Genomic DNA, 62,645 nt, shown 5'->3' with positions numbered 1-62,645 from the left:
TGTGCTCTGATCAGAAATTGAACCCGAAACATTTTGGTGTACAGGTTGATGCTCCAACCAACTGAGCCACCAGGCCAGTACATGAGTTGTCTTTTAATTGAAACTTTGAATTCTGTAATATATGAGCTAACCTTCTTAAGACTTGGGGTGGTACTTTATAGCTGTCAATTCCGTTTCCCCTGGAGATCAAATACTCCTTACTGAAAAGAGTGTGGACCCTTCTAATATTAATGCCCCCTCCTCACTTAGGTAGAATGTTTGGGGGCCCCAACAGGGCCCATGTTTGGGCTAAGTGACCCTACCCGTGGTATCCACAGTTAATTGGAGTTAGGTAGAAAATTGAACTAATGGTAAACAGTTTCTGAAGCTTAGAAACTGTTTGCCCCAGGGCACAGAGGCTGTAAGTGGAAGTGCTGGGCTTTGGAACAGAAGGATCAGGTGACCTTCACAACAGAGGTGCCCCACTGTAAGCAAGACCCAGGAGCAAGCTCAAGTTCTGACAGACCAGGGGAAAAGGAGAGCATCGTGTATTGAGTTGTCTCCGATGGTTTTCAGGAGGCCTTTTTGGATTTGGGTTCCTGGCTCCGAGAGGTTGTGTATCACAGCCTCACAGTACACCCTGTGATCGAGTTTGTTTGAGTAGGTTTCTGACCTTTACAGTCTCTGACTTAGACACCTGCTGAGTGAGAGCCTTCACCTTTCTTCAGGAGCTCAGGGAAAAGAAACAGTCTCCGTCAGCAATGGCTGAGGCGAGGGATTGCCCCACACATTGTTCTTGCGGGTAGAAAGCCAAGCGAGACACGGGCCTTTCTTCAGGAGCTCTGTCTGCCCTGCCCGGGGGACTGCGCAGGTGTCCCCTGTGCTGGGGAGCATTGTGTGGACGCTCTGAGCAGCACCTCCCCTGTGACCCTGGGGACCCACGCTTTCCCTTTTGGTCAGTCCACCCGCTGAATGCTGTCTTCTGTCTTCCCTGAGCCCCCTTAGGATGGAAAAGTATAAAATATCTATCCTAAGTGTTGTCGCAGTCTGTTTGCCACCTTCCCCCCATCTTCCTGTGTAACTGTGCCCCCGTCACAAAAACATGCACACCTTTCAGCTGAATTGCAGCTCATTCGAGGAGCTGCTCATGTTCGAGTCAGACCGTCAGTGTCGCACTTTCTCCTTCCTCCGTCCCTCCCCTCGACCCCTCCCCATCCCGTCCCTTCCCATCGGGCCCCACCTGTCCCTGCGTTTCCCTTTCCACCCTGAGGAGCCCCGTGCACAGCAGCACGTCCCTGCACTGACTGTTCCATACACAAGGGACGTGCAAAACAAGGTGAGTAACCTGGCAACAGCTTTTTCCAAAATCTTTAAATATTTCACTAAAACTTAAAAAAAAAGGTTTTTGCATAGAAGCATAGCTAAGGCAAAAGGTGAGGTAAAACTAGAAGAACCCACCCAGGATGTTTAGAGGTCTTCCTCAAGGCAGGAAGTAGGAAGGGCGACGTGAACATGCTGTGTCTTCATTAGAGGTGTTCCCTTTAGTTTTAGTTAAATTTTATTTAGATTTTCCAGTGGGATAGAGTGAAACTCCTAAGTGCCTTTTTTATTATGTTGTTTTCGTATTTCTTGGCCATGTATAATTTTATTGGTTGCCCCCCCCCCCAAAAAAAACAAAGCTTTCCTCGTATGGGCCCTGAAGTGTGTGTACCGAGTGGAAGGACAGAACGCTGTGGCCTTTGTACTCCAAACCCTAGAATCTAATTCTGTTTCTACTACAAAGTGTGTCCCTTAGCCTACGCTTTCCTTTCCTTCTCTCTCCAGGCAGGACAGTTTGATTTGATTATTTTTAAGGTCCCTTTTACCAAAATTTTGTGATTTCTTGAAAACGTCGCTTGCTGGCCGCCCACGCAGTTGGGAATGAGAGCCGAGTGGCGCGGCTGTGAGAGATCGGATGCAGATTGCTGCACTTTCTGAGATGGGCCGCCGTGCTGTCATTCACACGCTTCTGAGGTTTCTGAACAGGAAAATAGGTGGGGTTAACCTTGCCCACGAGAACATCTTGGGTGAGCTATGATTTCAGTTGAAAGATGTGTTTTTGTGACTGGAGCACTGCTGAAGAACTGAAGACAGTTCTGCATGCTCCGGGCAGAAGCGCAGCCATGATTCTTTCCACCTGTAAGTAGGACGCTTTGTCATTTCTCTTTAGGGCTTGTTCTGGGCGTGTTCCTGATGCTTGAACACCAGAGGAAGTCTTCTCTAAGGCACAGGGCTTGTGAAATTTGGAGGATTATTCCCCCAGATGTGACAGGGTTTTGTTTGTTATTTAAGTAATCACTGAGGTAATGTAATTTTAGTAAATGTTCAACATTGAGATAGCAAAAGTAAGCAAAACAAAAACAGTGTCCTTAAGTTTATATGAGTTGGCAAGAATGCAGTTCAAAAGTGTTTGTTTTTAGAATGATATCCAGTGTCAGCAACTCAGGGCTGGGGCGAGGAGACCAAGTTCTAGTTCTGAATCTGCTGCGGCCTGGGTGGGTCACCTGTGGCAACTTCTTTATCTCAGGCTCTCTTATTGTTTTTCTATTGATTTTAGAGAGAGAGGAAGGGAGGGACACACACACACACACACACACACACACACACACAGGGAAGCATCGATTTGTTGTTCCATTTGTTTGTTGTTCCACTTGTTTATGCATACATTGGTTGATTCTTGTATGTGCCCTGGCCGGGGATCGAATCTGCAGCCTTGGCGTATTGAGATGACACTCTAAACAACTGAGCTACCTGGCCAGGACCTGTATCATGTTCTCATCTATAACATGGTGACTCTCTTTTTGCCCACCTTCCAACAAGTTGTCACAAAGAAATAACAGATAAAAACGACAGGTCCTTCCTGAACTTACTTTTGGAGTTGCTTTGGAAGACTAGTGCCATGTGCAGTTTTAGGAAATGCTTATTAATTTAGCTCTATGGCTCGAAGGGATTTATCATGCAAATAATTAAAACTATGGAAGAAAAATGGTCTTTGATTTTAATTCTGAATGACTAAGGAACCAAGCTTTAACAAAGATCAGTCACATAAGATTAAAACAATCAAAGATTATCTAACAAACTTGTTACATTTCTGATTTTTAAGTGGCAGTAGGAAAAAATGATTGCAATTTTAAAATGTTATCTGTTTAAGCCAAATCACGTGTAAGGACCCAATGCCTGTTGGTAGAATTTGTTAAAATATAAAGCAGGCTATTCCAGTTGTACTGACCTGAATATAAGTTATGGTCTTGATTCTCTTGTATATCAAAATGGGGCTACCTGATATCAGGAATGCAGGCCAAACAGAGCAAAGCAGAAGGAGCTAAGAGGCAGCAAGCAGCCTCTCCCACCTGCCCCAATGGCAGGACAGAGCTGAACAGTGATTTAATAAAAACCTTTTTATTAAAAGCTATGTGAGCATCTGTTCTTCATTTCCCCTGGGGTCAGAACTAGAGAAAAGGCTGTAAATTATAATAGGAAAGACTTAGTTATATATAAAATAAATAATGGTGAGGGTTGGGACAAGGGCTAGAGATTGCCCAAGGGATGAAATAAGGGACTACATATTGGAGGGATATTTTGAGGATCGTTCTGTCTGGCCTGGAGGGACATGGATTTGACAAACTCTCATTGTCCCTTCCGACTTCTGATCATTTGATTCGATGGTAAGAATGAACTGTTTGCTGCTGCTATAAACTACAGCTACACATGGCTCCTTTTTTTCTCTCTCTTCTGTGTAAAACAGTATTTACTGTTGACAAGGGAAAGCCAAGACAAGCCTCCAAGTGTGTTACTGCAAATTAAAAGAAATATTTGTGTGTGTCGGCCAGGCTGAGTCATTTGCCAAATATAGAAGTCTGGCTTCAGGTTGCTGGGGGCAGGAGTACCCGAGGAGACCATGGTGGAAGGCGAGGCGCTGAGCATACCGAATGGGGGGAGCCTGAGAGAGGTATCAGGCACTGCTCCAACGAGCTTCAGCCTGTGGGATGAGATTCGTATTGCTAGCGTTTCTGCCAACTAACTGTTGCCCTGAGAATAGGCCCAGCCCAGGAGAGTTAGGGCAGGGCCCAGGGAGAAGAGCTGGGGGTTCGAGAAGCTCACCTCTTACCTCCACACCACCTTTTCATCTAACTTCTCTGCCTTTCTTTCTTCCCCAGTTTATAAAGAAGGAAAAAGATAATTCATGTAAATGGTTCCTAGGCCTTAGCATGCCTAAAGCGTGCCTGGGATGCTGTTTAAATGCACATTTCTGGACTCCTGTCTGTAATTGGACCTGGGGGTGAGGTCGGGACCCCTTCCTTGCAGTTTCTTTCCAGGCCTCTGTTTTGCAAGCCCTCTCTTATTCCTTGTTGTATTTGATTCCCACACCAACCCTGCTAAGCTACTGTCTTCCATTATTATTATTACGCTTAATATGAAGGCAAAGAGGGTAGCCGTCTAGGGAGTCTCTGCAGTGGCCCCCGGGAGCGCCCACCTCCTGGTGTTCGCCCTGCTCAGTCTCTCTGCTTGAGTATGGGTTGGGCTTAGCAACTCCTCATGAACAGAATGTGGTAAAAATGATGGGGCGTAATCTCTGAGGCGAGGTTGCAAAATGACCGTGGCTTCTGCCTTGGTGCTCTTGGGCTCCCTGTCCCCCGGCTGACCCGCTGCCACCCTGCGAGCGTTCCCAGCAGCCGGTGGAGAGTCCCCATCGTGGGGAACCAGGGCACCAAGGCCTGCTGACTCCGCTGAGTGAGCTTCGCCGTGGAGCCTCCAGCTCAGTCCCTCTAGGCTGTGCCTGGACTTCTGACCCACAGAAATTGTGAGATAAATGTTTTATGCCTCTACGTTTGGAGATAATTTGTTTTCCAACAATGGATAACTAATTCAGTGGCAAAAGGAGAGAGAGCCATGGACCCAAAACATACCCGGCCACTTTTACTACCACTCTGACTCCAGCTGGAGTCAAATTCTCAAAAACAAAGAATTTCTCAATGTTAATACAGACATGAGCATGTGTGCCTTTTCTTCTGTTTGTTAATCATTTCATGATCACCCCCCTGCACTGCTGATCCTGGTCGTCACGATCACCATAGCCACTGTTCGCAACCACGTCTGTGAGGCTCCTGTGCGCTGACCGGAGGCTCCCCGCGGCTCCTCAGCAGGGCCCGCCTGGCCGCGCCACCTGCCCGCCTCCTGCCCGCCGCCGGCCAGTGGGCGCAGCGGCCCAGCGCCAGCTGCAACGGAGGGCGTGTGGTCCAGCACTTTCTCAGATCATAAGCTGGCCAGAAGTCTTGGGTATGATTTCTGTGAACACCTCACAAACTTTCAGCTCACAGACAACAGTCTTCTAGGAAATAGCTACATTGAGGCCTCGGGGTGGGCAGGGAGGACTTGTGTGCAAGGTGGCTGCATCAGCTCGTTACTGGGAAGAGAAAAATTCCTGCATAGAGCGAACAAGGGCTTCAGGGTGCTAGAGTGTTCCATGCCTGGGGGCTGCCCTGGCTGAGGCTGTGACCAGATGAGGAGTCTTCAGGGAGCCTCAGCTTTTCCTTTCAGCGCCCTTTACTCCCAGGAGCACTGTCTCCCCCTGGGGCCCAGTGCCCCCTCTAGCTTCCCAGGCTTCTAAAATCTCCTCTCCCCTTCCTCACACTTAGCACCCCTTCAGGCCCCAGCCAGACCAAACACCATTCTTCCCTTCCACCCAGATTTACCCTTTTCCTGTCTAGTGAGCTGGGTCCCCATTTTCTGTTAGTAAGCAATGAACCCCTTAGTGTAGTTACTCCTCTTACTTTAAGGTTTCACAGACAAGGAAAATGTTAAAAACCAAGTCTGGGATCTAACAGGGTTGTTAACTTATTTTGTCAATAGGTTAAAAAAGATTAACATCTCTGGTGACCATAATTTCTTAGAAGAATTGGACACTATACTGTCAAAAAGAAACACACAGGATTGTTCTTTGAGCATTCCTGTTCAAAGGTGTGCCCTTTTAATGTCCAAAGGAGGCACACACACAGAATGAAATAACACCTCAAATATATAGACTGTGGACTCAGAATAAAGCATAACTTTCTAAATTGAAAAAACATTTTTATGAAAATCTCAGTGTATTTCTCTCTCCCCCTCCCTCCCTCTCTCCCTCTCTCTCGTTACCCCCCTCCCCTCCCTTCCCCTCCCCTCCCCTCCCTTCCCCTCCCTTCCCCTCCCCTCCCCTCCCCTCCCCTCCCCTCCCCTCCCCTCCCCTCCCCTCCCCTCCCCTCCCCTCCCCTCCCCTCCCCTCCCCTCCCCTCCCCTCCCCTTCTCTCCCTTTCCCATCCTTTCCCCTTTTCATTCTTTCCTTTCTCCCTCCTTTGTTGGCGTGTGTTCTTGGCTGGGCATCTGGAAAGCCTCTTCTGATGCCTAATCAGAGGTAGAAATCCATGCTCAGGAAAGCCAGCTTTGTGTTACACCTCCCAGATAATAGGTTAAGTCAATTAAAAATGTGCCCTTTGGTTCAGGGCAGCTCTTGAAACAACCAGTAATTCATGTTTTCAAATAGAAATCACTAGCCATCTGTCAGTTATGACCAAATTCAGTAGGAATGAATTTCACTTGAACCACTGATTCAAAATGAAACTCTGACATCGGAAATGCCAGGGGATGAACACGAGGTTACACTGATATATAAACCTCAAAACATTAGAAACGGAAGGAACGGCACCAGCTCTGCTTCCCAGACAGCAGAGGCCCCACGGCTTTTCATCAAATGTTTATTTGCTGTGCTGAAAGGGGGCCGCGGGGGCTGTTCTGGGAAGGGGTGCTCGCATTTGCCCGATCCAGCGACCCTGGTGGAAATCGTTCCCAGACAGAGCCCTAGCGAAACCACCCACACGTCTGGGGGGGGAAGGAAAGCTAAGGGGACCCCTGCGCGGATGAAAGAAGGGGGAGCAAGCCTTCCCAGAAAAGAGCACAAATACCAAATAAAATAACAGGCTCCCCTGCCTAACCCACAAGAGATGAGCCGGTTCCTAAAGGTCACAGAGATTCTGCTGGAGGTGGTGCCCCTTTCCAGATTTGCTGGGACGTGATATATAATTAAAGATGTTTGCTGGGGAATTAGAAGCAGATGAAAAGAACAGCGCAGATGTCAACCTGGGAGAGGAAGCTCTGGCTCCTTCCTGCGATAATCCTCAACCCTGAATATATCCTTCCAGTGGGCAAATAGTCATGGCCCATCTCTGGGGCATTTTAGTGTTCCGGGCAAAAGCCCTTGATATGCATGAGTTCCTGCCTCCATTGGGAATTTTCTAAAGGTGCAAAAGTGCTTTCTCTCTGCAGGTTACTCTCTGCAAAACAATTCAAAGAATGGTTTCTGTAATCACTGTGCATGTGGAAGTGAGTCTCCACTGATTTATTCACCTGGAAGAGCTGTGGTGCTGTGAACTGAAAATGACCATGAATCTAATAATCATTGCTATCTGCTTTGGCATGGGTCAATCATTCAATCTATAAAGATGCCTAGTATCTTGGAAAGTCATGCCAAACAAGGGAATTCCAGGGAACTGTTCGGCTTTCACAATTTGCTCTTTACTAACTCAGCAGTTATTTATTGGGCAGCAACTGTTTGCTAGCAGCTGTGCTGGGCAGAAGGGAGGGAACTGTCAACAAGGCAGAAGTTGGCCCCCTAGCTGCTGCTGTTGATCTTCAGGCGAGAGAGAACAAAAACTTTATCATAATTAAAGCAGTGGTGCCTCTATTGGAGGGCATTGTCTTTGTTATTGAACTGGGAAAAATAAGTGTTTGAAAGGCTTCGTCCTAAATTCCAGGCTTCAGGAGAGGTCTAAGGTAACCGAGGGAATGTCACTGGGTTTATAATCCACTCTGCTGGGGTGTAGTCATGAATTGTGAGTTCAGTGTACAGGAAAAGGTTTCTATCCTAGTTCCAGATGTCAATTCTGCCTGCTGACTGATACCAGCAATTTTGCTTGGAAAGTTCTATGTATTTCATTTTAAGGTATTAGGATGGTTAATTTTATGATTCAACTTGGCTGGGTTATGATGCCCAGGTATTTGATCAAACATTATTCTGGATGTTTCTCTGAAGGTGTTTTTGGGATGAGTGTAACGTTTACATAGGTGTATTTGAGTAAAACGGGTTACCCTCCATAATGTGGGTGGGCCTCATTCTATCAGTTGAAGCCTTAATAGAACAAAGACTGACTTCCCCTGAGCAAGTAGGAATTCTGCCAGCAGACTGCCCATCCCACTAAGTTTTGAATGCATCAGCTTTCAGAACAATGTGAGCCAATTCCTTGAAATAAATCTCTCTGTTTACTCTAATACAGGTGTGTTGCTTACAAACATGGAAATGCCTTTAAAAGAAACTACAGTACAACATGTTTACTATGATATCATTTATACCTTAACAGGAATACGTTTCAGAGCCTCTCCTAAGAGCTGTTTTAATAGTGAGAGAGAAAGCCCATTAGAGTCGTGAATGGAAGGATCATTGGCCTCTGAGTCAGGCGTAGAGAATGGGCTCAGAACAGAGAAGTTGGGGGACTGAGGATTAGCTTTGGCTTACTTGGCCTTCTTCCTCTGTTTTGTCTCAGAGGGAGAACCACACCTGTTTCTATATATTTAATTTAAATATATCCTGTGAGTATCCCAAAAGTTATAAGGAATTGGGTAAGGGAAATAGGTTAAAGATTAAATGGTCAACTGCTATGTTCTAGGCATTTTGCCTCAGCCCTTTTTCTCCCTATCCTCTACATATCTCCTACCATATTTCATCAGTGTATAGTGATTCTTTTAAATAATTTTTTTTACTTTTTACAGCTGCGTAGTATTCCATGGTGTATATGTCCCACAGCTTTTTTATCCACTCATCTACATGAACAGAATAGATTCAGTGACACGGAAGCATAGATCAGACTGATGAATGTCAGAGGGATGGAGGAGGGCGGGTGGGTGGAGGGGGAGAGAGTAACCAAAGAATTTGTATGCACAGATGCACAACCCAACGACATGGACAATGGTGGGGAGAGGGGATGGGATAGGGTGGAACGGGTCATTAGGGAGAAAAAGGGACATCTGTGATATTTTAAACAAAAATAAAATTTAAATATTAAAAAATAAAATATAATTTTACTTTTTAAATTATAGTTGACGTACAATGCTATATTAGTTTCAGGTGTACAGCCCCATGATTAGATATTTATATAACTTACAAAGTGATCACCCCGATAAATTTAGTATCCATCTGACACCATATATAGTTATTACAATATTATTGACTATATTCCCTATGTTGTACTTAACATCCCCATGACTATTCTATAACTACCATTTTGTACTTCCAAATCTCTTCACCTTTTTCACCCATCCCCAAACCCCCTTCCATCTTGCGACCATCAAAATGTTATCTGTATGAGTCTGTTTCTTTTAAAAATATTTTTTAATCTATTTCAGAGATAGGGAGAGGGAGAGAGAGAGAAACATCAATGACGAGAGTCATTGATCAGCTGCCTCCTGTACGCCCCCTATTGAGGGTTGAGCCCACAACCCAGTTATGTGCCCTGACCAGGAATCACTCTGTGATCTCCCGGTTCACACGTCAGCACTCAACCACTGAGCCATGCCAGGCAGGCCTATGAGTCTGTTTCTCTGTGGCTTTTCGGGTTCCACATGTAAGTGAGATCATCTGACATTTGTCTTTCTCTGTCTGACTTGTTTCACTTAGCATATACCCTCCACGTCCATCCATGTTGCAGATGGCAAGAGTACTTTTTTTTAATGGCTAAATCATTTTTGATTGTATATATGCACTACTACTTCTTTATCCATTCATTTATTGATGGATACTTACGTTGCTTCCATATGTTGGCTATTGTAGACATGCTGCAATGGCCTTAGCCGGGTGGCTCAGTTGGTTGGAGCGTCATCCCGTACACCAAAATGTTGTGGGTTTGGTTCCTGGTCAAGGCACTTACCTAGGGTGCAGGTTTGATCCCTGGTTGGGGAGTGTACAGGGAGCAACCAATTGATGTTTCTCTCTCACGTTGATGTTTTTCTCTCTCCCCCCCTCTCTCTCCCCCTCCCCCTCCCTTCCTCTTTTTCTAAAAATCTATAAAAAACATGTCCTTGGGTGAAGATCAAAAAAAAAAATTCTTTAAAAAAACAACAATGCTGCAAAACATATAGATGCATATGTCCTTTTGATTTCGCATTTTGAGTTTCTTTGGATAAATACCCAGAAGTGGAGTTGCTGGTTCCCTTTTTGACCCCTGTTATAGCCTTTGTTTGAAAGTCTATTTTAAAGTCTGGTATAAGTATTGCTACCCCAGCTTTTTTTTTCCTTTTCCATTTTCATGAAATGCATCCCTTAACTTTCAGCCTGTGTGTGTCTTTTGATCTGAAGTGGGTATCTTGTAGACAACATATTTAAGGGTTTTGTTTTGTTATCTGTCTGGTTACCATATATCTTTTGATTGGAGCATTTGATCCATTTGCATTTAAAGTAATTGTTGATAGATATGTATTTATTACCATTTTATTTTGCATATTTTTTACCTTTTTTTTTTTTCTTCTTCTTCTTAAAGAAGACCCTTTAACATTTCTTATACTACTGGTTTGGTGGTGATGAACTGCTTTAGCTTTTTCTTGTTTTGGAAGCTGTTTATCTGTCCTTCCATTCTAAACAATGGCTTTGCTGGGTAGAGTAGTCTTGGTTTTAGGTTCTTGCTTTTCATACTTCGAATATTTCATGCTAATCCCTTCTGGCCTGCAAACTTTCTGTTGAGAAATCACCTGACAGTCTTATGGGAGCTCCCTTGTAGGTAACTAACTGCTTTTTTCTTGCTCCTTTTAAGATTCTCTCTTTTTTTTTAACCTTTGGCATTTTAATTATGCTGTGTCTTGGTGTGGGCCTCTTTGGGTTCATCTTGTTTGGGACAACCCCACACATCTTGTCCTGGACTTGTATGTCTATTTCCTTCAGCAGGGTAGGGAAGTTTTCTGTCATTTTTTCAAACAGGTTTTCAAACTTGTTTTCAATTTCTTGCTCTCTCTCTTCTCCTTCCACACATCCATGATGCAAATGTTGTTATGCTTGAAATTGTCCCAGAGTCTCCTTACACTATCCTCATTTTTTTTAACTCCTTTTTCTTTTTGTTGTTCTGATTGAGTGTTTTCTCTTTCCTTATATTCCAAATTGCTGATTTGATTCTCTGTTCATCTACTCTACTGTTGATTTCCTGTAAATTATTCTTCATTTAAGTTAGTGATCCTTCATTTCTAACTGGTTCTTTATTATGGTTTCCATGTCTTTTTTTCATGCTGTTGAGGTTCTCACTGAGTACCGTGAGCATCCTTATAACCATTGTTTTGGACTCTGTATCTGGTAGTTTACTTCCCTCCATTTCATTTAGTTCTTTTTCTGGAGATTTCTTTCATTCTTTCATTTGGGACCTATTTCTTTGTCTCCTCACTTTGTCTGCTTCCCTGTGCTTGTTTCTATGTATTTGGTAGAGCTGCTACATCTCCTGGTCTTGGTAGAGTGGCCTAATGTGGCAGGTGTCTTGTGTCTTGTAGGGACCAGTGGCACAGCCTCCCCAGTCACTTGAGCTGGGCACTCCAGCTGTGCCTCCCATGTGGGCTGTGTGCACCCTCTTGTTGTAGTTGAGCCTTGATTGCTATTGGCAGATCACTGGGCGGGCTTGACCTCCAGGCTGATTGCTTTTGAGGACTGGTTGCAATTATAGTGGAGAAACTGCTGCGCATGGTCCAACCCCACACTAGCAGGACTTGCTTCAGTGGGGCTTTAGTGCCCTTTGAGTGTGTCATGTGTGGGGGTGGTTGGGTTGTAATCCGGCATGGTCTGAAGCTGTCCACCAGGTGCACAGGCTCTGGGGACCCCCAGGAGGTGCAGGCCAAGGTCAGCCATTGCTTGTGCCCTGCCTGGGACCACCTTGCATGAGCTACAGAGTGACCTGCAGATGGCTGCTACTTGTGCTGGGCTTGGAAGTACCTGGGAAAGGCCAAGCTGTGAACCAAGGCTGACTACTCCTAGTGCTTGGTGTGGGGCCAGTTAGCAAGTGGTATGAGGCACGCTGAGGCCAGAGGCTGCTTGTTTGAGAGATTTTAGGAAAGTCTGAAACATGAGCCAGGAAAGGACGTTTGTATGGAAAAGCCACTGGAAACAGCTTAGGTGGGCCCGAAAGTTGAGTGGGGTGGGTCTCAGGGAATCACCAGGGTGGGGCAAACAGCCTAATGGAAAAGAGGTTAGTGCCCCTGACTAAATAGTCAGGTATTACATGTTTTAAAAATTCTCATGGCACACTGGTTGAAAATCGCTGCCTTAGACTGTTGAATAAAAAAATGACAATAGCCAGCACAGCAATAGTCGTCCAGTGTTCATGCCCTGTCTTGAACCATAAATATATAGGTCATATAATAGAGTTGCATCTTATTGGTCACATCACATAATAAAGTTGTGCCTGACTGGTTAATTCTTGGTACCAGAAATCCTTATATACAACTATAGGCACTTGACTTTTAAAAAAAAAAATCCTCACCTGAGGATATATTTTTTCCATTGCTTTTCAGAGAGAGTGGGGGGGGGGGGGAAGAAAGAAAGAGAGAGAGACATTGCTGTGAGAGAGACACATCAATTGGTTGCCTCACACAGACATCCGACCAGGGCTGGGGATGGATCCTACAACCGAAGTACGTGTCCTTGGCCAGAATTGAACCTGGGACTCTTTAGGTTAGAGTGGTTGATGTTCTAACCACTGAGCAAAACCAGCCAGGGCAGCCCTTGATTTTTTTAAAAAGTCACTTTGGAGCAAAAAGAATCAGTAATTATTATTATTATTATTTTGTAAACCAATCAAAATTATACCTAATTTTTTTGTCAGATTGGCAAAAAATATATTTTTTGGTGTGCTGCAGAATTTTAGTAATTAGGTTATGTTTGCCATGAGAAGGAAAAGGTTGAAAATCGCTGTCCTAATACAGAAAAAAATTGACCACCAGAGAGATTTCATCCATTTTATTTTGCATCTCATCATTTAATGCTTGGTTTTGGATAAATTTTTTTAAAAAATATATCTGGAACAAAAGTTAGACTTATGACCTAGTATAAGTGCTAGCTGAGGCTCCGGAAGCTCAGTTTTCTTCAACGCTGCTGTTCCACATAGTGGAGTAGTTGACCACAGAAGGACGTGGTAAGCCCCGCTTTCTCTGCGGCCAGCATCGAGCTGTGAGATAGCGTGTGCTAGAATGAGGTACTGAGCAGTGGAGCCCAGATGTAACGTGATCGTGTAGATATTGGGGAAGCCTTATTTAATAGTTATTTATCGAGTTTAGTTATGGACCAGGCACCGATGTTAGATGCTCTAAAGAAGACAAAAATGCAGTCCCTGAAATTGGAGAGCTTACGGTCCAGCTCAGTGGTTCCCAAGTAGGGGTAATTTTGCCCCTAGGGGACATTTGACAATACCTGGAAACATTTTGGTTTTCACAGCTGGGAGGAGTGGGTGGATGTGAGAGGGGTGGGGAGGTGTGATTGCTGGCATGTGAAAGAGGCCAGTGATGCTGCTAAACAACCTACAATACACAGAACACCCCCCTACAACACCACAAAGAATCATTCAACTTAAAATGTCAATAGTGGTTTGAGAAACCCTGTGAGAACCAAAACCTACACAAGGAAATTTTAATGACCATCTAATTAAGGGCCACAGGGCAAGACAGAGCTCATGATCTTTGGGAGCTCAAAGGAAGATAAATTGGGAGTGGATTGCAATGGCTTTTTTTCAGGCTGGGGGCAGGCAAGGTGTCGGCGAGAAAAGAACAAGTGGAAGAAGCTGGTGCATCTAAGAGTCAGAGTCGCGTTGGCCATATGATGGAAGGCCTTTACCACAGGGGAGATATGGTCTTGATGCCATGTGCGGTGAAGAGTCTTTCCAGATGCTGAAGATGTAGAGCAGTTGGCTGAGACAGATTTTTAAGGAAAAGAGGAAACAGAATGAACTGGAGGAGAGAGGGCTCAGAGGCAGGGCATTTGGCCAGTTCATTCAGTCCCTGAGCAAACACCGGTTGCACAGAGGTTAAGAGCAGAGACCAGGGAGTCTGCCTTCCTGGGGCCCAGTTCTGCTCTCCACTTACAAGCCCTCGACTCTCAGCAAGGAAGATCCTCTTTGTGGTTAAAATCCATCATCTGTAAAGCAGCACCTACTCGAGATTATGGGATTAAATGAATTGATGCAGAATTACAGGTGTGGGCTGGCGAGGGCTTGGACTGGGTTGGTAGCTGGAAAGACAAGAAGTAAAACGCCAAACAATTTGAACAGATTAATGGCAGGTTGAATACAAAAGATGAGGCTGAGAAAGGGTTAGAGATGTCTGTGGTGGACTCGCACATACACAGATGTGGCAAATTGAAGGAAAACCGTCAGAGTTGTTTTCTTATTGGCACTAGCAAGGAAGGTGATGATTCTGGTTGGGCACAAGGTAAGACTGGCTGAAATAAAGAAATAAAAAGCCTTTGCATCTAGCACTAAAAGTCATGTACATGTAAAAAGCTATTAATGCTAAAATAGGCACCTAACTACCTAACCCCCCATTTTACCTGATTTTCTGGGGATTTTACTTCTTTTGAATCTACACATTTTAGGTTTTGAAATATTTCAAGCATGTGGAAAATACAGAGAATAATATAACATGTCAGTGATTATTCAAGAAGTCAAGTGACCATTATTCACACTTTTTTGGCCTGGATGATATTACAGATGCTCCTCAACTTATGATGGGGTTACGTCCTGCTAGTGAAAGTTGAAAATATTGTAAGTCAAAACTGCATTTCATACACATGACCTACCTAACATCATAACTTAGCCTAGCCTACCTTATACGTGTTCAGAACACAAGATTCAGAAAACGCTGGCTGCTCAGTGCACTGTAGAATATCTTGTGTGATCGTGTGGCCGACGGGGCTGTGGCTCACGGTGGCTGCCCAGCACCACGGGAGGGTATTGCACAGCATATCACCAGCCTGGGAAGGGATGGAAGCCTGGTTTCTACTGAATGTGCGTCATTAGCATCTTGAAAAACTGCAAGTTGGACCATTGTAAATCGGGGATCGCCTATAAGTGGTTTTAGTTTCTTTTAAAACATGAGGCCATAGGTCACTGTTGCTCACCTTGCTGGGCTATCTTTATAAAGGAGTCTAGGCTGGAAACAGATTTACTCTGCGGTGGCCCGTGGCCAAACCGTTCTCCGTCTTCAGTAGCTAATAAGACTCCCTGCCACATAGACAGCCGGGGTCCTCTCTTCCCTTAGTTGAAGGACTTTCATAATCTCATCCCACACCCCCACTCTTACTGTTCACTGTGTCCTGTTTTACCTGCTTATTCTGTCCCCAAATACAGTTTTCATTTTCTCATTAGGACTGAATCAAGGCAGGTGCGTGCTCTGAAAAGGTTATAACTTGATGTTCCTGCAAACCACTTCATTTATACATTCACTCAATAAATATTGGTTGAGTAAGCATTTGTATCAAACACTGTTCTAGCCTCTTGGGCTATAACTGTGAACAAAATAGACAAAATTCACCATTTACCTTCTTGTAGAGGAGACAGACAGTAAAAAATGATAAATAAATGAATCGTATAATACATTAGAAAGTGAGAAATGCTATTTAAAGAAAGAAAAGAAAGGGTAGAGCAAAGTAAGTACTCCCAAAGTTAGGGAGCACAAGGGGCAATCATAATCATCCGGGGTCCTTGAGAAGGTGAGATTGGAGCCGATCTGAAGGAGCGGAGTGTCAGAGGTTGACCGATGCCTGGGAGAATGTGCAAAAGCAAAGCAAGAAGCCGCGGCGAGAACAGGCTTGTGTGCTCCAGAAGCGCAGTGAGGGCGCTGCGGCTGCAGGACATGAGCAAAGGCACGTTGGGGAGGGGAGGGGAGGGGAGGGGAGGGGAGGGGAGGGGAGGGGAGGGGAGGGGAGGGGAGGGGAGGCCGCAGGAGGCTAGGTCGTGAAGCTCTCAGAGGCTACTGTGAGAAGCTTGGCTGTAACTCAGTGAAATGGGGAGCCGCTGTGAGGTTTGGACATAAGTAACGTGATCCTATCTAGGTTTTAAGTTAATCGCTCTGGCCACGGTGTTGAGAATAAACTATAGGGGGTTCTGGGTAGAAGCAGGAAGAAGTTAGGGGGCTATCGGTATAATCCAGATGAGACGATGGTGGCTTAGACCATGGTCACGACAGAAGGTGGGGAAAAGCGATAAGATTCTGTGTGTGTGTGTGTGTGTGTGTGTGTCTTAAATAGTGGTGAAATAAAACATAAATGAAACAAAATAAATACATAAATAAAACAGAACAAAAATGAAAACATAAAATTTACCATTTTAGCTATTTGTAAGTGTGCAGTCCAGTGGCATTAAGTACATTCACATGTGGTACAGCTATTGCCACCATCCATCTCCAGAACTTTTTCATGATTACAAACTGAAATCAAGACAGGTGGGTGCTATTTTTAAAGCAGAGTCAGCATACTTTCCCGACAGATTGAATTGGGGTGTGAGAGAGAGGAGTCAGAGGTGACACCAAGATTGTTGGCCTGAGCACCTGGACACGTGGTCTAGCTATGGACGCAATGGAGAAGGGCGGGGAGAGCACATTTAGGGAGGAAGGAAGAGAAGGGGTTCAGATTTGTTCATGTTAATTTGAGGTATCTACTAGACATCCCAGTGGGAAATTTGAGATTGCATTTGGGTACGTAAGTCTGGAGTTCATTAAAACTGGGTTAGAGGTGTGTATTTAGGTGTCATCAGCAGATGTTTTAAAATTTTTAATTAAAAAATTTAAAGTTAAATGTATTGGGGTGACATTGGTTATTAAGATTATATAGGTTTCAAGTGTACAAGGTATCTACCTGACAGATGGTTGTTAAGCCTGCGCAAGGAATGAGGCAATCAAAGGGGGGACTAGGACAGAGAGGAGAGGAGGAACCAAAAGCTTCGGGGCAGTCAGTCTGGCATTAGGCCCAGTCTAAGCGCCTGGGAAGGACAAACGGACAACAGAGAAGGGCAGGGAGAAGAAGGAAAGCCCGGAAGACGTGGTGGCGAATGCTCTTGAGAGGTCAAGTAAATTGACCATTGGGTGTGTCGCCGTGGTGGTCACTGGCGACCCTAACAAGAGCAGTTTTGGGAAAGGGGTAGGGACAAAAACCTGAATGGGTTAAGAGGAAATGGGGGGGGGGGAGAAGTAGGGCAGCAAGTAAAGACTACTCCTTTCTAGATTTTACTATAAGTGGGGAACAGAGCTAAAGGAGGGAAGAGATTCAGAGTGGTTTGTTTTGTTTTGTTTTTAATGGGTGAAGTAACAGCATATTTGTACGCTGATGGGAACGATCCAGAGAGGGGAAAATAGTGATGTGAGAGAGGGAGTATTTAAAAATTTTTGAATTTGAAAAAATTCAATTTGACACAGCATTTTGGCACAATCTACACCATGCTTTGATCTGCTTCCCTCACTTATGTCACCTACATTTTACTTTGCACCCCCTGGCCTGGGTAGATACAGATCTTTATGAATAAGGCTGAAAGACAACCCTGGAATAGGTTGGTATGAATGTTAGTTAAAACCACTCCTGCCAGAGTAGACAGAGACCTCAAGTGCTAATGTACCCTCTTTCTAAGGAGTGTTTCTGGCAATTTGCTCATGCGGACACTACCAGGTGAAAAAAAAGAACGTCTGAAGCAGTTGAAATCCAAATACCTAATAATAAATAATGTCTTGCAGCTTTGGGGAACTTAGTAATTTATTTTATTTTAGTCTTCAGAAATAAATCTTGGGAAATGAGTGGTTCCTGGGTACAGGTAAAGGAAGAGAGAAAGTAATTAAATCAGGGGTGAGTGGTAAAACAGCAGTGGGAAAAAAAGAGGAGTCTTTGCCTGGACTTGCACTAAGACTCTGTTTTTTAGAAATAAGACATTTATCACTGGACCACCAATATGTCTGTAGTCCAAAGACTGAGTAATGGCTATTCCAAATCAGAGAAAGGCAAGTAACCAATACATGAATCTAGGTTTAGAAGGTCAACTTCTGTGAAAGGAAAGGGAACTAATATATATTAATTACTTTGCTGAATAGTTTTATTCTAATCCCCCCTGTCCTACCCTGGAAAAATGACCTATGGAGTGTAAATGTGGTAGCCAGCTTCCATGATGGCTTAGTGACCCCAATCTGTTGTTTCATTCTTCACCCCGAACTCTGTCCTTGAAAAGTGATCTGTAGGATTTGGTCCAACATGCTTCCAAGCCTCTGCCTTCTGGTTGGATTACACCCTCGGGGGGAGCCCTGGAAGGCAGTTGTGGTGAGGTTGTCTCAGGTTGGCTGTGTACCCCAACAGCAGATCATTGCTCCTATCAAGGTGGCCTCTGCTCCACTCAGTATTCTGTCCCTGTTCTGATCCTTGTGGACCTAGAGATGACAACAGTTCCACAACTGCTGGACCCAGGTTTCTGCACATCCTTTGTGGTTTCCATACCCCCATCCACACTTTTGTAATTAGTCCCTTTGAAAATAAAATTTCAAAAAATTATTTTAATTTAAGTATGTCATGTTTCATATTGGAATTCAGACTGGTACATTAATTGGTATCAGAAGTGGCTCTTGGAAACAGAACTGGTTTTGGAATTTATTTGGTCATATATTTAGAGGTCCAGGAATAGCCTCATTGCTGGGAGAAATAACTCAATTATAAATTACTTGAATTATCATTGGTGGTAGCCTGGGATGAAAGGTAAAATGTTGGCTATATAGAACTTCTGAAAGTCCCAATAAGAAAATCACAGCACAAACCCCTGGAGTAAAGACTTGACCCTGTGCTGATAAGTATTTTCAATTTTATTTTATTTTATTTTATTTTATTTTATTTTATTTTATTTTATTTTATTTTATTTTATTTTATTTATTTTTTTTTAAAAAATATATCTTTATTGATTTCAGAGAGGAAAGGAGAGGGAGAGAGAGAGAGATCGAAACATCAATGATGAGAGAGTCATTGATCGAGCCTGCAACCCGGGGATGTGCCCTGACCAGGAATCAAACCCTGATCGCCTGGATCCTAGGTTGACGCTTAACCACTGAGCCACACCCGGCCGGGCAGTATTTTCAATTTTAAAAGGAGCTTTTGCCTTGCTACTGGTGAAGACTGAATGCTTGACCATGGATCATGAAATAGTTGTGTAATCCAAACTACTGGTCATGAGCTGAGTTATCTGATTCACTGAGCCATAAATCTGGGCATGCACTGCAGTAATCCATCAGAATATGGAAGTGGTATATATGAAAGTGAGCCCCAGTAGGTCCAGAAGGCTCAAGAAAGCTTCATGAGAGGTGGCTTATATTCACATGGTACATGTGTTTTCTGCTTCTTTAATTCACACCAGACACCTCAAGAGAAATTCCCCACTAAACAGAATTTATAGATAGATCTGATCCTGAGCCCACATGAATGGAAAGTAAACAGCCATTGTGCTACAACTCAGTGCAGAGGTAGCCTGAAAGATAGTGCTGAAATAAAATCCTCCCAGAACTTTAAATACTTCCGTTTGTTCCCTTCGTTAGGGCAAGATAGTCTCAGGCACTGATCTACATTGACTCATCGGCAATGGCAAAAAGTTGGCCTGCTGGTTGGGAATGTTGAAAGAACAAGATCAGGAGAATGGTGTCAAGGAGATCTGGGGGAGAGAAATACATTTGAAACTCTTGCAATGGGGACAGAATGGAAAGATTTCTACAAGATGACCTATTCCGTGGAGTCTGCCTTTTCTTAGTTTCATTGGTCCTTGCTCAATGACCCTCTGAATACTCTGACAGTGTGTCCCATAATTCAGAAGCAGCTGGCTTGACAGGACAGAGGAAGGGTTTGCTAAAGGCTCAATTACTATAATATCTAGGAGACAGCACCTTGCGGTGTTCGAGTGGTGTCCTATAAGATGCCATAAACGTCTTAAACCAGCAGCAAATATGTAGCCAGGGTGCGTGAGTTCGGGAATGAAGGAGTGACGACTGGAGCGGCCCCTCTCACCATTCAACCTAATAACCCATTGGAATTCTGCTCTTTCCCTCTGATCTTGGGTTTGGAGGGTTTGGAGGGTTTGGAGATTTCAGTGGCCAAGAGAATTCTTTTCTTAGGGAATTTTGGAGGTTGAGACTGCCCTCTGGAGGTTCCTTGTATCGCTGAATAGATAGGCACAGAGAGTCAACGTAGCTGGAACGAACATCTTAATTACCTGGAAGAAATTAGGTTGGTGCTTCACAATGAGGACAAGGAGGATTTTGATGCTGAAGGTGGACTGCACTGGGTGTCTTCTGTTTGCACCCCTCTCCTATGTTCCGGGACTTTAGAGGTGATATCTAATTTAATCTTCTCAACAGCCCTACAATAATCGTAGTTCTTCTTGATTACCCTCTTGCTGTGTACCTGACATTGTTCTAGGTACTTTACACGAATTGATTCAATTCATCCTCACAGAAGTCTTACATACGAAATATCCTATGATTCTCATTTCACAGATAAAACTTAAGCACAGGACAGTTAAGTAACTTGCACAAACCCACAAAGTTAGGGATTAACTGCTTCCCTATAAGGCTTCTCAGAGAGGGTAGGTATGATGATCTTGTTCTTACACAGAGAAAAAGAAAATGAGAAGTAAAGGAATTTATCCCAGATATAGTCAGCTGCACATCTAGGACTCAAATCCAGATCTGTCTGCCCTTGAAGCTAATGTTCGTATCTAATGCACTCTGCTTCCATCGTGATACTCCATTTTCAGGTGTGATAGAAGAAAGAGCTGACTGTAAAATGCAATTCTATGAACATAAAACACCCTTTTGATAAATTCAAAATTTATTTATGGTTTTTAAGAAATGCAAATGATGTAGTTAGATCAGCGATTTTCAACCTTTTTCATTTCATGGCACATATAAACTAATTACTAAAATTCTGCAGCACACCAAAAAATATATTTTTTGCTGACCTGACAAAAAACGATAGGTCTAATTTTGATTCATTTACACTGGGTGGATATTGTTGTGCCGGCTGTTGTCATTTTTTTATTTGACAATCTAAGGGAAAAGAGGTCAGTGCCCCTGACTAAATAGCCAGGTATTGCATGTTTTAAAAATCCTTGCAGCATACCGGTTGAAAATCGCTGATCTAACTTAAATTAAAAAGATTAAGCTTGACAATACAAGCGTAAGCATGTCCCAGATTTACTAACCTAGATAGTTCTTCCTTTAAATGTTTAGCTTATATTTGGACGTACTCCATAGAAAACTTGAAAGCCAAAAAATTATATATATAAAAATAAAATAAGTATATTAACATATAATATATTATATAAAATGTATTTGTTATTTTATATAAGTGTATAAAATATATATTAAAATATTTTTTAAGGATGTGTGATGACCTAATTCAAAATCATGGCCAACAGATTTTCTGGGAGAACATTGTTCTGGAATTCTATCCTTTTGTACACTTGTTAGCTGTCATTAGCCCTGACCAAGGTAGGGGAGAGCCAGTGGTCATCGTTCGCAGACTGAGGAAATGCACAAACCAGACCCGACGACAAGAGCCTGAGAAGGGAAACCACATCGCTCAAGGTGCCAGTAACTTGCCTTAGCGGCAGGTTTCCATCTTCCGCCGGTGCAGGAGGGCACGGTCAAGGGTCTGCTTGCTTTTGTAACGATTCCTGTCGCTGCCGTCCTTGGGGATTTCCTCCTTTGGAGCAGCACCGGCACCCCATCTATCAGATATGGACCCCGGGCTTTCTGACAGTTGAGAATGCTCTGCTTTTCAGATAACACCATCCAGTCGATTTTCTGTTGCTGCTGCTGCTGTTCGGTGCAGAAGCGGTAAGTCTGCTTCCCGAGGCCAACTGCTCGGAAATGAATTCATTCCGTTTCTTTATTGTCTACTGAGTCTCCACGTCCCTTTGTATCTGCTGTTGCTTTTGCCTGGGAAACCCTTCTCCCGCCCCCCCTCCCTGCCCTGTCCCCACCCAACGCCTATTTATTTAAAAACATAGGTCAAATGTCAGGCCTCCTGTGATCCTTTCTTAATCTTCTTGGATTTAATTGCTCCTTTGATTGTGTTCCCAAAGCATGTGACTCGGTACTTTATTTAATATTTATTTCATGTATCCTATTTATATGTCTGTGTTCCACTCTATAATTTTTACCCTTTACGGGCAAGAATTCTGTCTTATTCATTTGAATATCTCCTCAAAACTATCGGTGTGTCTTATACTTTGTTAGCTGACGCTAATCATTTGTTAGCAAATGACTGTAAGAATACAATCCAGGGCTCCGTGGAAAGAGTCACAGCTAACATTTAATGGGGGTGTTCCTTATGTTAGATTGCGCTAAGAGGTTTGCATCTATTAGCCCGAGAAACTCTCAAAACTACTTATGGATTTTTACAATCCCCATTTTACAGATGAGGAAGTTGAGGCTTAGAGAAGTTACATTGCTGACCCAAGGCCACACTGTGAAGTGGTAGAGCTGGGATTCAAACTCATGTGCTTAATTACTATGCCATGTCTACTTATAACAATAGATACCATCAAATGAGTAACATATGTAAAATGGTTAACACTGTGCCTGATACAGAGTAAGCTTTTCATGATCATGGTTATCATTTCATGCCCTTAATATGCACTGGACTCTGTACTGGGCTTGTGACATATGTTTCCCTCAATGTTATTTCATAACAACTCTATATACTCTTATCATCTCTAGTTTCCAGATAAGAAAAATTAAGCTCTAAGAGGCAGTAACTTGCCCAAGGAAATGGAGTTAGTCTTCTTAGTTTCAAAAGCCTTTGGAAAGAGACTTGGATTGTTGTACTAGTTTTGTGATGGTCCGGTAGGTTTATAGATAACTTGAGTAAAAATAATCACTTGTAACGTGATTATTTTTTAATGTCAGGCAAGTGAGAACACAAATAAGCCTGAGCAAAGATGAAGAACTTTCAGAAAAATATACTCAGCCTCGCAGGCGGTGGTTCAGCAAGAAGCAGGTGAGTATTATTTTGATGGGGGGTGAGGCGGGGGTGGGGGGGGAAGCCCACCCTTTTAGGGTCTGCTCCATGGGGCACTCTTTGCTACCATGCCTAGAACCTAGCGTCATGCTTGGCACATAATAAATGCTCAATACATTTAGTGAATGGATTTTCTAGAAGAAAGCGAAAGGAAAAAAAAGACCAGTTAACATAGTCTGCCCCGCCGTGTTTTGGAAGAACTTGGAACTGGATGGTCAGCAGGAAAAAAACCAAACTGGCTCCTGCCGCTTTGAGGCTGGGATTAATTTTCAGTTCAGTGCAGGGAGGAACAGTGCTCTTAGGAAGCATGGTAAATCCAAGCACAAGCTTACAGCCCATGAAAGAAAAGGGCTGCTTTTCTTTTTCCAAGGGAGAAAAATCCTTAAGACACAGTGAAGCTATTGGGGAGGAAATCAAGTTTTAAGAACTGTGACCTGAAAAAAAAAAAAAAAAAAATCCAGTGCCATGCTGGCAAGAGAATGTGTGATCTTGAAAATTCACAGAATGACGAGTGTGTTGCTAGATCCGAAAGCTGTTTCCAAGTCGGTCATTTCCTATGTTTATCTTGCGCCGGCTTCTGCCCTGGTGCAGCGGATGGGAGAAAAGAGGCCGCAGGCTCGTGGGCCCACGCCTCTTCGCTAGCGCGGGTTATAGGGCAGCTAGAGCAGAACTCACTCCTTGGTCTTCACAGTCCAGCAGGGGCCGTGTGCAGCCGTCCAAGCGCAAGCCGCTGCCCCCCCTCCCAGCCCCCGAGGCCGCCGAGGAGGTCAGAGTCATGGCGCTGTATGACTTTCTGCCCAGAGAGCCCTGTGACCTGGCATTGAAGAGGGCAGAGGAATACCTGATCCTGGAGAAGTATAACACTCACTGGTGGAAGGCAAGAGACCGTTTGGGGTAAGAGCGGTGGCTTGGTTCTTATCAAATTCCTCCTCTTGTATCCCCTAAAGACTTCTGAAGCATAAAGAGGCCTGTGTACCGGCTCAGTTTCTCCAGGTTTATAACCTTCTTCTGTGTGAAATGAAACCTGCCCTCCCCCCCCCATCCGCATGAGAGCATTCTAGGGCCACGATTCCAGGCAGACTCTTAGAAGTAGGTACACCTGCTTTCACATTCCAGTGCTGTCACTAAGTATTGGGTCCCTTGGGCAAGTCGCTTACCCTCTCTGAGTTTCCATTTCTTTTTTGAAATTGAGCTATAATTGGCATATAATGTTATATTAGTTCCAGCTGTACAGTGTAATGATTCAATATTTGGATATATTGTAAGATGATCACCAGAATTAGCCTAGTTAACATCTGTCACCATACATAGCCACAGAACTTTATTCTTGTGATATGAACTTTTAAGATTTAATGTCTCAGCAACTTCCATATATGCACTATAGTATTATGAACTATAGTCAGCATGCTGTACATTGCGTCCCCAGGACTTATTTATTTTGTCACTGGAAGTTTATATCTTTTGACCCTCTTCACCAGTTCTGCCCACCCCCACCCTGCATCTCTGGCAACCACCAATTTGTTCTTTTATCTATGAGCTTTTATTTTTTTAATTTAAAAGCATTTTTTAGATTCCTCTTATAAGTGAGGTCATACAGTATTTGTCTTTCTCTGTCTGACTTATTTCACATAGCATAGTGCCCTGAAGTTCCATCTACATTGTTGCAAATAGAAAGATTTAAACCTTTTTTACGGCCAAGTAATATTCCACTGTGTGTGTGTGTGTGTGTGTGTGTGTGTGTGTGTGTGTGTGTGTGTGACAATTTCTTTATCCATTCTTTCGTCAATGGATACTTAGGTTGGTTCCATATCTTGGCTATTGAAAAAAATGCTGCCATGAAAATTGGGGTGCACAGATCTTTTCGAGTTAGTGTTTTTCTTTTCTTCAGATACATACCCAAAGGTGGAATTGCTGGATCATCTGCTAGTTCTATTTTTAATGAGTTTTTATTTCTTTATTTGTCAAATGGGAATAATGATTCCTACAATATAGGTTCCTATTCTGACTATACTTTCTCTGGGAATTTGACTCTTTTCCCTGTTAGGCTCTAAGGTAGGAACAGAAACAGTCTCTTCCTTGTTTTCATATTTCTACAATGACTAGCTTTGGAAGTAGGTGCTGAATTAAGTAGCAAAGGAAAAAAGCCCCTGGGATGCAAACAGACTTCATCGTGTCAGTTCCAGTGGATTGCTCATGCCCGACCGAAGCCCTGGGCGGAGAACTCTGAGGAGTCCCTGGGCTCCCTGGGAGGAAATACTGGTATTGATTCCTGATCTTTGTCAAGATTTGGAGATGAGAAGTATCTAAGATGCAGAAGTATGCCCTCTTTCTTTAAATTTTCCTGATTGTTGGCTGTCCTACCAGTTCTTAGCTTAGACTCAACATGTGATGGACACATTCAGTGGTAATAGAGTTATTAGTGGGTTCGGGACTGTGGAATTAGCGACTCCTGCAGGTGGCCTCTTGGCATGACTCAGACCAAAACAATATTTAACGTCAAAGTTAATAAGTGAACATAGTTTTTTATAATATGCAAGCATGATAAATAATGCCAAAATTCGGCTTTGCCACACCTCCAAGCCCGGTCTCTTTCTCAAAAGTAAGCACCGTGATTCATTTAGTGAATAGTCATTTTCCATGCACTTTCGTGCACACACTGAAATATACAGTATTGTTTGCGGATTGAATTTACCTAAATCTTAATCATACCTTACGCATCGTTCTGAAAGTTGCTTTTATTTCCCAATAATATGTCTTGGGGGTCTTTTTGTAATTTCAAATGTTGGTGGAGATGTAGGGAAGGAGAATGCCTGGCCTTCTGATGGGTGGGGAAGTCGGTGCGCCCTCCTTCCGGGCCATTTGCTGTATGTGCTGAAAGATGCACACGCTTGGGGGCCCAGCAATTTCCCTGCTGGTGTCTGTATTAGAGAAATGCTCCGACTTGTGTACAAAAAGGCATGTTCAAGTATTTCTTCACCACGTCTCTGTAATAGGGACGTGGCTAAACTGGAATACTTATTCTATCAAATACTCTGCAGCAATTAAAGAGAATTAAGCCAATATCTTTGTAATTGCTCTGTTGTTAACCTAGTCACTATGACGTGCCAGTGGTCCTGTAAGTGCCCCCTTTCCTTTTAAAAAAGCTTCTGGTGTCACAAATTACCTTAAACTACTCACATTATAAGTCAGAGTCTTACTATTTATTATACAGAGATTTTAGTTAAACGTGGAAACGAAAAACCTGCCTTCCTCTTTTAACAACTAAATCAGTAAAATGAATTTGATTTCCCATCCATCTTTGACATTTTACAAGACTTGTTGCCATGATAATGCAACAGATGTGGCCAAATTTTTGATTTTTGCTTTGTCTTTTGTTGTAGGAACGAAGGCTTTATTCCAAGCAACTACGTGGCTGAAAACAAAATAACCAACTTAGAAATATATGAGTAAGTGCCCTCCAAAATATGCCCTAAGGTTAATCTATGAAAATCAGGTACATTTTGGCAGCTTAGAAGTACAGAAACTGTTTTTGGTCTAAAAAAAGGAAAAGAAACTAACACATTCGGCAACTCTAGCTTAAGAGGTCTTTGATCCTTATAATGGTTGATTCAGAAACCTCTTTTTCTTAAACATATTTTTGTTTCAATTTGTGTAGCCACTTTTTTTTTGTTTTGACAGCGACAGCATGAAACCAAACACTAGTCTTGCACTTGTTTTACTACATGTCCTAAATGGAAAATTAACTATTTTAAAAAAGACATTAACTTTTCAGTGAGTAGCAAATCAGACTGAATTTATAGGCACATTACTATATTTTGTCTCATGTTTTTAAAAGTTTTAGAAGTAGCAGAAGATCAGAACTAGGCCAATGTAATTTGGAAGAATTCTTGGCATGTTTGCGAGAGTCCTGCTTAGAAATCTATTTTTGTTGTGTAGATTTGGAAGATAGAGGAGATCTTAGCAATTACCTTTTTAGCCCTTCATTCTGCAGATCAGAAAGTAAGGCTGAGAGATTAATTTATAGGCAGAGACTAGCAGAGCTGGGAGTAGTCCCAGTCTTTTATAAATTTAGGTTTAGCTGGAGCCCTTCGGTGCTTTCCCCCTACTTGGATACTTGTTTTGCAATTAGCATATGCTTCCAGCGGGTTGCGGTAGGTGACTCATTGAGGCATTAAGACAGGTATTTCTTTGAGAACCAGGCTGCAAATATAAATTTAATGAGAGACACCCCCCCCTCGGTCTGCCTTGCTACTAATTTAAGCCCACCTAGAGGCCAGACTCGGCATACCCTTTCCCTAAAACAAATCCAGTTTTAAAAGAGGTGGTGAATAATGTACACTTTCTTGGAGGAGAGAAACAGATGACCGCAGGACACATGACTCATCTATATAACTGACCAGACTTCTCTGTTTGTTATTTCTCAGGCTAGTTCTCTCTCCCAGGCCACTCCACTCTGCTCCACTATAGGGTCTCTTCTCTCTCCTCCCCGCCTTCACTCCCCTCCCGTGATCTGTGTCATTTAGCTCCACTCTGAAATTCTAGTCTCCAGTCCATTCTAGCCCTCAGGAGGCTGAACCCACCTTCCTTGGGAAGTATTTCCACAACTGTCTGCAGTTCCTCAAGGACGGCCCGTGGGGGTGTCACCACCATCCCCAGCTAAAGCTGACCAACACAAACAGGTCTCTCTCTCACTCTCTCTCTTTTTGTTTATCCTCTTAATTTTTTTGTTTTAATTTTTTTTCAATTATAGTTGATGTATATTATATTAGTTTCAGGTGTAAAACCCAGCGATTAGACATTTATATAACTTACAAAGTGATCCCCCTGATAAGTCTAGTACCGACCTGGCACCATACAGAGTTATGACAATATCATTGACTATATTTCCTAGGCTGTACTTATAGCCCCAGGACTGTTCTTTAACTCCTAACATGTCCTTCTTAATCCCTTTACCTTTTCACCCATCCTCCCAACTCCCTGTCCTTCTGGCAACTGTCAAATTGTCCTCTGTATCTATGAGTCACAAACAGGTCTCTTTGAAAGCCAGGTCAGGGAAGTCTTGTTTGGAAATCTCCTGTAAAGAAAAATTAGAAAAATAAGACTTTTTTTCATATCATAATCCCAACTTGGATTTTCCAGGAGATTAAAAGAGATACGTGTAAGGGTATGGAACAGTGTCTGGTGGTTAGTGTGGGCCCTGACCTCTCAGGGGAACGTCTATATTTAGAAATGTTTATTGCTGCTTTGGATTTAAATTAAGATTCAATGATCAAGAATACAATGTAAAAACCTACCTCACATATATGCAAGATGATTGTAGCCAACCAGACAGAGTTGGATATGTTGGATTTTTATTTATTTATTTATTTTTAAATATATATATCTTTATTGATTTCAGAGAGAGGAAAGGAGAGGGAGAGAGAGAGATAGAAACATCAACGATGAGAGAGTCACTGATCGGCTGCAGCCCGCAACCCGGGCATGTGCCCTGACTGGGAATCGAACCCCGATCGCCTGGATCCTAGGTCGATGCTCAACCGCTGAGCCAGGCCCAGCTGGGTTGTTGGATTTTTAAAAATGTGTCAATAGAAGCCCCATCCCAAGCCGCATGTCCACATCCTTCAGTATTAGTTTTATAATTAGTGTTGTCTGGGTATGAGTTATAGCCGTATTGATTTAAAAAACTGCAGTTTTCAGTAAACCTTCAAATTTAACTTGTAAATCTTGATATTCTATTTATAAATATAAAAATATGAACAATTACCTTATTTCAAACTCAACATATTAAATGTCTTTCAACAATCAGTCCTATTTATAAGCTCAGCTAATTAAATTTCCCGAAACATTTAACTTCATTAATAAACTGAATAAATTCAATTTCCTTTTTAAATACTTTGCATGCCAGACAGGGCAAATTTGCAGTTGTAATAGCCCTTTGTAAGTCTTTACATGATGCTGGATATCTAATAAATTAAACATATGTGAATCTAATCTAAACTTAGGTAAATCTAATAAATCAAGTTCTCTTAACCATACAAATATTTTTTAAATGAGTCAAATTCCCTTAAACTTCAAATACCAACTTTAATTATAAATTTTAAACCAGAGGCAAAAACTCAATATGCCAGATTATCTTAAAATTATAGACATTTAAACTATCAAACATTGATTATCCTGAACCTTATAAAAGTATGTCTGATCTATATCATTATCTCTACTGCTTAATATTTTCAGGGTTAGAGAGTCACTTACTAAAGGAAGCAGATTTACCTTCTCATGCCTAACAGGGTTTCTAGCTTGGAAACTCAAGAGCACAATACTGTTGCTTATTGATCGGATGTCTAAGACTGGGATGTGGGACCGAGGCTCACATATACGCAAGATGATTGTAGCCAACCAGAGTTGGATAGGCTGGATTTTAACAAATGTGTCAATAGAAGCCCCATCCCAAGCCGCATGTCCACATCCTTCAATATTAGTTTTATAATCAATGTTGTCTGGGTATGAGTTACAGCCTTACTGATTAAAAAAACCCCACTCTTCTAACTTTTACCATCTGATTTAATTCTGAAACACCATGCCCCAACTTCCATAAGTTATAGTCATCCAACCTCATTCCTGCCTGTGGCAATCCTGCATTATTTTAAAGAATCCTAAATTCATCATATATTTCTATCTGGCTCTTTGGCTAATGCATTCTAATGACATGCACACAGATTTTTAGTTTACATTTAAACAAAATAATGCATTTACTTATATTACTTATCACTATAGTAATACAAAGCAACAAAATTAACACTGATATGATGGCAAGTGAAAAACATTTAGAAAAAATGCGATTTATGTTAACTTCTATGCAGTCTCCTTTTCACAGATTCAACATTTTAGCGAGCTCTAATCGTCACCCTCCTTTTAGCACCCATATTTCACAGCTTAGCCGGTGGGACCCTTTAAACTGATAGCCCGTGTCTTTAACTCTGCAACAGGAGAGCTCAGACTCATCTTGAAATTCCCTCCACAACATGAATATTCATTAAAAAGTACTAATGATATTCACAGTTGAACATCACAGTTACTCTTATTCCTACTAGCGATAAGTAGTCATATTATTTTATCTAGGATCATCCATAATCATTCCTATTCTCTATGGCTCATCCTCTTAAAGGCTCGTTTTCATTTTAAGGGCGTTAGTATTTTCACTACCTGGCCATTGTAAGTTAGTGGCAGCCTTCCACCGCTGGAGGTTAGGGGAAGTCCGTGTAATAAGACTCATTCCATCCTCAGAGTCAGCTCTGAGTTTCGTTGAGCCACGGTCTGGCTCACCCGCTATGACTCAGTGCATGGCTCTAGGTGCAGTCTTCCTTCCACTGTCCATAAAGAGAGCATTTCTGGTAATATTAGATTAGCTGCTTTTTAAAATCTTGTTTTGAAACGAAAGTTTTTCCATTTTTCTTTCTCTCGCCTTGGTTCTACCATTTCCTTTCTCTTCTTATACAACGTTTACTTATGACTAGGTATTGTCATACCAAGTTGTATGTTTAAATTACAATATTATTTAATTATGACAACTATGCACACTTCTGGAATTCTAAAGCAGTGATTTTCAACCGGCGTGCCACAAGAATTTGTAAAAAATTTTTTTTAAAAGTATGTTTTTATTGGTTTCAGAGAGAGGAAGGGAGAGGGAGAGAGAGAGACAGACACATCAATGGTGAGAGAGAGTCATTGGTTGTCCGCCTCCTGCATGATCCCGCTGGGGATCCAGCTGGCAGCCCGGGCACGTGCCCAGCCCGGGAATCGAACCCTGACCCCTGGTTCATAGGTTGACGCTCAACAGCTGCGCCACGCTGGCCGGGCTGCCACGAGAATTTTTAAAACATGCAATACCTGACTATTTAGTCAGGGCCACTGACCTCTTTTCCTTTATATCGTCAAATGAAAAAATGGCAACAGCCAACCCAGTAATAGCCATCCAGTGTGAAAGAATCAAAATTTTACCTATTTTGTTTTTGTCCAATAGGCAAAAAAATACATGTTTTGGTGTGCTGCAGAATTTAAGTAATTAGTTTATGTGTGCCATGAGATGAAAAAGGTTGAAAGTCACTGTTCTAAAGTCTTATAGTGACATGCTTCATGCAGAGGTAATGGCCAGATCAGAGGCAGAAAGGGTGCGGAGAACTGGAGGGAGGAAGGGTCCCAGTGGGGGAAGCTCAGTGAGGGAGCAGAGACTGAGGAAAGAGGGGCGGAGGGGGTGCGGAGCAGGGTTATATGCTCCACTTAGCCTACTGAACTGCTAACTTTACTACGACTTAACATGCGTAGGAAAGTCAGATAAGTTAGAGTGGGTTTTCATTTTGAAAGGTAACATAGCAAGTACAAAAACATGCAAATAAGAAGTTCCAGAGAAGAAAGAAACAAGTATTTTTTTAGTTTGTCTACCAAAGCTCAGTGAAGTGTTTATTGAAGAAGAGGACTTCTCTTTTTATTTTTTATTTTTTAAATCCTCACCTAAGGATATGTATTTGTTATTGATTTTAGAGAGAGAAGAAGGGAGAGGGAGAGAGAGAGAAACATCGATCAGTTGCCTGCCCCCGACCCTGGCCGGGATTGAACTCATAGCCTGGGTATGTGACCTGACAGGGAATCAAACCCACACCTTTGGGTGTATGGAGCAACACTCCAACCAGCCCAGCCACACCGGCCAGGGTGAAGGTGATGAGTTCCTAACCACAAGCCTTTCATGAAAATTTTCAGGTTAAATTGTTCAAAATTATACACTAAGTGTGTGTCAGAAAGTTGCATTGAGATATAATAGAATAAACTTGCAACTAATGAACCTCCACTAAACTAACTGACCCATAATAGTACATTATTGCTTGTGTGAATTTAGAAAGCACTCTATTTTCTAAAAATCGGTTCTGGAGTAAGTTTTTAAAAACAAGGGAAATGGAGCAGGTGTTGTTGTGTGGTTTTTTTCTGGGAAAAAAAAAAAAGAAATAATAAAGGTTAAAAATTATTTTTATTGCTTTTACAGGTGGTACCATAGAAACATTACCAGAAATCAGGCAGAACGTCTTTTGAGACAAGAGGTAATTCAATTTATTCCTGAATAAATCTGTTAATATTTTCAAAATTTCTGTGAGAGCTACATTGTAAAGAAAGATCTGATTCAACTAAAAAGTTTTATTGCTTCCTGTTCTTTTTAGTTTTAAAGTATTACAATTTCATCTCTATACACATTTTTTGATGTTGTAAACTAGTTGTCTTTGTATCAGATTGTGTTTTCTATTGATTTTTACAATAATTCTAGATGCACATTTTCCCTGAAATGATTTCAACACCAACATTCTACAACTCCTTCATCACTCCAAAGTGCGCTCTACCAGTACAGTCTATGTTCGAATTGCCCAGATACCTTTGCCTAAATTCCAATCACATATACACCCTATCCTCATGAGCTTAGCTCATTAAATACACAAATATAGAAAAACACACGGAGCTGTATCTTCTTTGTTCTTTGGGAACAAAGGGAAGAGTAAGGTAGCCAAAATATCAAGCTCAGGTCAAAACTGCTCATTTAGGTCAAAACAAAACAAAACTGCATATAGTTTAAATTTCCAACTGATGGTAAATGTTAACTGTGGGTACACGTAGAGTCAAAACCAGAAAGTAGGTAAGAGGTATGTGTGTCATTATACCCTGCTGTCGGGTGTTGAGGAAATCTAGAAATATAAGTGAGAAAGAACCTGCTCCGTAACTAAAAACTCAATGCCAGTAATGGCTCAGGACGCAGGGAAGGTCCAGGTAATAGCGGGGGGATGGGCAGAGCACTAGGACAGGGACCCAGCGTCGCCTCACAGGGACCCCCAGCCTCGCCTCACAGGGGCCCCCAGCCTCGCCTCACAGGGACCCCCGGCCTCGCCGCACAGGGGCCGGCACGAGGCTGGAGGGCAGGCCTGGCTTCACTGGCTAGGAGGACATGGAGCACCTGCCTGGCCTGGTGACAGCAGGTGGCTTTCTGTAAAGTGCCCCAAAAGCCGTTGGGGATCCAATTCATAATCTAACATCAGACTTACTAGAATATTCCTCCCTCTTGCCATTTCCCTTTTTGTCCTTCCCATACCCTATAGAACAACTAAAATGGCTCTCCTTGCTCTCCCCTCCAGACTCCCCCAAATTTATTCTCTCTTCATCTTTCTTACAAACTCTGGTCTCTTTTCCCACCCCCATCCCAACAATTTCAGATGTATTTCTCCCTTCCCCCTGTCTCAAGAGTTCTTCCTACTCATCAGCTATGTCAATCTATTATCCTAATCAAATAACAAAAATAACTAAGTGGTGGGGACCAAGATTGTCAAGTGCAGGTTTTTTTCTTAGGAAAATTGGGGCAAAGTTTTAAAAGACTCATATATAATAAATCCTTGTCTTAATTATATTTTATTTTATAGGCAATATTTCTAAACCCGTGCTTGTAAAAACAATCTCATCCTTTTATAATAAGTCAGCACAGCTTTGGTTTTCATTACTGAGATGCAGATTTGTCTTTCTTTCTAATAAAACATAAACTTGTACAATGAATTGTTTTGCAGTCTAAAGAAGGTGCATTTATTGTCCGAGATTCAAGACATTTGGGAACCTACACAATTTCTGTGTTTACAAGAGATAGGAGGTAAGCAATTGTTGCTTTGGTCACTTTAGAAATAACAATCCCTGGGACAGCCCTTTACATGGTGGCACCATCACCTAGAGGATGTAAGTGAGGGCCTAGCATAGGGAGAAGACTGCTGGGCTGGAAATTAAGACAGCTGCCCAGTTCAGTTTTCAGTTTGTATCCCTAACAAGCTCTGTGTGTGGCATTGGATGTTACTTAGGCTCTCTTCTTTTCTCAACCATCAAGTGAGGGGGTTAGATTAGCAGCAGAGCTGGCGGTGCTTTCCTCATATGCCTTGGTCTTGCTGGATTTACCTGCAAGGAGTTCACCTGTACTCAAAAAGCTTCCTGTGTCTTTCTGCCCGAGGATGTTCTCTGGATGAGGGAGCTCATGGTCCCCACAGATAGGATGGAAAGGCCTGAGAATTAACATCGTAGGAGCGACCCTCCATTAATGAGGAATGGCAGTTGGTAGATTCAGTTTCGAGGTGTGTTCCACAGTCTCTCGGCTTCCTATGAGGATTGGGCTCCAGTTGCCCAAAGCAAAATTGCTCCCCAGGACACCCTGTGTTGTTTTCCTCCCTTCTTTCTCACATCGCCTCACAGTGCATTTCTGCATTCACTTAACCCATAATTGATAGTCAATAAACACTTAGGTGCCCATTCTGAGATCTAGTTGTCACCGAGACAACTCTGGCTGAAGTTACGTTTGATTCTAAGGCCCCAAAGAGACAGCTGAGGAATTTTCCTGGGATGGCGAGGCACCGGTTTAATTTAATCCAATCGGCTCTTCAGTGTGTAGTGTTGCCGGGCTCAGAGTTTGAGAGGTGAAATCTTGTTGCTGATTGAATTGACTTACTTCCAAAGCTATCTTTTCTTGTTTACTAATTCACATTTTATTGATTGTAGAACCCTGGAGCCTATCATCAAACATTATCAGATTAAAAGGAATGACTCAGGACAGTGGTACGTGGCTGAAAGGCACCTCTTTCAATCAGTCCCTGAGCTGATCTGGTATCACCAGCACAACGCAGCCGGTAAGTCAGGAACTTCAGGCTGGGAGAGTCGGGAGCTGGGCTCTAGAGGGGCCAAAGCATCTTTGGCCTCAGGCACTTTACCAATATCCCTGTAAAAATGTGTAAGGACTTGAAATGCAACGTGCGTCTGAACAGTTCTCTTCATTGACTCTTCTTTGTTTTTTTAGCCAGGGGGCAAGAGCTAGGTCAATTTTGTACATTTTTGCCACATTAGAAAATGATAGATGACAGAGAAGCAAAGGCTATTTAGTCTATTATGTATTTGTTCCTGAAATTTCCATAGGGCTAAGTGTAATAGGATTTCCAGTGTCCTAAAGAATCATGGTCCCTTTTCCTTGCCCCCATAAATCTCTGCTTTAGACTATTGCAATAGAAAATTGCCATTCTTAAATCTCTGTTCTTTCTTGTTTGGAGAAAAGAAAAAGCTACACAGAACATAGCCTCTCACTAATTGCACTTTGGCCTAAATATACTGGAGGAATATGTAAGCCCCCTCCCCAGCTATTGTTTGTAATAATTGCTATTTGTGCAAATCTAGCATCTATGGAAAGATACAGGATTCCAGAAAGTCCCACCACAACTGCAATCACATCTCTGCCTTCAGCCCTCACCCCACTTCTGCTAGACCACTTGGGGCCCGTGGGGGGTTCCCTTACCTCAGCACTATCGAATTTGGAACCCACTGGACCTTTCATATTGTTTTGACTTCTCATACAATATTTGTTAGATTTCTCTCATGGAAAGTTGTGTTGAAAAAAAAAATCTCTTTTGGAAAGCAGCCACTTTTCCATTCTAAATATCAGGAATAAATCCAAGGGCATTTTTACCCACGTATGGGGCGAGTCCGCGTGGCTGTCCCAGATGGTCGCGGGAGTTTGTTGGGAGAGGATGTGGCCGCGCGTCTGAGCGGGGCCGGGGAGGCCTGTTTGCAGCGAGAGGCAGGAACCTCCGACGGAGGCCAGTTCTGACTTTTCTCCTTCACGCTTCCCCTTCCTTCAAAGACAACATTTAAGAAGCAGAGTGGTTATGGTGCTGAGGTTAAAAAAACAAACGGGGGTAGGTCAGGATGTGCCAACATGAAAAGATGCTCGTGATAAGTTGTTTAGTGGAAAAAAAAAAGTACAAAGCAGTATATTTAGAATTAGGCAACTTCTGAAAAATATATACATTTACACATACGTGTGTGCATAGGAAAACTGTTGACATTTAGGTAATAATTTTTAAACTAATAAGATTATAACAGACAACAGGCTGTTAATGTTTACCTCTGGGGAATAGGACTTGGGGCATGGGAAGCTTTTATTTTCTGCTTTACAAATTGCTTTAGGGTTTAATTTTTTATTACAATGTACATAAATTATTCTTATAATAAATGAAATATCGTACACATAACTTTTAAAATAAAAAACCTGGATCAAGTGATAAAAACAATGAAAAACAGGGCCTGAAAACTTAAAACTATGGCTGCTATTTATTAAGAGAAAAGAAATAGTGAAAAAATACAGCAACAAGAAAGAAGGGGGATAAGAGGAAAGGCCTGGGACCCAGAAATGACTCATTTGTTGTGGACTCTCTTTGGGCCAGACCTGTTCTGAGTGCTTTTAAGTATATTTATTTACTTAGTCTTCAGAGCAGTCCTGTGAGGCAGGTACTCTTGCTATCTCCATCTTATAGATGAGGAAACTGAGGCATGAGTTGTGAGGTGACTTGCTCAAGGTCACACAGTTGCTGAGTATCTGCACTGACACTTGAACTCACAGAAATCTTTGAAACCACTGGAACCACTGAACCTATTAAATCCAGAGTCTGCATTCAGCTACTGCCATCACCTCCAGAAAGAGGCAAATCATGTCCCTGGAGACTATTTTGGAGGGTCCACTTTTGGAAGATGTTGTGAATGGAAGCCCATGACTGTCTTGTCTATTTTTTGGCCTCTGGTCAGTTTAGCTCCTTACCAGAAGTAATGACAATGCAGAGAGTGACTTCTTTCTGTCAGAGAGAGAGACTATCAAACCACTGGTAGTAATTCACCGAATGAAAGTACTGGACAAATAAAATCTTTTAAGTTAGAGGGAATTGTTGGGGTCTTAAGGAGAGTCCTCTTTATGTTTGTTTGGACCATTTGTTATAGACCCAGCTTGATGAAGGCTTGAACCGCAACTAGGTCTTCAGAGTCACTGGTGACTCTTTCATGTGTTCTGACTGGAGATGGAACCCGCAACCCCGGTGTATCGAGGCTGATTCCCTGATCAACTGAGCTACCTGGCTAGGGCTCCTATGCTATTTTTTAAAAAGTAAACTACTCTCAAAAAGAAGAATAGGTTAATGGTTACCCTCAAGCTCTGTTTGGTTGAACAAATTGGTACAACCTTTGTAGACACCCTTTGATCAGGAAACCCCATTTTAAGGAATTTATCCTGAGGCAATAATTTGAGAGGTGCATACATATATACATTCAAGACTATACAGCATATTTTACAATAGGGAAACCTTGGAAGTAACTTTAAGATCTCTTTATAGTCATTGGCATATATCAATTACATGTTGATTGCAAAAAATTTATAGCAAGACATTTACATTTCTGTAAAACGTATTGGATGTGTGTATGCTTTCAAATATGCATACAGAGATTTTTCCAAAGATGTTTATCAAAATGATAACAGTATATCTCTGGATGTTAATATTTTGTGGAGGGACCTTTATTTCATCTTTATATGTTCTTGAATTCTTTAATTTGTCTTCAATGAGAATGTATTATTTTATGAAAAATGTTTTTCAAATGGGAAAAATAAGCAAACAGACTAAGTAGGACACTTTTTTCCTTATTTATGTAAAGAATGGTACTATTGTCTAGCATGTCATTTGTATCAGTAACCAGGCTTGAGATCCGATTTCTCTTTCTCCCTAGGCCTCATGTCCCGCCTCCGCTACCCAGTCGGGCTGATGGGCAGCTGTTTGCCAGCCACAGCTGGCTTTAGCTATGGTAAAGTATACACACGTGCTCCAGTAAAAGACCAAATCAGCAAGGAATTTACCCCAAGTTCTCTCCATGTCCTTTAAATTCTCAGCTCTCTGAGATGTCTGTCAAGATACATTTCTTCTCAAAGTTTAAATCTCCTTTCTGAGATGTTTAAATATATGCACCTCATAAGGGCAATTTAAACTTTGGGGGGAAATGTTTCACTTTTACTCCATATTTCATTAAACATTATTAAGAGCCCTCTTGATAATTACAGTTCTTTCCATTTGGATGTTTGGGCTGTTGCTCTCTGGTTACGTGGGTGGCAGGGAAATGACCGCTGTCCAAGAGAACCTGTAAAAACGAGCTGCTAAAAGTATCCCTGTCTGGAAAAATTTTGATTTGAACTATTTTCTAACAAATGTGTTATTTGCAAATTTGTGAGAATACATGGAGCCAAAGAATCCTATATTCTAATTTGGTGACACTTTATTCCCTTAAATTTCTCTCACTAGTGGGACTCAGAATATACTGGGGAAAAAATAATAACACAATTATATTGTGTAACAGATAACCAGGACTTGGGGTCTCTATGTTAATTGAGATGGCAAGGTGATTTCAGGGTTTTACGGGTCCCTTGATTACTATACATAATATATATACTAAAAGTTCCACCATTATCAATTTAAGTTACAATGGTCTTGTTTAATTTTTTAAAACGAAACTTCTCCATTTGTAACATCCAGAACAGTGCACAATCCATAGGTCTACAGCTCAGGTAGTCTGCCCGGTTTTGCCTGCTTTGTGGAAGTGGGCTGGACACGCGCAGTCTTCCGGGCCTGGCTCCCCCCCCCCTCCACGCGCCCGCTCCCCGCGGCCCGGGGTGTGGTGGCGCATCGCGTGTCTGTACCGCAATGGACTTCTTTTTAGATGGCCACTCTGGTTGTAACTAATTTTTGTCTCTCATAATTAATATTGTTATGAACATTCTTGTATGTCTTTTGATGAATTAAGTACACATTTATGCTTCAGTGTTGGACATACACTTGAGAGCAGAATTTCTGGGTCCTAGGGTTTGCACTGACGTTTCAGCAGTTTTCCCAAAGCTTAACCAAATTGCGTTTCAATCAACAGTGTACGGAGTTCCAGCTGCTCCATACCTTTGCCCTTGCCAATATTCGGTATTTTCTTGTTTTTTGTTTGTTTTATTTTCACTTTAGCCAGTCTGATGAGTGTGTAGGGGTATCTCATTATGGTTTAAATGTGCAATTCCCTGATGACCAATTATTTTGATCAACTTCTCATAGGTTTAGTGGCCATTTGGGCAGTCTCTTTTGTAAGAAAATAAGATGTTCAGGTTTTTAACTCTTAAAAATAGGATTATCTGCCTTTTTCCAATTGATTTACTTATGTTCGGAATAGGCATTCTTTGTTGATCACATGCTTTAGAAATATCTTCTCCCAGTCTGTGACTTACCTTTCGATTCTCTTAATAGGGTGTAACGGATAAACAGAATTTTTACAAAGTGTAATTATGAATATTTTCTTTTATGGTTATATTCTGCTGAATAAGTCTATGCCAATCCCAAGGTCATGAATATGCTCTCCTATGTTACTTTTAAGACATACCCACTCTTGGGAGGGGAGCACTTTGCGAAGTTGGCCACCAGCTCTCACAATTCTTTAAAATGCATTATTTTAAAGTTCCAGCGGGGGGTGGTGTTGCTATATAAAAGGAGATACAAAAGATTTTATATTTCTCAGAGTTTTCAAGAGGGTTATTTAAAAAACATTCTTTCCCCTGATTTGCTTCTATAGGATGAGAAATATGTAGTAATGTAAATTTCACTTCAAACATACACTTAAATATGTGTGGGTTAGAATCTTAACATAGGGCACATTTATTAGACAAATTGATTAGACTTTTTTTCTAAAGAGAAGACTTTTCCAAGGCAGAAAAGTTGGAGTGGGCAGTAGAAGGAACTGAAAAGGGGGGGAAGGGAGAGCTGAAACTTTATCTGTCTCACAAGTTTATTTACCATGACAAAACCAGGCTGGGGATATAAATATTTTAGGTCCCAGGTCTAGTTTTGGTTGGTTTAGTTCAGAAAGGCACGGAACTGTTTTCTCCTGGGTCTCTGAAAAGAGAAAGCATGTTTTGATATCCATAATTCTTCTCTAAGTAAGTCAAGCTTGTAATTTTAAACTTGAATTCCGGAATTACACATTTAAGCCACAATGAGAGCATTAAAAATGATTGCAGGTCCTCTCGCTCATGTATACATTTTTAAACCTCTATATAAAAGAAGAGCATAGGCCTAGGTAATCCCTAAATCTTTTTTAGGTCTAAAATTTTAACAAGCTTTTCCCTACTTCTAACATGGAATTTTTACTTTTCAGAGAAGTGGGAGATAGATCCGTCTGAGTTGGCTTTCGTAAAGGAGATTGGAAGCGGTCAGTTTGGTGTGGTCCACTTAGGTGAGTGGCGAGCACATCTCCAGGTAGCTATCAAGGCCATCAACGAAGGCTCCATGTCCGAGGAGGATTTCATTGAAGAGGCTAAAGTGATGACGTAAGTATAAACAGTACCCGGAGAAGTTTCTTACGACACCCTGGTATCATGAAAAGAATGTGGATTTTGGAGTCAGTCACATCTGAATTTGTCACAACTCTGCTGAAGCTAGTTGTGTGACCTGAGCAAATTATTTAACCTCTATGTGGCCTGGATGAGTTATTTCACCTTTCCAAGCCTCAATTTCCTCACCTGTAAAATGGGGAAAACAATTCCTACCTTGCTGGACCAATGTGTGAATTAAATGAGATAATCTAGGAAAGTGTATTCTTTTCAGCTTAATAATAGGGTTCAAATAAGTGCACCTTTCCCCCCCCCTTTTCCCAGAAACAAAAATGTTGACTTTGTCTAAATAGTAATATAAGGATAAAGTATTTGCTTTCAGAGGATTTAGGAATCCTAAGCTTTAACAGAAGTGGCTCTTTCTAGACCATTGGATACTGCTCTTAACTTCTGTGATTTTCCAGATCATCATTTTGACTCAGTTGAACCTGTGGCTGTGTTTCATGTCTGCAAACTGGCCTGAACCAGAACAGGCCAATAATTTGACACAAATCAAGTCAACTTTCTCTAAGTATTTGTTCAACCTTTACTTAAAGGAGCATCAAATGTAGTGAAGAAGAAGAATCCAGATTACCTACATTCTGTTTTATTATCCACAGCAATTTAGTTCTGCTCCAAACTTGCAGACCTCAATTGAAAAAAACCAACAACCAACCAACCAACCAACCAACCAACCAACCAACCAACCAACCAAAACACCAGATGTGATTAACTGGGCCCATTTTCCTTTGAAGGCAGAGCAATACTGTCTCTTGGGCTCTAAAACCCAAACCCCAAATGTCCTATCAAAATGTTCTTTCCATCCACTTACAACAAAATGATTTTCAGGGAAAGTTGTGATAAGCAAAATTTTCCAGCGACATCGGCTTCCCAAAGATGTTTTTGTGCCCCTAGGCTTCCCTGCTGGCCTTTGCTCCCTTATGCTAACTGCATCTGAACATGGGTTTCCTGTATCTAAGACAAAACATTCCTGTGTTAGATTAAATAGGCATAGTAAGGAAGGAATAAATGGGAGACATATGAGTCAGGGAAAGTTGAAAGCATATTGGAATTCCTATCAAACGAAGAATTAGGGCTGTCTAATGTCATGATGAGGGGATTCTTGGAAGGCTCAAGCTTTATTGGGCATTTGGAGTGAGGATTTCTGAGGAGAGTAGCTTGAGGGTGATGGGAGATGCATGGAGCGTGGGGAATAGAAATAGCTCTTTTTAGTTTATGGGGGCAGGAATGAGGAGACTAAGGGCTTATTTTTAAGTCAGTTTAGATGGACATAATATTTTCTTGCATTTGCACACAGTTGATTTTTTCTGATTTTGTTTTTTGAAAGTGAGGCAGGAGCCCAGCTGACGTGGCTCAGCAGTTGAGCATCGACCTAAGATCCAGGAGATCAAGGTTCGATTCCCGGTCAGGGCACATACCCGGGTTGCGGGCTCAATCCCGGGCCGGGGGCGTGCAGGAGGCAGCTGACCAGTGACTCTCTCATTATTGATGTTTCTATCTCTCTCTCGCCCTCTCCCTTCCTCTCTCTGAAATCAATAAAGATATATTAAAAAAAAAAAAAAGTGAAGCAGGAAAAGCTCCCCTCTGACTTCTAACTGTGGAATGCAAATACATCCATCTTTAAAAATGTAAATAGGTGACATACATTGAGCTCTATCTGGCAAGCATAAACAGCTTGGTAATACACATATTACATTGTGTATGTGCATATTATACGGTAATATACACATTACCTCCTTTTTCTAATGGTTTAGTTTGAATGTCCCCTCCTTCAGGAAGCCTCCCCTGACTACGCTGTTTAATTGGCATCCCCATCCCCAAATGCTTTCTATTATATCACCTTGTGTTAGTTCCATCAAAGCCCTTGTCACTACTCCAAAGCTTCATGTATGTGTATTTGTTTTGTTCTCCCCCCAACTAGAACGTAAGCCCCATGATAATAAAACCTTATTTATCTCTCTTCTACAACCCGGTGAGTGCCTAAAATGATGACTAGCATGTAGTTGGTGTGAGAAAAATATTTGTGGATGGCTGAATGAGTTAGTGAACCCTTACAATTCTATGAAGTAGGTTCGATTAAGATCCCAATTTTTTAGATGAGAAAAAGGAAATCTTGTCTACAGTCTCACAGTAAAACATTGGTAGAGCTTCCGATTGAAATCAGGACTCTAAACTGTGGGCACAAAAGCCGTGATCTTAAATGAACTAACATAATGATAAACAGACATTTATTGGGCAACTACTGCAGGCCAGATCTTATAGCGGTTGCCATACCTGTTAACCAAACTTGTTGGCCTCCTGTGTAGCTTTTCCAGTTCAGTAAAATAACAACTTCAAGTCTCTTCTGTGCTCTTAATCATTATATTTTGAGATATGACCTAAATTAGGGGCCTGTACTCATGATGTTTCCAGAGCATCTGCTAAAGATGATTTAGAGGAATGAAACAAAACCAGTCTTTTCCCTCTTAGACAACGTAAGCCCATAAAAGCCTATTAAATTAAAACAAATTTAGCTACATATTTTTACCTTGGGTTTGTACTGTTTGTAATATATTCACATACACGACCTCATTTAACTCACTGGAAGGAAGAAGGTTCAGTTTCATTATCCCCATTTCACATGTAAAAAAAACTGAGGTTTAGAAAGTTTAAATAAGTTGCCCCTGGTCAGGCAGCTGGTAGGAGGTAAAACTTAAATTCAGCTCTTTTGATTACAAGCATTATATTTTCCTAATCATTTAAACACTGCATTGCCTTTAAGGGATTGTTCATTTTAGTTGTTGAACAATGGGTTTGTGTCTCTGGGTGTAGCTTATAAGTGGCAATACATTATATGAAGATATATGAAATAATTATATTTATAATAATAAAAGTATACCTATAGTAATTTTAATATCAAGAACTTTTTCACTTGTATCTCATTTTATTCTTTATTTCTACATCATCATATCTTCATGCTAAAATAATTTAGCTTTTGAAAGCAAAGCTTTAACATCGTAAGTTCATATTACACGGAAATTAATAAGGTAAAAACTGGAAACCCCTCAATCTTCTTGCCTCCAGCTCCCTAAGTGTTTTTCTCAGGGGGTAATTAATATTGGTCATAAAGGTTTTTAGTTAAACTCCTAGCTCTGATTACGTAAAGATAATTTAATTTAAATAATTTGTATTCCATTTTCTTTTTTATGTGTATCAGTCACTCTTTCCTCCCTCCCGTCTGTCCAGAATTTTTTGTCTGAGCAGCTACAGTTAGGAAGGTTGAAATTCAAGGGACAGAGATGAAAGGAGAAACCGAGCCGATGGGGCGTGTGATACTCCGCATCTGCAGCGCTGAGGCCCGGCGCCCTGGGCCGCCTTCCTCAGGGCGGACGGCGGGGGGGAGCTGCGCCGCTCTCGTGCTTGGGTCCATTTTCATCGTGTCTCAGGGATGAACATCATGCAGAGATGGTAGAAGCCCCCCGGGGAGCCCCAACACCCCCAAACGCACACTGTGTGTCTTGCGCAGGCGGCTGTCGCACTCGCGGCTGGTGCAGCTGTACGGCGTGTGCATCCAGCACCGGCCGCTGTACATCGTGACCGAGTTCATGGAGAACGGCTGCCTGCTGCACTACCTGCGCGCCCGGAAGGGGGCGCTCGGCACCGACGCGCTGCTCAGCATGTGCCAGGACGTGTGCGCGGGCATGGAGTACCTGGAGCGCAGCCGCTTCATCCACAGGGACCTGGTGAGCGGGGGCCGCCTCGGGGCGCCGGGGCTGCGCTGGTATTCGGAGGACGTGCCATACTGGGGATAATGCTTAAGTTGAAAACATTTTCTTCTTCGCGTAATTTGCTCGGAAGTGTAACTTTAGTATTATTTTTAAAAAATATGTTTTTATTGATTTCAGAGAAAGAAGAAGGGAGAGGGAGAGAGAGAAACATCAATGATGAGTCATTGAGCTGCTTTATTTTTAATTGCCTGTTGATGCTGTAACCGAAGAGTGTTACCCTAAATATGCCTTAAACTAACCAACCACCACACTAATTAACTAACGAAAACTAATTTACTTTTCTTTCCTCCCTCCCTCCTTCTCTTTCCTCCCTCTCTTTCCTCCCTCTCTCCCTCCCTCCCTCCCTCCCTCCTTCCTTCCTTCCAGCCCATAATCAAATACGCACTGAGTGCCTAGTAAGTGCCAAGCGCTCGGCCAGCCCTGGAGATACATAGCTAAGAACAAGCTCCAGTGGTTCTCACGGGTGAAGCTGCCCGCCGAGGTGGTCTGGTGCTAGCAGGACTGCATCAGCAGTACTGGCATAAATGAGGACTGGAAATACCTGATCATTCTGCTCTGTAATGTTCAGAACAGTCCTGCAAAAAACAAACAAAGAAACAAAAAAGAGTTGAGGCTCATCTTGCCCCAAATGCTAATAGCTCTGCTTTCTGCTTTGCTTTCTCCCCTTGAAAAAAGGTCCTATCTACTCCATATTTATTCATGATATTTATACTATTCCTCCTATGCTCTTCCATGTCTCATTTCTAAGTCCAAAAATTAACTCTGATGAGAATTCTGTAAGAAATCCCGGATACTGTCACCTAGAGGTAATCCTTTACTTCCATCACCCATGACCAGATGACCACATTACTCATCCAGGCTGAAATATTCTGGAGAGAGAAAGGAGGCATCATTTTATTGGCCCCCAGCACACCATTGCTTGTCCTACACATGACTTAGAACTCATGGCATTTCTTATTTCTACTTTGTAATTGTTTATAGTGTTTACCCAAATGCTAGACTCCAAACTCCTTGAGATCAAGGCCTAGGAGCTTTTAAAACATCACAATACCCAGATCATACCCTAGACCAATTAAACCAGAATCTCTGGAAGTAGAATCCAGCCGTCCATATTTTTTGAAAAATTTCCTGGAAGGTCCACTGTGCGGTCAAGATTGAGAACCACTGCTCTAGAGCTGGACTGCCTGGGTTGACATCCCACCTCTGTTTCTTACTAGCTAAAAAGCTAGTTAATTAGAAAATGGTAATAATTATAGCACTTCCCTAATATGGGCTTGTTGGGAGAATTGCATGGATTAATGTGTGCAAGCACTCAACACAGTGTCTGGCACAGAGAAGAGCTCAGCCATGCTCACTATTGGGATTACATAGCAGGGCTATTCTTTTGCACATTCCTCTGTCTAGCACGGAGTAGCTATTGAGCAGATTTTTGAGGGGATGGATATGACATCGATTCTACCTAGCTCACTTTCCTCGTCTCTGCAGGTTTGTCTTTCCTGACAAGGATTTGAATTCAAAACTCATGTGACAGTTCTGGTCATTCTATTTGCTCCAGGTGGCTTCTTACAGACTCTCCTACCCGTGGTTTCTTCCTTCACTGTGTCTTTTTGTCCTACTTTATCCACTGACATACCGCTTAAAATATACCGGCTAACAAGGAGGCTTGCCCTGTCAAGGGTTTGCCTTGTGGTCTGACTTTGAGGTCATTGCCAGCTCTTGTCAACTCTTCCCAACTGGCTCCTTCTGACTTACCATTTCAAGATTTTTGTTTTTGGACTAACTACACCACAAATTTGCTGAAAAAAGAAAAATTCTATCAAACCATTGACCTATAATGAGGCTAACTAACCCAAACAATAATTTTCTTGATTAGGTTGACTGCAAATGGATTGTTTGGCATCAAATAGATCATCTCTGCATTATATAGTACTATATTTAGTTCACTGTGGTAATTTTAAGAAATATGAAAGTTTCATTGTAAATAGTTATATTTGATGGGATGTAAGTTTTAATTTGTATCAGCAATGATAGGTCTCAAAGATGTGTAATGACTGTCCCTTATTTGTCGTTTATATTGGGCCTTCTTTTTATTTAAGATAAATTTAAAAATACACACTATTTTTTTATGTCAAGATTCTTAAATCCTCATTAAGATTGAGTTAATCTTCATATTTATCGGGGATACTTTTTGAGAAATATTAAAAATCTAAAAACAGAAAAGTGTTACAATTTTTTTCACTTCTTTTTTCTTTCTTTAAAAAATCATTAAAATCCACTATGTGAGGGCAAATATATCAAATCATATACAACACTGACAGGTGTTACCAAAAATAACATAGCTGCCCACACAGAGAAGTAGTGCAGGGGCCCAACGAAACCAAGGAAAAGGAGAGTAGGAACTCCTGAAAGAAAAACTTATAATATTTGAACTTGGGTTTTTTTTCTTTCATAGGCGGCAAGGAATTGTTTGGTCAGTTCTACAAGCATAGTAAAAATTTCGGACTTTGGAATGACGAGGTACGTGATATATTTTGTTGTTGTTTACTCATAAGACAGGATCTTGCATTTGTCTACTGACAAACTGAAAGGTGTTATTGGCTTTGTTGTTTTTTCTCTGTTAATGTGGCTGCTTGGCCTGCTGACCCCCTTTGAATTTTAGGACATGCACCAAGTTTAGCTGTGAGGTAAACAGATACTGTGGGCTAATCTGATCTTCTTTCATAGCATCATTAATAAAACTGTGGCATATCTTAGAATTAAAAGTAATTTCTCAGTCTACTCATTGTATGTGTAAGATTAAGAAAAAAAGCTTTTCTGATATCTATTTCTGAAAGGAAAAAGAATAAATTTGTTTGCTCAGCTCTGATTTTTTATGTCATCAACATACATTTCTATTATCAGGTGTAGCAGTCGACTTGAAGTGTACATTCAAGAGAGTAAAATATCTAACATTATTTTTTATAACTCCTTGCTGTTTATATTTTGAGCCCTTTCTTTCAAGTTGCTAGAAATTTAACCCCAGTCAATTTAGGGTTTCTCCTTGACCCTCTTCAGGGCCAAAATGCCAGTGTTGTGTGTTTCTCGGGGCCACAGTACTGACAGGGAGGTGGCCTGCCTGCGCCTTGTTATTGTCTACTGTCCCTTGGCACCGGCTTCCTTGCAGTCACCATCCTCTTTTTTTGTGCTTGGCTGGCGGTGCCCACAGGCGGCCGCCGACTCACCCTGAGTTTCTGTCGCAAGATTCCTTCATACCTGGCCTCCTCTGATTGGAAAGCTCCTCCAGCTACCTGATCTCTGCTAGCTGAGGCCCATTTCCATGGCACATCCACAGCGTCTTGTCCTCTGCGATCTTGCTCGTTTCCTGAGGCTCCACCTGGGCAGAAGGCACAGGCTGCTTTGCTCTTGAACCCCCCGGCCCACTGTGGGGAAGCGCAGGCCTCCTGCTCTGCCCTGGGACGGGGCAGCTCATGTAGGGAGCAGGGCAGGACCCCACCGCAGCCACCCACTACTATCTAATACCCCTTCCCTTTCCCTTCTCTTACTGTACTTCCCAGCTGAAGGAACCTTTTTCTAGAGAGAGAGATGGTAACGGTGGGGCGAGGCCTTACTCTTACTCAGGAGCCATCCTCCCAAAGAGTTGGTGGGTGATTCCAGCCTCACCCTCCGGAAAGCCTAGACTTTGGAAACGCACAAGCTATGAAAAATGGCTCTTCCTTCTCTGTTTTCTATGATTCATTCTTTCCCCTCGGTAGAATGACCTCAGGCTCAATAAAGAGTTTAAAGATGGGGTGAGGTAGGGTATGTGGGGAAAAAGTGGAACATGGGGAAGCATTAATAAAGAAATTAAAAATACTAGACTACATATTTAAGGGGCTACATAGCACAAGTTATCTATCCTGTCTTCTCTCCAGATGCCCATACTTGGATATTCCTGCAAAAAATTCTCGAGAGGATTTAATCTCTTTTTTATTTTTTAAAGGAGGTGGCAGATACTATTGATTTCTTTCCATATAGGGTCGTTTTAACACATTAGACATTTTCCACCTCAAATATATTATGTTCAAATACTTTTATTTCTCCCCTTCTCTGTCCCACAAAACACATGCAGAAAGAAAATAAGGCATTCAGCTTTGAATTTCTTCTTTTCTATTATATATTTATTTCCTTTTTATAAACTTGGTTGTTAGACCACTCATCATGCTTCTTTGCAGATTTTATTGTAATTAACATAATCAGCAGGGTATGTTTTGGACTGAAGAATGGCTATGCTTTTCTGAGACCCAAATAAAATAAACACAGTTGAGGCTTGGTTTGGGAAACACTGTAAGAACTGCTTTCCCACTTTGAAAACAAAAAGCGAAGGTATACAGAACTTTCCTGGGGTAAAACACTTTGTCTTCTAAAACTGAGTTAGCTGAAGGGATTTGAAGTAAATAGAACTTGGAGGTAACACAAAACACAATGTGCTTTGCAACCTGATGACCTCAGGTACGTTTTGGATGATGAATACATCAGTTCTTCTGGAGCCAAGTTTCCAGTCAAGTGGTCCCCGCCTGAAGTTTTCCATTTCAACAAGTACAGCAGCAAATCTGATGTCTGGTCATTTGGTGAGTGACTTTGATGTTCTTTTAATGGAGCTTGATGTCATAAAATACGCCAATCTCTTTACACTTTGATTTATTAATAGGATGCAGCATTTTAAGAAAGTCTTCTAATAACTGTGCTTTCTGTCTTAAGTGTTCTAAACACACCCAGCCTGTCTTTGGCAGCAGGTGTTCTTCACCTTCTTACATAAGTCTGCCTGTTGGATCTTTTCCTTTTCCATTGAGCACTTGTTAATAAACAGTAACAGGCCATAGAGTCTCCTGGTCTAGAAAACAAACTCAGCCAACATGTCCACGCCGCAGACTTGCAAGGAAAATTGATCTTATGGGGTCATTGAATTTTGAGTGTAATTAATAAATGTCATTGTCTAACTACCAAGAAACATCACCTAATTTACTTCATTACCTTCAAATTTTGTGGAATTTAGACACAGGCTTCCTTGGGATCTGTCAATTGACATTTATATTGGGTAATGTTCTCCACTGAGAAATAGACACTGTAGACCCATGTCCAATGGCGTATGTTCTTTTAATTGATTTTCAAAGAGTGGCAACAAATGTGTGATAATCTATCTATTCTCTTTCACCCAGACTTGCCTGGATGGCTTCTTGGGTTTGGAGGGACAGCTGTACCCTCAGAAGGGTGTGAATTTTATTGTCACAATAAGGTTAAACTTGTATTATTGATCTCATTAGCTCTCCAGGGACATGTGGTAGTCTTGGCAGGTGACATTTTAACATCTACTGGAGAACAGTTAAGTTTTGAGACCAATGGATAACAATCCAAGGGCCTCATCAAGTGGTTGCAGAACAATTACAACTCCTTGAGTTTTAGCCGACCACTTGTCTCCACCCTACACCCATCCCCACCCTTGGACAGTGAGGCTCTTGAGCACATAGACTGGTCTCATTCTTAACAATCCTCTGGCTCCAGCCTAGGCCTGGCCTCTACTTGATACCGAACACAATTTTGCAGAACAAGTGAATAATTAAATGAACTCAAATTGGGAAACTTGAAGAAGTTTCATGAATCAATCAATGAATCAATCAATGATTACTGAACGCCTGCTTATGCACAGAGCCCTTCTAGGTAGCCTGCGGCTCAACCCAGCAGTTGAACTTGCAGTGGGGGTGGGATGCATGCCATCTGCTGACTCGTAACCTCCTGGTCTTAGCAGGCAGCAGAGCCTCAGACAATTCTGTCGTTTTCTGTGGAATGGCGAGAAGGTTTATTGATGTCAGGGTGTGGAGACTTGAGAATGCTTAGAAACGAAAATGCGGGCAGCTTTTTCTTCCAATAGGGAGGCAGACGGGCCAATGGAAAAGGAAAGGCATTGTTTTCAACTGGAATATTTTCAGATTACAGGCCTGTTTGAAAACTAAGATGCACACAATCTGCTCCCCAGATGGGCCTGCTCTCATTCTGGGGGATTATAAGGCCAAGACTGGAAGGGGAAGATAATGCCATATAGACTGAGACAGTTCTTTCAGTTCCAAGTAGCCATTTCTCTCTAACCTCTGTTTTTTGTGCGCTGTATTTGCAGGAGTTTTGATGTGGGAAGTTTTTACAGAAGGGAAAATGCCTTTTGAAAATAAGTCAAATTTGCAAGTTGTGGAAGCCATTTCTAACGGCTTTAGGCTGTACCGCCCTCACCTGGCACCAATGTCCATCTATGAAGTCATGTACCGCTGCTGGCACGAGGTGAGGGTCCCTTACTTACTCTCCTGTGAATGTGGGCAGGCCCAGCACCTGAGAACAGACCCCACCTCAGGATCCCATCGTGGCAGGAAAAGGTGGCTGTTTCTCTGTACTGATCCCTGAGAGCCAGAAGTACTATTTCTATCTGAAACTCCCACTGCAAATTCATTAATCCATTTGTGTGTAACAATGGCCTTTCAACGAAGAATTCAGGGCATTTTCTAAGTCTTATCTTCTGAGATTGGCTCCTGCAGAAACTCTTGTCATTAGTAAAGCCTCAGTGATTAGATGGTTTACACCTCTTAGGAACTGGTGGGTGGAAGCTAAGGGTAGGATAGGGTTTGTTAAACTTCCACATTGAAAGAGAAGGATGGTATTTTTATTTACTTCACTCTACTTTAATTTGTCTTGCTTTTCCAAGGCTAAAAGTAGTGGGTTTCATCTCTCTTGGGGCACTCAAGTCTCCCGATAGAGAGATTAAACCAGAACAGGAATGAAGGCAGAAAGGGTGCCAGGAACTTCTACTCAGGAAATTATCTTTTGGGCATGCAGTTTCTCTTTTCCTTGAAATGCCAAAGCCAGAGGGGTTTATGCCTCGCTGCTGACTTTTCTGGGCATTGGTTCAACGCACCCCTCCCGTCCTATCAGACTCCCCTGTGATTCTGACAGCTGACAGTTTCAGCCCAGAAAAGACCACAGCTGGGGGCGGAGATTCCTCCTGGCTGAAAAACAAATCATTTGATTCCTGATCCACAAACACTGGGGAATTCAATATGCCAAGAGTGATTTGGTTGTTCACATTCCAGAGAAGTATTGATTTTATAAAGATACCTGGTATATGAAAATATTTTACATATGGCTAACTGCTCTGCAAGGAATCTTGAAAGCTGTTGGTAGCAAACAGCTGTCTTAAGAGCACCTTTGTACTAACATTGAAAATAGCTCAGGAATATATATTGTGTATGAAGCAATATACATATATATACAGTAAAATACTTATTGGGATTTTATATTTTGTGGGGAGGAGACAGAGAAGGGCAGAGAGGACCAAGTCAAAGACATCAAATTACAGTTGGAACATGGATTAAAACAGTGTTTTGGTTATGTTGATTTACTTGTTTGCAAAAGTTGATTTTGCCTATAACTTTTTAATATAATCTAAACAGCCCCAGGGGCTTAGGTGCCTCTAGATTCAACATGATCATAATAGCATCGATACACACATTTCACGCGAAAGCTCCACAACGCACTCCCGGAAGCTCAAGGATTCTCACAGGTGCTCACAGTTCTTCTGCTCTTTTTCATTGTTCATAGGCCACTAAGAGTGGTGCCTGCCCACTAACCCTGCTGTCTATGGCCTTGGTGAGAATGTGGCCACCACGAGTCGTTCCATTTGCCAGCAGTGCCATCTCTTCTTCCTCATGGAGCCAAAGCCAAACCACATCCCATGGTGAAATAGGAAAATGCTCCAGTCCTTGGCCTGTGGCCTGTGGCCAAGGACTTTGTTGACTGAGCCTTAAGACAGCACAGCTTGTGTTCTCGGACCTGCAAAGTCCCTCATGAAAACATGGCTTTTGCTTTCTGACTGCAATCCTTCTTTCCACAGGGGATCAGGTGTAGTAAACGACTGACTGAGCGTGGGAGCCTGGCACTCTAGACGCCCCCTCTGTCCCAGCTCTTCCTTTATCTCATGCATATCAAGTCATCCCAGGAGAGCTCGGGCAGGGCCGGCCCACAGAACCTTCCATGGTGATGGGGACGTGCTATGTCTGTGCAGTCCCATGTGGTCACCACACCTGGGCACTGAAGACTTGAGAAGTGGCTGGTGTGACTGAGAACTGAATTTTAAAATGTGCTTAATTTTAATTAATTGAAATTTAAGTAGCCACATGTGGCTAGTGTTTGCAGTTCTAGCCATTTTATCTTTGCAACCCTCTCTGCTCTTACATTTTCACACTCATATCTCGCTCCATGCCAATCATGCTTGTGCGATAGCCAAGTTATCTTTCTCTTCCATATGTGGGGAACCAGCCTGGATCCAAGTCCCTGCCAGCAAGTTCCAGAAACAGTGTCTGAGTGAGTCTTAAGCTGAGCTGACCTCCTCTGCTTCCCTTTTCCAGAAACCTAAAGGCCGCCCTACGTTTGCTGAGCTGCTGCAGGTTCTCACAGAGATGGCAGAAACTTGGTGACTTGAGTGGAATGCCAACCCAGAGGATCAGGTCACAAAATTATCCCAAAAGGAAATACTGTGTGGGCCATGGATGGTGGAAATCTTCCTTCAGAGTTGCTGACTCTTGGAAACATTACCAAGATCACAGGCTTTCCAAACTTTTTATAACATTTAAGAATTCCCTGACAATTCTTCTGCATGTTTGAGATGGACTTCTAAGCACTTATTTTTCTGTAACATTCTTCATGTCCCATATGTGAAGATGGGAAAAATGCTCAATGGCATCTATAAGAATAGCCCTGAGAACCCCCAAGGTGGAGGAAACATTTCCTGAGGAGGAGTGACATTCTTTACTTCAGTCGTCCATGCACAGAGATGAAAATAAATTCTGCCAATTCGCGGACTAAAGGAGCCTCCCCTGCAGACTCTCATGCTGTTGAGCTGTACAGATATTTATAGAAATTCACCGTAACTTGACAAACCACATGAATGTGAGCATTCTGGAACTGTCCAGTATAGTCTTCCCTATGTTATTTAATACATTACTTTTGCACATATGTGATACTCTTGGAGACAGTCTCTCATATCCCAGTTTTAAGCACTGTTGTAGGAGATAACCCACGTTCTTCTCTGAACAGGTCCTGGTGACGTTCCCATTTCCAATAACTCCCGTTGTCAGGGGCAATTCAGAGCCTGAATTTCAATTCCAAGATTTCATACTTTGTCCATGTAAAATAGAGCAAGTTAAGAAGCCTTATTTTGTCATGAAAAGTCCCTCCTGGGCCTTTCCGGAGATGACTTGGTCCTTCCACAAGAACAAGAGGGAGGCAGAAACAAGAAAACCAAGAGTTACATCAGCTGCTTTATTTCTGAAGTCCAGGGTTTTGGATTCAAGATGAAGTAACCAGTAATCATAACTAAATCTTAACTTCTCATGCACTGCTTGTAGGAATGATTGGACATTGATCTTGACCATTCTGAGTGCTTCAGAAGTTCCAGGGGAAAGGGGGGGCGTACCCTAGAAAGCACAGGTGTCATTACCATGAAGTCTAACAGGAGTCTATTATTTTTATACCATCCTGCCTGCATCATGGTTCTGAAGGAAGTTGTTTTATAATTCTCTTTAGATTCTAAGTTGCTGGCTGTCAGTAGTTGTGATTTTTAAATCATATTTTCCACTCTAAGAATGGTACCTTTGAATATCAATAGTACTCAATAAACATGCATTGAAATAATGAACATCAGGCACAAGAAGAGCCTTGAAAAGTCAAGTGGTGGCCTCAGAAATGTTTTTCTGTCATACTGTGCTGTTCCTGAGATTATCACACCCCTTTTCCTCATGGCTCCTGCTATGGGAAGGGAAGACAGAGGGCTCCTACTACTGAGACCGTAGTTCAAGTAAAATAATATGAAAGTCTAGCTCAAGAGGGCATAAGACTATTAAGCAGCAAAAGCCAAGAGAGGGAAGGTTAATGTTACACAGGAAATAAAATAGTACCAATAGATGCAGTAGGGAGTCCTTCTCAGATTTTACTAAACTTAGTTGTCCCCATTCTCACCCCAAAAGACAAAGAAAAACAAAAAACAAACAAACACTGCAATGCTGGGACTGATATAGAGCGCCTGCCATGACTATGGATGCAGTGCGGGGAGACAGGGTGCAGAGCAGAGCGGCCTCAGAGAGAAGTTGTTCCTGGAGGTCATAGGACACCAGCTGGAACATCTAAGAGCATATATTGCTCGTGTTAGGCAAGTTCTATTCCTTTTGTGTTAACACTTCAGGAAAGTTTGAGACACCAAATTAGGAACAGGAATCATGTAGGTAACTGAGACTCAGATAATTCGTAGATTTGAAATGTCTATGGACAGAAAGTCAGCATTCCCTGTCTAGCAAAAAAAAAAATAATTTTTTTTTCTGAAGTAGTCTTGCAACTCCTTCCTGCAGGAAACTATGTTTTGCAACCAATCTTCGTATTAGTTATTGTAATGAGAGCTCTGTGGGTAGCTTAACTAGTTTAGGGTGAGACAGTGCAATAGTTAAACAGTTCTGTATAAGAAGTGGACAGGAAGTTTAGAGGTTGGTTGCAGGTGAGAGCCCTAAAAAGGAGAAGACAGGAAGTCAAAGGAGTGAGGGAAGCTCAGAAAAACAGAATGAATTTGGACGCCAAACAGAAAATATGGTAGTGTAAATAACTATTTGGCAAGAATAGCCAAAGGAAGTTTTTTCTTTAGTAAACTTTGAATTGAAGCACAACACATGGTCCCACTATTGCACTGGTAATGTGGTAATCAAACTCACAGGACACAATAGCATTTAATCCAGCACTGTTAACTTAGCTTTTTAGAAGGATTCAGGACAGGAAAAAGAGTATGCATAGCCTTCAGTTTCAGGGGAAGCCTGCCAGGTCTCATGTGCATGGATGCCGGGCTTCCCCTCATCTGCCTGGAGAGTGTATGATTGCTGGTAAGGAGGCCTTGATGCGTGGCGTTCATCTCGATGCAGAAAAGCTCGCCAGCTGGTTTTCCCTGTAGGCCTACAGTTCACAGGCCTCCCAGGCCATGTGCGGCCTCACAGATCAGAGATTTCATAGTGTACCAAACACAGGTTTGGCCCTGGTAGCCAGCATTCCACATTTACCTTAACTGGGGACACATCCTAAAATCCTCTCAGACAGGTAGGTCTAGGTCTGGGAGAAAAACAGTATAGGCCTGCTGTTGACCCTTTGCTCACACACATAAAGTACAAAATCATGTGTATATATAGCTTAGTTTTCACAAAGTGAATACATCTGTGTAACTAGCACTAGATCAAGAAATGGTACATTCCAGAATTTCACAATCCATTCTCATTCCTTACTCAAGTCATTAACCCAATAGCAATCAATATCCTGATTTCCAGCTCCATGGATTAGTATGGGCTATTTTTGAACTTTCTAAATGGAACCCTATGGTATTGTACTTTTTTCTGCCTGGCTTCTTTTGCTTAATACGTTTGTTTGATCCATCCATGTTGTATGTAGTTAGTTGTATTTCATTCATTCTCATCTCTGTATAGTCTTCCACGATGTAATTTTACTACAGATTATTTATCTATTCTATTCTTGATGGATATTTGGGTTGTTTCCAGTTTTTGTCTATAGATTAGTGCTGCTATCAACACCTTTCTACATGTCTTTTGGTAAAAATATGTATGTATTTCTGTTAGGTCTACCTAAGAGTGGAATTGCAGGGCCAAAATTGATGTATATGTTCAGCTTTTGTAAATAGTGGATATAACCATCCTGTTTTCCTCATGTGCCCCTACTTGCTGGGTAGTGCTGGAAAAACTCAATTTAAGTCAATCTCCTAACTTTATTCCAGTGCAAAAATGAAAAGATTTTTCATAGTTGAAGTGGGTAATCTCTCATATTTTGTCTTTTCCTCCCTCTGTTTCTGCCAGATTGGCAGCTGGGTAAAGAAGGGAGAGACATGGCTTTATCCAGGGTTGATATTCAAAATATTTAACAACTGATTTGGCACAGACACAGACCAATCAGAATGGATATTAACTGTGATAATCAGTGCAGCCCTTCCAATGCTGACTATGACTGTCAGCCCTGGCAAGGTAACCTTGAGGTGGTGGCATGAATGGGAGGGTTGTTTGGATTGGAGCGGTGTCTCCTGGCACCTCTGGTCATTTCAACATTTCTTATCAGCCTGGCTGCTGCCTGACCTGCTGGTATTTGCAGACTAAGTTGGTGGCTGCCTGGGCTGGTCTCTCCTGGCTTGGTCAGGACACAGAGGCCTTTCCTGGCTGAGGTGATCTTGTCCTAGCTCCTGCTGGCTCTAGAGGCCCCTAGGCTCCTCCATGTGCCCCTCAGCATCACCTGCTGGTGCAGTGGCAGAGGCTGCAGGTCGCTTTGCCCTTGGAACGGTGGGTGCCATGGCTCTCAATTCAGCTTCCTCCCGAGCCCCATCTTGAGCACATTGGGAACTTCTGGGTCTTATCTAGATCGCGTGGGGACCGGGAACAGCTCAGAAAGTTAAAACTCTGCAACTCCACGCTCTGCCCCTACTCCCCACCGCTCTGCTTAACCCTGTTGTGCTGCGGAGTCCATCTCACGTGGCTGAGCTCCAGCTTGGACAGCAGCTGTCCGTGAGGCAGCCCCTCCGGGGTCTGACATATGAATCAGAGCAACCCCTCCCCCCCCGCTGGCCATGCCCTCCGCCTGGTCCTCCTGTCTCAGGGGCACCTTCAACCCATCTAACACACTGTCCCTCTTCCCCAAATCACTGGGCCCGAGGATGTTAGCTTTTCACTTTCTCTCGCTGGCGTGGCCCTCACACATTAGAATAACGTGAGACCTTTTGGAAAATACAGGTTCCACGTTTTCACCCCTCTTCCCCTTCTTATTTAACTGCTTTGAGGGGGACCCAGGCTTGGTGGTTTTAAAACAAACTACCCCAAGTGATTCTCACCCAGACTTGAGAACCACTGTTCTAGGTTCTCAAACGTCACTGCTTATTAGAATCTTTTAGGGAGCTTTTCAAAATCCCGATGCCCAGGCTGCATCCTGGACCACTTAAATCACAGTATCTGCGGCAGTAGTTTTAAAGCTCCTTGGGCTATTGCGATGGCAGCCAAATATGAGGACCAGTGTTCTTCCAGGCCAGTTCTTCTCAAACTTTAATACCCGCATAGTCGCCTGGGGACTTCGTTAAAACACAGGTTCTGATTCAGTAGGTCCACGGTGGGACCTCAGATTCTGCATTTCTAACAAGCTCCCAGCTGATGTCAAAGGCACAGATCCTTGAACTATACCTTCATCCTAGAGGACACTCACATCCACTCCCCACGCCCAAGGCTAACAGGATTCAGAGACAAGAATTGGCTTAAGGGAGGCAAAGGTATTTCAAGGCTGTTGTGCCCATTACAGAAGGCCACAGACAACTTTCTAGTAGGTACTGTAGGTTTATCTTCCAGAAGTCAGTTACTACCCTCATTCTTCCTGTTATGAAGGTTAAATATCAGTTCTTTAGGCTCTCTTGCAACAAGCATATCCACATGAGCAAGTTCCACATAATGAAATGCAACCAGAAGCACCTGGGGAGAGCTTCCCTTCCCCAATCAAAAGCCAAGACTCACCAGAAGGAAAATTCTTTTGCCTCTTCTGCTAATAATGTGGCTTGGAGACCTGGAGTTGGCGTGCCCGCCTGTGAAAAGGGAACAGAGGAAACAGGTGTGAAAAGGAAGGCCAATGAATGGTGTGGCCAGATAAAATATAGGATGTTCAGTTAAAGATAAATTTCAGATAAATAACAATTAATTTTCTAGTGTAAGTGCTGTCACCCCCCAGAAATGGATGGACCCCTTCATCCCATGTTTGGTCTCAGTGTTGACTGTTGACAACATACACATACCAAGAGGGTATGAGAGATTCGTGGCTCACATCTTGGGAGTTTCTGAGGACATGAGGGGAGGCTCCCCAGCTGATCCAAAAATAGCTTGAGAGAGATGGGGGACTGACTGCCTTGGGGCTTTGTGGTGATGAAGGGTGGGCCTGAGGTCAGGGGCTGGGGCTTGCGTGGTGTGAACTTCCAGCTGGTACCAAGGGAAGGAGCGCCCAGCCTTTCTGATCAGCTTGCTCAGGTGTGGGGCAGAAGGAAAAGGGAGAGTGATAGGGCTTGAAAGCTGTCAGCAAATGTCAAAAATGGAGTCAGATTCTATGTTCAAATATTGCATGGGGCATACTTATGCTGAACTTGTTTGTCTGAAATTCAAATTTAACTGATGTCTTGTGTTTTTATTGTTGCTATTAAATCTGGCAATCCTACCAAAAGAGCAGAAAAGAGAAAGAGCCTGGGTCCCTTCTAGGATTGACGAGCCACTATACCAACTCTAAATCCCCTACTTCCAGATTTCTTGTCATATGAGACAAATGAACCCCTATTTCTTTAAGCCACCACTAGTCAAATGTTCAACTACCCGAGGCCAAGACCATTCCTACAAGACACATCTCTGCTGATTTCCATCGACAGCTTTTGTACTCGACACTTCTACTCGGGTACAGATTATGTACCTTATTTCCAAGGTTGCTGAAATCTGCCCAATAAGTTCAAATCAACCACAATCACAGAATGTGCGCATATTATATTTCAGCAGTTTAAAAAAAAGACTGAAATTGGGATGTGACTTATAACACGTGGGGCCTTAGATCAGGTCTGTGGTTCCCAACCCTGGCTGCATATTAAAATCATCTGGGGAGCTGTTAACAAATAGCTGCCTGTATCCAGCCTTCAGATCTTGTGTTTAGTTGGTCTGGGGTGAGTCTCAGGCATGGTAAACTCAAAAAGCTTCCTTAGGTGTAAGTGATGTGCATCCAGGGCCAAAAATCATTTGATTAGCTAAACTACTTTATGGGGAATAGGTATGTTTACTCTGGGCCCAGGCTTCTCGTGAAGATTATTAAAAGGGGAGAGATGATCCATCAACGCCTGATGACTGACAGCTGCCCCTCGCCAACTCCCCATGTGCTTTACTAGCCCGCCTGCCAGTTCGCGAGTTCAGTCCCCAGGGTGGCTGCGGAACCGCAGCTCAGGCGAGCAAGCACGAGCCTTACAAAGCGCCAGGGACCTGGAGGCAGGGAGCTCACAGCTTCTCCTCTTGCTTTCAGCCCTAGCACATAGGTCTCTGGAGAAGATACTCAAGGCACGGAGAAACTGGTAGGATTCACTCTCTATATCTCATGGGGTGAGGGCCTGTGACACACTCCATGCCTTGGTCTGTTGTTCTGTGGCATCTGCTGGCTGGCTGGGGAAAATGGAAGTGGGTGAGTGGACTTCTGACTTGGAAGTAACCTCATTTTCTTACCTGCTTGGTAACAAAATTGAAAGTGTTCCTGCTTGGCTCCCTGTTGTAGATCTGGCCCTTTACGTCTCGTTCACGATTCGGGAGTCACGGCCTTTGGGAGGCCCTGGCCACAGTGTGTGGGGGGAGTGGTGAGTCCTCGCTCCGATGGACTGGAAACTATGTGGACCCTGGTGGGCAGACCGCGGGCTCCTCCCCGGGGCGCCTGCTTCATCCGGCCCCAGCCACCCCACGCGCGCAGCCCAACAAACGACCCAGCCCTCATCTCGTCCGACCAGTTCCTCCACGCTTTGATTTTCCCTTCTGCTGTGGCTAACCTTCAATCAGCGGGCACCTCCCAGAAGGAGTGGAATTGCTGTGTGAACCTGAATTGCATCGAGTTGCTTAAGGCCTCTCAATTCTGAACCAGTCTGGTTCGCATGGTAAACCATCAGGGTGCCCCGGGCGCGGGTCCTCGTGTGGCCCACGCCAGCTCAATCCCGCAGCTTCCCTTTGCCGAGTGTCTGTCGGTCTCAGTACTTGCTGAAATGATGGACTGACTGTGTTACTTAACCTTACACCCTGCAATTCTGAAAACAGACTCAGAACTGGTAGACAGCTTTGCTCTTTTTTCTGTGCATGCAAGATTATTCAGAAGGAATTTAGTTCAAGTAAGGTAACAAGAATAAATAAGACCCAATTCTACCCATAAGAATTTATTTTCTGTATGTTTCCTCTAAGGCTTGTATGCTATGACCGAGCCTGACAGTTCCATGAGTCAAGGAGAAGAGAGATCTCTTTTATCCAAATACATTTTATTTAAAACTCTTCTAGTAATATGCTGAAATGTTAACAGTGAAAATAAAGGCAAAATCTGATTGAGAGGCAGGGAGACCTGAGCCAGAGAGCTGGCTATTTTGCTCACTCCTGGTCTATGGAACAGTCTGTTTAATGGGGTTTAGGCTGCAGGATATCCTTGAGTTTATTTTCTGGTATTTGTTGGGCACAGTGAACTCCAGGAGGAGCCACGTATCATTGCCCAGGATTTATTCTAGGGGAGAACTGGAGGTTTTCTCAGTGGAAACTAAACAATCAGGGCCTGTATTTGGTTTCTGTGGTCGGTGAGTCCCTATAGAAGGCATTCACAAAGCAGCCTACAAGCTTTGGGGCCAGGTTGAGTTGCATGCTGTTTATGGCAGTCAGGAATTACTGGCTGAATCATAGAAGGCAGGAAGAGGGAGGGGATTGTGGGAACATGCTACCCAGAGCATGGCTTCTTTATCTCCACTACCAATGCTGTCCATCTGCTCCCCGTGCCCCCCAAGTTAAGCAGTGGCTGGGGCTACACGGGGTTGGGTGGGAGGGAAGTCCATGTGGTCTCAGGAGTACACCAGTGCAGAAAACTGGTGTGAGGCCTTGTCTCTTGAGGGCTGGACAAGCTCCTGAGCTGGTGAAGTACATCTTGGCCTGCAGAGGTTCCTAGCCCCTTGGTCCCCCAGCCACAGGGAAATTCTACATGTAAGAACTAAAATGCCTTCTAATTCAAAGGTTTTCTCCTATGCTAATGGCCTTTATAGAGATTCAGTTTTCCCTCAAGAAGAAAGGATTTCATCATTTGTAACTGAAGTGGGAAAAGGGTGGCTCAGGTAGTTCTATCAATAAGCTTTTTTGTTTTTGTTTCTGCAACGAATCAAAGCTTTTGGTTGGGAAAAATATGTTGCTCGTTGTTGTGAAATTTAACTCTTTGTAACCTAAGCTCACCTCTTAGAGGCTCCCCGTGCACTGCAGCAGGGTGCCGAAATGTGTGGGGTACACACACCCAGCGTGCTGGCGACAACCACAGTTGGCTCTAACCGCGGGGTAGCCGTGCCCTTTCCACGCCCTCCCCAGGCAGGCCTGTGTCCCTGGGTATGTGACCTACGGAATCGCATGTTATCTTCCTTTCTCCATTGACGAAACGACAGGAAAGGGGGTGGCGGGACACAGGCCTTCTGTACCCTGCACAATTCATTCCATAGAGACAACTGAGGGAGTCGTTGTCAAGCACGGGCCCAAATCAGATCAGGGAGAAGCCACCCAGTCGCGGGGACGTCGCTACGGGAAGCGAAGCTGCAGTCGCAGGGGCCGAAGGCAGCGCGTGGGCTTGTGGCGGGGGCCCGGGTGTGATGCAACGCGACCGAATACCTTCACGCAGCTCTCTCCTCCCTTTAAGTCTCTGGATGAGGGGAGATGTCATTGCACCGACTGCTCTGAGCTCCTGTCTTGTTCAGGGAAATCATGAGATAGTTTCTCCTACCTTTTGCTCCAGTGTCCAGTCAGTCCTAAGGGAGATGGTCTGTGGACAGCCCACTTCTAAACAACAGATTTTAATTTCAAGGAAAATAACAAAGCAAAAGTAACCTAAATACAGATTTTTTAAAAAACCTTGAAACTCTCTTTTATATCTCAAAACTAAGTGGGGATATTTTTGCCATGACATAAACTTAACTTCAATAAACTAAAAACTGAACCCCAACAAGCATAAATAAACCACATTATTTTATTGAAAATGAAAAATATACAGAAACATTAATTTAAATTTTGTAAACTTTTAAAAATGAATAGTTTTTATAAACATTTGAAAAATAGAAAACTTCATAACCACAGAGTTTACTCAAAACATTTGAGAACGTTTCACATATATTCATATAAATTACTTTTCCACAGTTTGGTTGGAATGTGAAGATTGCAGTTAGTTCAGTTTTATTCATTTTATTAAGAAAAAGAAGACATTTCTGTTGGAATCACTTTATATTGGTTTGTGTTGAGATAGTATAATGATGGAATTTGTTTTCACTTGGATTACTTAAAATGAGCTACTGTGACACACACTGAGAAAAGATGAAGAACGTATGAAAACTGGCAATGAATGGTTCTTGCCAATCTAGTTATAAGATTACAAGAATTAAGAGGTTCAGAGAGAACTAAATTTTACCAAATGCCTCATCTATCAGGCATGATGTAGCGTGCTTTCCATGTATTTGATTTAGTACTTTTAAAATAAAGGTGTTAATTTTGTGCTGCTAAAGCTGAAGGGTTATATGAACATTCTGCAATGTGAACTAAAAATAAAATCATTAACCATTGACCTAAGAAGAAAATTACAAGTCAAAAAAAATGAAACAAAACTATTATGTTTCTGGAGTTAGGAAAAGCGTTTGGTTTGG

General features: G+C 42.5%; 1 protein-coding gene across 1 annotated transcript; it reads left to right on the top strand.

The window, feature by feature from the left end:
- Positions 1 to 2,069: 2,069 nt before the first annotated feature.
- Positions 2,070 to 54,175, top strand: TXK (TXK tyrosine kinase; the record flags this gene model as incomplete). Its single annotated transcript, XM_081148673.1, has 15 exons — positions 2,070 to 2,157; positions 21,852 to 21,906; positions 22,981 to 23,071; positions 23,784 to 23,986; positions 26,473 to 26,538; positions 32,127 to 32,181; positions 33,682 to 33,761; positions 34,652 to 34,779; positions 37,688 to 37,762; positions 40,139 to 40,310; positions 43,879 to 44,095; positions 46,593 to 46,657; positions 48,629 to 48,747; positions 50,289 to 50,446; positions 52,564 to 54,175. 15 exons carry the CDS (start codon positions 2,070 to 2,072, stop codon positions 52,630 to 52,632), a joined length of 1,641 nt encoding a protein of 546 aa, XP_081004799.1. The 3' UTR covers positions 52,633 to 54,175.
- Between the last annotated feature and the right edge of the window lie 8,470 nt (positions 54,176 to 62,645).

This window comes from Miniopterus schreibersii, assembly GCF_964146895.1.
Source record: "Miniopterus schreibersii genome assembly, chromosome: 1".
Classification (NCBI taxonomy): domain Eukaryota; kingdom Metazoa; phylum Chordata; class Mammalia; order Chiroptera; family Miniopteridae; genus Miniopterus; species Miniopterus schreibersii.
Note: the sequence above shows the minus strand (reverse complement) of the source record. Positions and strands in the feature narration are given on the sequence as shown.